The sequence below is a fragment of the Osmerus mordax genome, chromosome 9 (genome assembly GCF_038355195.1).
Source record: "Osmerus mordax isolate fOsmMor3 chromosome 9, fOsmMor3.pri, whole genome shotgun sequence".
Classification (NCBI taxonomy): Eukaryota; Metazoa; Chordata; class Actinopteri; order Osmeriformes; family Osmeridae; genus Osmerus; species Osmerus mordax.
The window spans coordinates 16,560,966-16,632,883 of record NC_090058.1 but is presented as its reverse complement, the minus strand read 5'-3'; the positions used below and the strand labels follow the sequence as shown (position 1 = coordinate 16,632,883).

Genomic DNA, 71,918 nt, shown 5'->3' with positions numbered 1-71,918 from the left:
GGCGACAGTCCTGGCTGCTCTCTGATTGGCCGGAGGCCAATCTGCAGGCTGGCAGACAGTGTGATGTAACAGGGGGAACACCACCCAAGGAATCTATCTTTGTCTCTGCTGAGCCATGCTTGACCTCTCTTAGTCATTACCTCACCTGACGGATGGCTTTAGTTTGCAAACACACACACACACACACACACGCACACACACACACACACAATCATACCAGACACACACACACACACACAGTTACACAAACACACAGTGACAAACACCCTATCATTAAAGCCTTGTGGGACAGTATATCTTTCTTCTCTGTGTTTGCTTTGGTTGTTAACTTTTCAAACAGACCCACACACACACACACACAACAGAAAAGTAGGTTGCGTAAACTGGTATTTCAGGTTTTCAGGGCTTTGTCCCTGCAGCTCTGGATGGTGTTGCAGAAAGTGGGGTGAGTTAGCAGGTGTGTCATGTTCCTCCCTGACCTTATTCTTCCCCAGTTACAGATCACACCACACACAACGCACCCATGCAGCCACACCCACATGCATGCACATACAGTCCCACACTCACACACACACACGTGTGCACACACATGCATGCACACACACACAAACCCCAGCAGTGCTGTCGATTGTACTACGTCGCTCTGGCCTAGATGTCACAGCCTGACTGAGTCTGACACAGATCTCTGTGTGTCGGCGTGTGTGTGTGTCGGCATGTGTGTGTCGGTGTGTGTGGGTGTCGGTGTGTGTGTGTGTCGGTGTGTGTGGGTGTCGGTGTGTGTGGGTGTCGGTGTGTGTGTGTCGGTGTGTGTGTGTCGGTGTGTGTGGGTGTCGGTGTGTGTGTGTCGGTGTGTGTGGGTGTCGGTGTGTGCGTGTGTGGGTGTGTTTGGAGGGATCTGAGTCGGTGGAGCTGCTGTGATCTGGGTCGGTCCGGCCCTGGGTGTGACCTCTGCAGACGGGACAGCCTGCGACCCCGGGTGACTTTCCTCATGCCGCCCGCTTCTCTTTCATGTAGGCTCACATGTGGGCTCCTCGCCGCGGCCGACAGTTGGTCCCCCTCTGCCCCCTGCCCGTCACACGATGCGCCAGCCGACCACCCAAACACACAGCCACGTCTCACCAGCTCTCAGGTCTCTCAGGAATGTCCCCCCCCCCCCCCCTCCATCTGGACTCTTCTTAACCTGGGACACCCTGCAACGATCGCTGTGAGACTGACTGAGGTGCGTGTGTTCGTGTGTGACGTCTGTGACTGCGCTTGTGAGGTATGTAGCGCATGTGTGTGTGTGCGAGTGTGTGTGTGACTCTGTGCGACTGTGTGTGTCGTACACAGCGTTTGGGGAGCCCAGCCTTGTACAACTGATGGCTGTCAGTGAATGTCTGGGTTTCATCCAATGTGAGCTCACCGACTTCCTGTGACACTGTTTGTATCTCTCTTTGTCTCTTTGTAACTCTCCCTTTACACCTCTGTCTCTTTCTCACTCTGTTTCTCTCTGTCTGTCTCATGCTCTCTGTCTTTATAGCTCTTGTTCCCTCTCTCTCTCTCTCTCTCTCTCTCTCTCTCTCTCTCTCTCTCTCTCTCTCTCTCTCTTCTCTCTCTCTCTCTCTCTGTCTCTCTGTTTCTCCTTCCTACAGCTCACCCTGTTTATCTGTCACTATCTCTGTATTAGTTTAAATGGTTGTAAATGTTGGCCATTTGGTCTTGAATCCAGTACAAGGTACGCACTGTCAAGAACACACACACTAACACATACGCACACGTCCTCGTGTACATGCCACTCACGTTAGATAATATCTAGGGAGTATCTCTTTATCGGCACATACACACAAACACACACACATACACACACACACACACCACACCACACATTCACCTGGATCTGTTTTAGAAATAATGTAGAGGGCAAAAAAAACTCAGTTTGGAGAAGTTCAGCACATTTCCTCGTTGGTTGTTAGGAGCCAACCAGTCAGTAAGCCAGCCAACAGCCAGGCAGCCAGGCAGGAGGAGGAGAAGGAGGAGGCAGGGTGATAGCAGGGCTTGTTTATGCTTGTCTGGAGCAGATGTTGAGTACAGGAGCTGTAAAGACAGAGATAAGGACAACGCTCTGCTTCAGCTGATAAGATAAGAGGAGGAGAGGTGAGGAGGAAGCGAGGAGGAGAGAAGAGAGAGAGAACACCTCTCTCTCTCTCTCCCTCCCCCTGTCTCTGTCTGACTACCACAGAACTACCTGGATGACTGTCACAGACAGTGGGTTGTGGGTACTGAGTCACAATTTATCTTGGACAATAGTGTGTGTGTGTGTGTGTGTGTGTGTGTTTGACTCATACTTTAGCTTTAGTTTGACCAGGGCACCTAGACAGTGTCTGTGAAAGTCAAATTCCCTTACCTCTTTATCTGTCATTGTTTGTGGCTGTGTGTGTGTGTGTGAGCGGGTAGGAGTATGAGTCATCATAGTTTCTGTTCCTTGGAACTGTGTTGAATGACAGCAGATGTATAGTTGTTGTAATCCAGACATGTTGCGGCGCAGACTCCAATCGTGTTCTGTGTTACGTGTCAAGCACCCCCCACCCACAACCCCCACTCACACACACATACACACATACACACAGCTCCAGCAGGTATTCTAGTCAGCCAGTCCTCCTGTCCTCAGAGCCCAGCACGCCACTGGGACGCCCAGGAGAGAGAGCAGGGGTCTGGGACTGGTGAGAGATTTTTCCACTGAGGCCGCCAGTAAACGCAATTTCTCTGGATGGGCTGGGGGTGAGAGGCTGGGGGGTTGGGGGGGTGGGTAGCAAGTATTGGGACAAGTTCTGTCCCGATATAAACCCTGTCCGTACCAAAGTGTCCTGACAGGAGAGTTGGAACCCCCAGCCATCCCCCCTCTCACGCAAACCACGCACACACACACCCTCTCCCCCACACACAACCCTCCCCTGCACACACACCCTCCCTCCCACACACACACACACACACACACACACACACAAATACTGCCTTTAAATATTTTACAATGCAGCTAACTGCTTGAGCAGCCGTCTCACTTCTGGCAGGCTGGCTTGTTGGCTGGATGTCTGGTTGATAGGTTGGTTGGTTTGCTGGCTGGCTGGCTGGCTGGCTGGCTAGCTAGCTGGCTGGCTAGCTAGTTGGTTGGATGGTTGGTTGGCTGGCTGTCTGGTAGGTTGGATGACTGGTTGGTTTGCTAGCTGGCTAGTCTGTTGGATGTCTGGTTGGCTGTTTGGCTGCTTGGCTGGCTGCAGAGTGAATGAGGCCATTATGTTCTCCTGCTGTGGCCAGGGTCCATAACCTGCTAATAGGCCTAAAGGAAAGTCTTCTGGGACACACACACACACTCCGCCAACACCAAGACGACGAGCTGTGTCCCACACCAGTACACCAGCCATGCCACGGACCTCTTCACATTCAACAGCTCTCTCTGTAGGGTTCTGGGTAGTTAGCTAAAATGTTATTTTAAATGATCTTGTCATTCTGATTAATACCGGTTTGAAAGTTTATTATTTATTAAAATATCTTAATAAGTAGTATTATCAGCCAACCTGGGGAAAGAGTTGAAGAGAGCAAAAGTCTGTGTGTGGGTGTGTGGGAACAGTATATGTGTGTGAGTGCGGACAGAAGAGGGTGTTTGGGTGCGATCATGAGTGTGTTTGTGTGAGTGTGTTTTTGTTCCTCAGTTCCTTGCTGGATAGTGCACCACCAGGGGGCAATGTAGGAGCTCCCAGAGTGAGCGAAGGTACCCTGCCTCTCTCTCTTCTCTCTCTCTCTCTCTCTCTCTCTCCTCTCTCTCTCCTCTCTCTCTCTCTCTCTCTCTCTCTCTCTCTCTCTGTCCTGTCTGTCTGTCTGTCTGTCTGTCTCTCTCTGTCTCTCTCTCTCTCTCTCTCTTTCTCTCTCTCTCTCTCTCTCTCTCTCTCTCTCTCTCTCTCTCTCTCTCTCTCTCTCTCTCTCTCTCTCTCTCTCTCTCTCTCTGTCTCTCTGTCTGTCTCTCTGTCTGTCTGTCTCTCTCTGTCTCTCTCTCTCTCTTTCTCTCTCTCTCTCTCTCTCTCTCTCTCTCTCTCTCTCTCTCTCTCTCTCTCTCTCTCTCTCTCTCTCTCTCTCCTCTCTCTCTCCATCTTTCTGCCTTTTACCCTGTCAGTTTCTCACTCTGTTCTCTGTTGCTCATTCACTCTGTCTCTATCTCTGTCACACAGTTTTTCTTACACTGTCTCTCTCTCTTTGTCTTTCTCTCAGACACACACACACACACTCACACCACTGTGTGTCACCATAACAACACACTCCACAAAAAGCTGCACTTTGGACCAAATCATCACACACACTCCAAAACATGCTCTGTCATCTCCAATCTCTTCTGTAGTTCTGTTCCATTATTCTCAACATTTTCTTTCTATCTTTCCTTACTCCTTCCATAACCATTTCCTCCAACTTAAGTACCTCTCTCCCCATCCAGAACGTTCTCCTCTCCCCCCGGAACGTCCCTCCTCTCGCAGAACACCCTCCTTGTCTCCAACCTCCCTCCACCTCCAGAACCGTCCTCTCCCTTTCCAGAACCTTCAACTGATGTCTCTGAAAGTAGGTCTGTTTTTGGGCTGCTGTCTAGGACTTGGGGGGTGGGGGTGGGGGGTGACCTGTCTGTGGGATGATGGTGGTTATCAAGTGAACTTTAAAATGTGTTTTTAGAAACACAAGATAAAATCTGTTTTAAGAGGTAAAAATGAGTCTGGCAAAGCTGTCATATTTCTGAATAAAAGTGCTTAGTCCACTTGTGGTTAAAGTGTGTGATGGCGGTGTGTGCATGTTTGCGTGTGTCTGTGTAGTAATCTCTGGGAGTTTTTGCCTGTGTGCGGTAGGTATGCACGTCTAACCAACTTGGGAAGGTGATCGTGTAGGGGTTTGGGGTCAGGGGTGGGTGCCGGGGGGGTGGGGGGGGGGGGGGGGAGAATACGGGGGAGCATCATTCCTCGGATATGGTGAAAAGTGCAGCGCAGCAGAATTGCATTCCAGCGCGGAGATCTTCGAGGGTTCCACGACTATCGGGTTCTTTGGCGAGGACTTGTCTCTGGCAGGGATGGCAGGAGGGGAGAGGGAGAGGAGGCCTGACAAGGACTGAAGGGGCCAAACCAAAGAGAAGTGTTTGGGACCAACCTCTGGTGTTTATAGACACAGAGGCCGGCCAGGCCTATGGGGGGAGAGAACTGAGAGACAGATCACAAGCTCCACCATCCATTAGAGGAACCAGCAACATTTCTACATGGTTTGGTTTCAGGAACAGTGTGTGTGTGGGATTTTGGTGTCTGTAGGAATGAGAGAGAGAAACAGGCAGGCTTGCATATTTTTGTGTGTGTATACTTGTGTGTGTCCGTGTGCATGAGACAGAGACAAAGACTGCAAAGGGAATTGGTGTGTGTGTGTGTGTGTGAAAAGATAAAACATACAGACTTGCATTTTTGTGTGTGTTTGTGTGTGTGAGTGAAACAGAGTGTGGAACTGCAGCAGACCTTGGAGTCAGTCTGACTGCTAATGAACTTGATCTCTGTCTGAGAACATTGGATTGGCTGAATAGGCTCATTCTCTCTCTCCTTTCTTTCCCGCCTCTTTCTATCTCCCTGCCTCTCTCTCCCTCGCCCTTTCTCTTTCCTCTCTTATATGTCTCTCTACTGTACTCTCTCTTTCCTCTATTTAGCTCTCGTTCTCTTTCTTCCTCACCCTCTCTCTCTCTTCCTCCCTCTCTCTCATCTCGCTCTACTCCAGCTCTCTTTCTCTCTCTGCACTATTTCTCTATCTCTCTCTCAGACACACACACACACATATACACAGAGAGAGGCAGGGGAGAGGCAGGAGAGAAGAGAGGCAGGGAAGAGCGTCTGCTAAATGACTAAATGTAAATGTAAGAGGTATGGGAGAGGAAGAGCAGATGCAAGGGAGATGGAGAGGCAGGCTCAATAAAGAGGCAGGTGAGAGGCAGGTTGAGAACCAGGGTCAGGGAAGAGGCAGGCACAGGTGACAGGCAGGGGAGAGGCAGGAGTAGGGGAGAGACAGGCACAGGTGACAGGCAGGGGAGAGTCAGGGGAGAGTCAGGGGCAGGGGAGAGGCAGGGGCAGGTGACAGGCAGGGGAGAGGCAGGGGCAGGTGACAGGCAGGGGAGAGGCAGGGGAGAAGCAAAAGCAGGAGGCAGAGCAACATGGACACTGGAGACCTGCCCCAAGACCTACGGAATCCAATCTTCTCTGGTCGCCAGGAGCAACAGGGGTCCCCCCCTCCCCCTTCTCTCCCTCCTCCCTCTCTCCCTCCATCACAGTGGCTTTGCCTGTGGCTGAAGGCTTCTTGGATTCTTTCACAGAGACTTCTGGTTGCCAGGAGTGAGGGAGCCCCCGAGAAGCTGTGTGAATGCTTTTCTGGGTTACAGAGAATCCGAAGCGGCTTTTCTCTCCCTCTCTCTCCTTTTATTCCCTCTTTCTCTCTGTCTTTGTCCCTTTTCATTGGTTTTGTCTTTCACATGAGTGAAAAGATAACATGGTTTGTGTCACTACTCTTTATTATTCTCTCCAGCGCTGGCGATGACAACGCCCAATCAGATTGGAGCCATAATCACTTATTACCTTTCTCTTGTGTGTGTGTTTGTTTCTAAATGTCTCTTTGTGTTTGTATGTGTACATGTGTGTGTGTGTGATTATGATTTTTTTGTTTTGGAAAGTTTCTTTGTGTGTCTGTGAACATTAATTTGTTTGTGTGTGTCTTTTTGTGTGTGTGTATGTGTATGTGCGCACTCATATGTATGTGCCCGTGTGTGTGTATGTGTGTGTTGTGGTAACCACTGAGAGTTGCAGGTTTGAGATGCATGCATTTGACAAATTCCGAAACGAATAGCGAGTTAAAGCCCTGCCACGCATTTACATGAAAACCAAAAGTTACACAATTCAAGAACAAAAATACAGTTTTTGGAAGTAGTCCTTCTCTAAGGGAGACAAGCTCCACCCGGATGGGCAACTCTGGTCTGTACGTGAGGCACAAAACGAATTGCGTTATCAGACTGAAGTATTCTTACATGAGACCGGTTCCAGGCTTTATCCCCCACTGTCCTTGCTCTGACCCTGGGTCCTGCCAGTGAAGAGGATCTGGAGCAGATAAAGGCACTATCACTTCCTTTAACTTCCCCTGCTGTGAAGTCAACTTCTCCTTTCACTTCTTCTCTGAGGCACATCTAGAGTCCAAGGTCTGTCGATTTGAGGGCTGTTGTATTGGACACCTGTTGATGAGGAGAGCTTTTGGGGTTGTTTTTAGGAACACTGCTGTTGATGTGGAGGGCTGTTGTTAGGAACACGGTTGTTGATGTGGAGGGCTGTTGGGGCTGTTGTTAGGAACACTGTTGTTGTTGTGGAAGGCTGTTGATGTTCAGGGCCCTATTCCATAAAATGAGTTTACCGAATAAGCCAGGCTTATGTCAGTTAGTCAGACTAATTTCCAGTTCATTCGGTTCTATGAAGCCAGCTCAACATAATTCGAATTTAGTTACTATGGCAACTTATGCTTCGAAACTAGCCTGGTCCGGGGCAGGCTAACTGTCAGGCTTAGCACGTGTTGTTGCTTAACCAGACGTTCCTGAAACACTGACCCAACGGCAAAACGGTGATTCACCACTGACCCAACGGCAAAACTGACTTTCTGGAGTGATGCCACTATCAGTTAACACTATTAACACTATCAGTTCAAAATATACATTTATTAAAAATGAACTTAAATACAAAAAACGTATTATGCATTAAACAATGATGAACAATGATTTCAGAATTTAACAAACATAGCTGCGTTAAACTTATGGATATATGGTAGTTTGTGATATCAAATGTTTAGGCTGATGCTACATCTCAATCTAAATTATTCCAGTATAATTATCATAGCTACATAATAGTTAATAGTAGCCTACAATTGCAAAACTAACCTAAATCCATTTATCTATCCTCCATTTTCTGGACACAAAAACCATGTTAAAAAGCTACTGGAAAATGTATTGGTTAATAGTATTTATTTTAAACAATGTAGACAATGTGTTTTTTGGATCAATGAAGTAAAGGTCTATAAAAAAGTTCTCACTGTTAAAGCAGATTGGGAACATGCTTGTCCACACTGGTACACAAACAAACACACACTCACACACACACACATTGTCTTCTTAGACATTCAGTTGCCTCTGTTGACTCAAAACTCACAGTAAAAGTGACATATAGATGTTTTGCCACAAAACCCAACAGCACTTGTCAACAGATAACATATCTGAGGTAATCACTTCTAGGTGGCTTTATATTCTTAGAACCTTTCATGAAGGGGAACTTCTTCACATTCTTTATCAACCCCATCAGCCTGAGGAAGTGAAAGTGTGTTTCAACATCTTGTGTGAGTGTGTACCGATGTGTGTGTTTCAGTTGTCTGTCCCTAGTAGGGGTGTACAGAGATGCCATTATTTGTATCTGTTTACCCCAAAAAGACTCTGGATCAGTATTTTGATGAAAAGCGGAAGTGGACCAGCCTAACCTTTATTCGTGTTTCGTGAAAATGTGTGTTTCTTTTTTGTGAATGCAAATCAAAGGGATTTTTCAAGTGAACTGATTTTCTTGTTGGTTAAAATAGGAAGAAGGACCTGGTAAGCTAACCAGTGCTGCCAACCCTTTATCTAACTAACTCTATCTAATTATCTAACTAGTTAGCTTGAGACAGATCCCTGCAATTATTTAGCTCGTATTTTTCACTTTATAAAAATTGTTTTCTAAGATTGTGAAAGTGATAAAATAATCAGAATCTGAAAATCCCCAAACATCCCAGGTCCCCAGGAAGATGTGCGTGTGCGAGTGTTTGTGTCGATATTTGCATGCGTCCCTATGTGTGTGAATGTGTGTGAGTGTGTGTGTGTGTGTGTGCATTGTTCTTTGATGAGAGGATGAACCGTAACAATACAGTAGCCGTTTACCTGGAGAAGATAGAACAGCTGTGCTCTTGTCTCTCAAATCCCAGGAGGGATTTGAGAGACCCCCCTTGACCCCCCTCTCTACCTCCCTCTTCACCCCCCTCCCCACCCCCGCCCCTCTTCACCCCTCTCTCCCCCCGCCCCTCTTCACCCCCCTCTCCCCCCGCCCCTCTTCACCCCCCTGTCCCCCCGCCCCTCTTCAATCCCCTGCTCCAGAGGTCACCTGAAGAGAGTGCTCCATGTCTGGTTCAGCCTCCTGGAGAGTTATGTTATGTCATTTGGTTAATCACTCCTCAGATACAAGACACCTCTGGCTGCCTCCTGCCTCCTGCATCTGACTCCACCCCCCCTCGCTCCAGACATCTGGTAGACATACGCCAAGGGCTCGCAGACAGACTGACAGACAGACAGACAAGTAAAAGAAGGCAGGCAGACAGGCAGGCAGGCACAAAAACAGATAGACAAGTAGACATGCAGGCTGATATGCAGTCAGGCAAACAGCTACACAGGCAAGTAGAGAGCCGGCAGGAAGACAGGTTGACAGGTTGAGAGGTTGGCAGACAGACAGACAGACAGACGAGCAGGCAGGCAGGCAGGCAGACAGGCGGGCAGACGGGCGGGCAGACAGGCAGGAGGCCTCTGGTATCTTCTGCTTCCAGCTCAGGTCATCTCCTTGTTTCTTTTCTTTTCCTTGCGTATGTCAGCTTGAGCTTTGCAGTGACCTACTTTCATGAGAGCTCAATAGAGCGGGCTGTGCCAGGAACTGCTGGTGCCAGGGCCCACTAAGACAGGCCTGGGGACAGGCCTACATGGCGTGAGAATGGAGGATCCCCAGCCTGGTTCAGTTCAGTCCAAACGGCCTGCTTCTGCTCTGCTTTGGCCTGGCCTGGTCTGTCTGTGTGTCTCAAGGATAAAAGAGACTACTAATAAGGCCTACTCTACTCTAATCTACTGCTCTGCTCTATGTTGCTCGCTTCAAATCGACCCTGCTCTGCTCTCTCCGGCAATTAACGTGGCAGTCTTGAAACACAGCAAGCTTCGTATGCATACGAGGTGGGAAAAGAAGACGTGTAAATTACAGGATGTTTTATATTGGGCTCTCAGCACAGTTTATGGATGTTCTGCCCTCTCCCGAGCTCCTCTAAACCCAGAACATGCCTCCTGTGGCTGGCTGCCTGGCCGGCCAGCTCCCCTCTGCAGCTTCATGGAAAACCTGAATCATTACCACCACAGTCTGGCGCGCACACATACACCCACACACACTTGTATCACACACACAAACACCCACACACACTCGTATCGCACACACACACCCACACACACATACACACACACTTGTACCAGACACACACACACAGTCACACACAGACATACCTGACGTACACACACACTTGTATCGCACACACTTGTATTGCACACACACTCAGACACACACACACACTTGTACCAGACACACACACACAGTCAAACACAGACATACCTGACATACACACACACTTGTATCGCACACACACAGACACTCGTACCAGACGCACACACACCAGACATGCACGCACCTAATGCTGGTGGAAAGCAGATGTGGACAGACAAAGTTCAATCTTGAATGCTGTGGCCTTGCTCCTGAGTCCCTGATCAGACTCTGGTCTCCACTTCCTGCTCCAGGGAGCACTTCCTGTACCAGGCAGTGTGGGTAGAGCCAGGGGGTGTGTCCTAGACTCCTGGCTAATGAGGAGCTGTGTCAGTGAAGCAGCTCTCCAGGCCGTCTGCCAGCATCTTTAAAAGAAGCTCTTAAACGCGCCTTCCCACCGAAAACCCCAAACTGAAACATCTGCTAGCGTCCATGCCCTCTTCATCTCCATGCCCTCTACTGTGTAAACAGGGAGTCCTCCACATTGTTCTCCTCCTCTTCCTCCTTTATCCAGACCCTTGCGTCTGAGTTTGGATCCGAACAGCACCTCTCTCAGGGCCATGCCGTGGTCAGGTGTCCCTCTTCTTCCCCCTGCCCACTCTCCTCCTCTTCCTCTGGCACTTCCCTTTCCACCCTCCTCTTCCTCGTTCCCCTCCTAAGGTCTCTGTCGACAGGAGAGATTGGGAGCAGAGCCGGAGAGAGACAGCTAGTCATTGTCCAGCACTGGGTCCTTAATTCCCAGTGTGTGACAGAGGCGAGGCTGCCTCGGGTGTCCGTTTAACTGCCTGATAATAAAACCACTGTGTTCTGGTAGAAGCCCCGGGTCCTTCAATGAGGAGGAGGAGGAGAAAGTGAGAGACAGAGGAGAAAGAGAGGGGGAGAGAGAGACAGTGTGTGACTATGAGGGGGAGGTGAGGAGGAAGAGAGAGAGAGAGAGTTTATGCTTTTGTGTTCCTCTCTTTTAATGAGACATTTTATTGCAACCCTGTTATAATAGGCCTCTTCCTGGCCTCTGGCCCTTGGTGTATGGAGTGTTGCTCTGTATTCTGACTGATGTCTCATAGAACAGATATACTGTCGAGACTCAGCAACGGACTGACCAGAATGATAAGTTCCACTCAAGTGCAACCTCAAAGAGTAATAAACTCATATACTGAAATGACTTGAAGTCCAATAAAAGAGACAGAGACACGGACACAGACAGGGAGAGATACAGAGACAGAGACACAGACACAGAGAGAGAGAGAGACAGAGACAGAGACAGAGACACGGGCACAGAGAGAGAGAGACAGAGACAGAGAGAGTGAGAGAGAGAGGGACAGAGACACAGACAGAGACACGGACACAGACAGAGAGAGAGAGAGAGACAGGGACAGAGACAGAGAGAGAGAGAGAGAGAGAGAGAGAGAGACAGGGACAGAGACAGAGAGAGAGAGAGAGAGAGAGAGAGAGAGAGAGAGGGGGAAGGAGGAGGGAGGGAGGGGGAGAGAGAGATAGATAGATAGAGACAGAGAAAGGGACAGGGACAGAGACAGGGGCAGAGACAGGGACATACTCTCCCAGACTGTGGCAGATTTGTTTGGAGGTTCAGCATGTTGCAACAGCTCTTTCAGGAAAAAAAAACCCAGACTTTGTGTCTGAGTTTGGAGGCAAACAGATCCCTCTCAGGGCCGCTGTGTTTGGGTGTTCTGTTCCTATTGATTACCTGCTTGTGAGAGACGAGACAGTAGAAGAGGGATGGAGAGAAGGAGGGAGGGATGGAATGAGGGAGGGAGGGATGGATGAGGACTGTGTGTGGTGGATGGAGGCAGCCTGTGGACAGCTGGACCACCAGGTCAAGTTTCTCCTCCCAGAGAGGCTGAAATTTCAGCCTCCGAATATCGAGGGTAATAAACGAGCGGGCTCTCAAAACAACCCCTCCGTGTGGGTTTTCCCGCCCTTTTTCTTGTTTTTCTTCTCCTTCGCTCCGCCGTTTCTCCACACCGAGGCTCAGAGCAGCCTGGCGGAGATGGGAAACCTGATTATGTCCAAATATTTCTCCCCAAACACACTTTAATGGGAGTAGTAGAACCTCTGCACCCTCTGCTATGCTGACATTATGAAGAATCAGCAGTGGTCACAGCTGTTCTTGATGCTGTATGTGTGTGTGCGTGTGTGTGTGTGTGCATGACTCCAGTCATGGTCTTCCTGGTCTGGACTCAGCCTCCTGTGGTCGAACAGGAGAGGAGATGAAGCTTGGGTGAATCACGCCTGGAGCTGGTGCTGTGGTGTGGGCCTGGGGTGGAAGAATGGGGTTTGGGTCTGGGCCTGGAAATACAACTGGGCCTGGGCCTGGGCCTGGACTTGGACCTGGACCTGGGCCCAGACCTGGACTTGGACCTGGGCATCGCATTGGGGTTGGGGTTGTTGCCTGGGTGGAGTTCTGAGGTGTATGAAATTCAGAGCATGGTTATACAGCCTCATTGCTGACTCAGACCAGAGTGCTGGGTCAGATTTGACTGGCTGGACCACTGACTGGAGCACAGGCTAAGAGGATGAAACTGAGAAGAGTTTTTTTGTCTTCACCTGGTGTGTACCTTTTTTGTGTGGCGTGAAGGGACAATGTTGGAGTGTATGTCGAAACCAGGTGGAAACTGTAGAAACCAGGCAGAAAAGTCATCATAGTTCCATCTTCACAGCCTGTGCTCCAGTCAGTGGTCCAGCCTGTCAAATCTGACACAGCACTCCTGTATGAGTCAAACATGAGCAGCCAGCAAAGAGAATGTGAATGAGACTGTAGGGGAGTGTCTCTGTGTGTGTGTCTCCCTCTTTCTGCCTCTCTCTCCTCCCATTCTCTTTCTCTCTTTACCCGAACGCCTATATCTCTCCCTCTCTCTTCGCCCTCTCTCTTCCTCTCTCTTCCCCCGACTGTTTCCTTCTCTTCCCCCCCCCTCCACTCTCTCTTCCCTCGCTCCCTCTCTTCTGATGAATGGAAGGTATGATTTCCCCATGGCCTCCCTGTGCTTCTCTCTGGAGCCTTCAGCAGCTGAACAAACAACCTCCGACTCCGGCTCTGCCTGAACAGAGCTGCACTCCTACACACACACACACACACACACACACACACACACACACACACACACACACACACACACACACACACACACACACACACTCTCAGAAGAAGGGATTGTGGTCAGGTCTGGGGGGGGTGGTCAGATCAGTAGATGCAGAGTCAGGTCCAGCTGTTTTGGCCTACCCATCCACACCCCGCTTAGAAACCTGTGGTAGGAAAGAGAGGGAGAGGAGGAGGGAAAGGAAGAGAGAGGAAGAGAGAGGCAGAGAGAGGAAGAGAGAGGCGGGCGTCTAAATCGGAGAGGGAGGCAGATGGGGGACGGTGTGGTTTCGAGACCCTCCAGCTGTGACGCAGGTCCAGGTGCATTGTGGGAATCTGCAAGGGTCTTCCCGGCATATTGGGGTGCTGTGGTGATTTAGAAGGGGTTAGATCTGAGATGCAACCAGCCAAGCAGCCAGAGAGAGAGGGAGAGAGAGAGCAAGAAAGAGAGAGAGAGAGAGAGAGAGAGAGAGAGAGAGAGAGCGAGAGAGAGAGAGAGTGTGTTGAGGCTGTTGGTCCTGCTTGTGGGATGATGTGAAATACACAGTGGAGCACTGAAGGCTTGACAGCTCTTTAACGACCTGCAGGCGTTGTAATTCAGCCCCCGCACCCCACCCCCCAGCCCCCCCGTGCATCGAGGCAGCCAGAACATTCCTCACACATCTGGCCCCCAAGTCTCTCTCTCCCTTTCTCTCTCTATCTCTCCTCCTATTTCTCGCTATCTTTCTTTCTTTCTCGCTCCCTCTCTCATTCTTTTTCAACTGCCGATCTCTCCTTTCCCCTCTCTCTCTCCCTTCCTCAAACAGTCCCACCACCCCATGCCACCATTACCCACAAGCCTCTGTTCTCCTTTTCTCTTTTGTTTTATGGCCCTTGACCCCCCCCCCCCTCCGTCCCATGCACAGACCGTAAAGGAGTGCAGTGCAGCAACGTCAGTGTAGTCCTTATTTAGCAGGGAAGACTTTCTGTGTCATCCACACACGCCAGGGGTCAGACACTTGGAGTTAACACTCGGAGCCGACACTGGGGCAGATGCTGGGATAGACACAAGAAGCTGACATGGAGCTGACACAGGAAGCTGAAACACAGAACTGACATGGAGCTGACACAGGGAGCTGACACAGGGAGCTGAGACACAGAACTGACATGGAGCTGACACAGGGAGCTGAGACACAGAACTGACATGGAGCTGACACACGGAGCTGACACAGGGAGCTGACACAGGAAGCTGACACAGGGAGCTGAGACACAGAACTGACATGGAGCTGACACATGGAGCTGACACAGGGAGCTGACACAGGGAGCTGACACATGGAGCTGACACAGGGAGCTGACACAGGGAGCTGACACAGGTAGCTGACACAGGGAGCTGACACAGGGAGCTGAGACACAGAACTGACATGGAGCTGACACAGGAAGCTGAAACACAGAACTGACATGGAGCTGACACATGGAGCTGACACAAGGAGCTGAGACACAGAACTGACATGGAGCTGACACAGGGAGCTGAGACACAGAACTGACATGGAGCTGACACAGGGAGCTGAGACACAGAACTGACATGGAGCTGACACAGGGAGCTGAAACACAGAACTGACATAGAGCTGACACAGGGAGCTGAGACAGGAAGCTGAAACACAGAACTGACATGGAGTTGACACAGGGAGCTGAGACACAGAACTGACATGGAGGTGACACAGGGAGCTGAGACACAGAACTGACATGGAGCTGACACAGGGAGCTGACACAGGGAGCTGAGACACAGAACTGACATGGAGCTGACACAGGGAGCTGACACAGGGAGCTGACACAGGGAGCTGAGACACAGAACTGACATGGAGCTGACACAGGGAGCTGACACAGGGAGCTGAGACACAGAACTGATATGGAACTGACATGGAGCTGACACAGGGAGCTGACACAGGGAGCTGAGACACAGAAATGACATGGAGCTGACACAGGGAGCTGACACAGGGAGCTGAGACACAGAACTGACATGGAACTGACATGGAGCTGACACAGGGAGCTGACACAGGGAGCTGAGACACAGAACTGACATGGAGCTAAAACATTTATTTAAGGAACGTTGTTTATGATGGTGAAGTAGTACAGTGTGTGAGTTAGATATGTGCAAGTGTGGTTATGTGTAAGTGTGTGTGTGAGTATGTGTGAGTGCGTGTGTGTGTGTGAATGTATGTGTGGTTATGAGTGAATGGGTGAGTGAGTGTGTGTTTGTGCGTAACAGGTCATAGGTCAGAGATGAGTGGGGTCAGAGAGGCCAGGTGACCACATGTTAAAGTGTCTGTGTCAGGCACGCATCTTAGGCCTCAAACAGGAAGTGAGATTGCAATCCCAGGCCTTAAACAGGAAGTGAGGGCGCATGCAAGGGCGCATGCAGACAGGAAGGGCCTTTGTTGTTGCTCCCCGACAGGAAAAGGCATTGTTGAGAGTAGAGGGCCAAGAGTGTTTACTAGGTGCTGTCTTAGGCCTCCTCTCTCCTCTCCTCTCTCTCCTCTCCTCTCCTCTCCTCTCCAGTTCTAGTCTGTCATGGAATAGTATTCTACTAACAGACATTGGGACAGCTGTTTTGCTTTCAAACTCCCCTGATCTGCTCTGCAGCTTGAAAATGTCCTTGATCACAGAAAGAGCAAGGGACGCTGGAGCAACCAAAGTGGACTGAAGGAAAGTATGTAAACAGACGTCCGGAAGAGAGAAGATGCATAGTAATTGTTCAGTCCCTCTCTTGCCCTCTGCTGCATCCAGGCTCCACAGACCTCCCTCCCAGCCCTCCCAGCCCTCCCAGCCCCACCCTGTCTGCCTGGCTGGCTGCTCAGCCCCCCCCCCCCCCGACCCCCCCACACACACACCCCTCAGCACCCCCAAGCGTCTTCCACCCAAAATCCACTCCGTCTGCATTCAATAGAAATGGAAATTTGAGGCCCTCCTGCCCACTGTCTCCCCCCCCCCCCCCTCTGTCCCCACCCCCCATCTCCTCCTCCGCCTCCCCCCAGTGTGAGCCAGGATGTTATGAGAAGCGGGATATTGCTCTTAATGGATTCCAAACGCCACAAACGTTTATTAGGAAGTGGGGCGTTGTAAAAAAAAAAAAACGGCAGGAGGGGTGGGGGTGTGGTGGTGGTGGTGGTGGTGGTGGTGGGGGGGGGGGGGGTTAGGAAAGGGTTTGTGGGGGCGGTGGGGAAGGGAGTATTTTGTTTTTTGTTTTTCTTGTGGGGGGGGGGGGGGGGAGGCTGCGGGGGAGTTCACTTAATATTTTCTCAGATGTACTAGCCCTGGTCTGGGGTAAGCTAATATCCTCTGCTTAATGTGAAGGACCTGTGAGCGTTTTATTTTTAGTCTGGATTTTGGAGGTTGTGGTTGAAGATTTTTCTAATCAAGTTAACTGTTGTTTTTAATAGGGGGCCCCGCCCAGCAGAAACCATTGGAGGGGGGGCCTGGTAGAGCCTGAAGAGTGTGGGCCCGACTGGTCATGTGCCCCTGGCCTGGACAGCTGGTGAGAAGAGGCATGGCTAAACAGTGCAGGCCGCACGTACGTCAAGTAACGCAAAGGCCTGTAATTGGACATGAGAAGTATAATTAGATCAAAAGGGGGAATGCACGTAAAAATGTGTGCTTGTGTACATGCAGCTTTTGGCTTCCTGTGTGAATGAAGTCACATAATTGCATTAGCCTGGCTCTGGGAAAAGAAGAGGGAGTTTTTCTCTGTGTGTGACTACAGTGGAGTCATCTCTGTATCAATCATAGGTCTGTCATTGTCCGGTCTGGTCTGGTCTTGTTTGGTTTGGTCTAGTCTGGTACGGTGTGGCATGGTTTGCTTGGTGTGATGTGATTTGGCCTGGTCTGGATTGGCGTCACCTGATCTGGTCTAGTCTAGTTGGGTCTGGTCTTGTTCAGTCCAGTCATGTGTCGTCTTGTCCAGCCAATTCTAGTTTAGTTTAAATTTCAGTTCAGGTCTGTTAACTCATCCCTCTGAAGAGAGCTGAGTCAGTGATGAAAAAGAGACAAAATGCATCATGGGAGCAGTGGATGATGTGTTTGAGGAGGTTCGAGAGGTCAGACATCTGTCAACATGTCGACCTATTGACCAGTATTTAACTCAGTGCGTACGTGTGTCAAACAGCAACTGTGTAACCCGTGTGTGTACGTGTGTATTGCGTGGGACCCGTGTGTGTATGTGTGGATTACGTGTGACCAGTGTGGGCCTTGTGTGCGTACGGATCTGCGCTGAAAGGAGAGTGAACATAATGAATAGGGTTGAACGCCTGCCCGATGGAGCCTTCAGTTAAGGCAGTTGTCCTGGGCGATCTATGTGTGTTCATGTGTTTGTGCGTGTGTGTGCGTGTGTGTATTCATGGCTTCCATCCCTGCGTCAGAGGCCCTAATTTGGCCTTCTCTCCACAAAGCCTCCCTTTGATGTCCAGCAGCGTCCTGCCTCGCTCCACAATCAAATCTGAGTTAGCCTCTCTTGAATGCATTAGGCTTTAATGGTGTTATTGATCAGGCTGCCATAATCCTGCAAGCCCCCTTTTCAGCTCTGCTCTCCGCCCCCTCCTTGGAAGTCAACCAGTGGACTAGAGCGGAGCCGTGGGACCCCACCGTATAAGGGCCTGACTTCCTGTGTGCTCTGTTATCTAGGTTAGATATGATGATAACTGATGGAGATGTGATGAGGGGACGAAGCTTGTTGGTTCAAACGCCAGGGTTTAGGTTGTGAGACCCTGGGTGGTGTCCCTGAGATGTCAGGTGTTGTACACAGTGTGTGTGCTTGAGGTGTCAGGTGTTGTACACAGTGTGTGTGCTTGACTGTGAGCATGGTCATGTGAGGGGGAGTAAGAGTGTGCAACTTTGTGTGTGTGGGTCTCTCTCTTCTTTCCCTCTCTCCCTTTCTTCTCTCGCTCTCTCTTCCTCTCTCGCTCCTTCCCTCCTTCCCTCCTTCCCTCTCTTCTCTCGCTCTCTCTCCCTTTCTTCTCCCCCTCTCTCTCCCTTTCTTTTCTCTCTCTTCCCCCCCTCTCTCCCTTTCTTCTCTCTCTCTTCCCCCCTCTCTCCCTTTTTTTCTCTCTCTCTCTCTCTCTCTCTCTCTCTCTCTCTCTCTCTCTCTCTCTCTCGGTAGGAACAGAGGAGGGGGGGGGGTTGTTGCAGTTCTTCAAAATGTGACTTCCTCCCCTAGAATTGGATGTTAACCCTCCACCTCCATCCCCCCCCCCCCCCAACCCAGCCAAGTCTTCTTGACGATGACCCTTGATGATGTGTGTGTGTCTGTGTGTGGAAGGGGGGGGGGGCTTGAGAGAGAGTAGGATGGGAAAAGAAAGACAAAGAACAGTCTGGTGTAATCCTTCTCATTTGGGATTATCAAAGTCTAAATCCTCGTTCTGGGATTATCGGGGGCCAACACTGCTTCTTAGCGACTCCAGGGTGCTATGATCACATCGCCATGGATACACAGAGACGAAGAACTCTGCTTTCCGCCAAGTTTCTCAACATACTCATAGTCTGGAGAGGAGGGGAAAGAATGATTTTAGCAGAGGGCTTCATCCAATGTGACATACAAATAGAGAATGCGGAAAGTACATAGCTGGTGATTAAGGGTCACAAGTGCATTATAGTTCTAACAGTAATTTGGAGCAGTCTGTATTTTACCAGGCAAAGAGTGCAAAGCAGGCCTTTCAAGTTTTACGGGCAGACAGCTCTCAAATCTGCAGAAAACATCCCTCCGTATGCCTGCGCCTCGTCCAAAGTTCGGCCTTACTGCTCAGTGTGACAAATACAAGGTGTCGCGTGAGAAATGGTTGAGAGATGTGATTCGCCATGTGACTTGACAGCCCTGGTGCAAAGTAACCACATCTCAGCTAGCAGGCACAATGCAACGACTGCAACGTCTCACCTCCAGAGATTTGGCGGTATTCACAATCTGTTGACAAGGGAGAGAGGAGGAAGTGAGGTAAGAGATAAACCTCCAGATGGGACTGTGATCTGGTATGGTGGGTTCAAACAGAGACCAGATGACATTGGGTCTGGTCTGGTTTGGTTTGTTTCTACATAGTTCTCTGGTTCGAACCTGCAAAAGGAGCTAGACCACATCAGGCTAAAAGGAGGTTGGACACACACACACTCACATCCTGGGGATAAGCACTCTTCAGCCAACGGTGGTTCTGTTAATGTCATATGCCCCACACCCAGAATGCACTGCTCTACGTATTGTGAGTGGTAGCTATTCTTGGAAACGACACCGTTTTCCACTTTGACTGGTTGTAGCCGACTTCCAGGTGTTTCCTCGTTTGTCCAGGTGCCATTCTCTCCTGTCTCTCCACTCTCCACTCTCAAATAATAAGGTACTAGACAACCCGGTTCGTCGTTGACATTGCAGATAGAACCCTTTTCAGGTCAGAAATAATCATTTCAAACAACACCCAGCATTACTCAACCTCGAGTCTGGATAAGGGCGTCTGGTAAATGACTAAACGTAGAGTTCATCGTTCTTCTTCTGCTCCTTTTCTGTTTGAGGGTTTTAGACTGAGAGAGTTGTGTGCATGTGTGGCACACGCCGACAGTGATATGCGTGTGCGTGTCTCCGACTGACAGCTGTCAGCATGAACCAGACCCAAATCCAGATGACTAGTGTGACCAGCAGTTTGTTGGACAAGGCACAAAGATGAAGAGAACCCTGGAGAGAGACGAAGGAGACAGAAGCTCACGGGGCAAAACTGTTTTGTCGAGCAGGTAAGCAGTCCTTTACCATGTTCAAGGCTGGACAGTGAGTAACTGAGGTGTGTGCTGAAGTACTGGGGGTGCTTGCTGATGAGGAACAGGTGACGGTCATTAGTACTCAGTACACAGTGTGAGCGCTACGGTGGAATTACTGTGGAAACCAGTGTGGGCGTGACAACAGTGTGTGTGCGTCATGGGTGAACAGGTATGAATACAGGTATGCTGAATGACTCGCTGGAGAGTGTCTCCACTGGCCTGCCGACTTTCTCTCCCTCCATCAACTTTAGTCGCAGCAGGGAGAGTTAGAGAGAGACAGAGACAGGGAGAGAGAGAGAGAGAGAGAGAGAGAGAGAGAGAGACAGAGAGGTTGTTTATCAATCCGAAGAACGTTAACGTACTTGCGTTCTTGAGAAGAACGTTCTTGCCAAGCGAGACCGCGAGGACGGGGAACGATTTGAGTGTTCTTGCAATGACTTCTGGGAAATCGGATGCGTTCTCGCTGACCACATGTACCAGCTGATGCATGCTCAATAAAAGGGGCGGACCAAGAACACTTCTGGGTATTTTTGACGTTCTCTGTGACTTGTGTTCTTTGGATTGGAACCTTGGTACTTTGGCAATGAAAAAATACGTCAAACGAGTTCGCAAGGACACAAGAACGGAAAAAAACATGGATTGATAAACAACCAGAGAGAGAGAGAGAGACAGACAGAAAGAGAGAGAGAGGTACGACAGTTGAGGTATAAACAGAGATGCACTTTCTACTACACTGCCAACATTACAGAAATACCAGACAGCATTTCTTTAATACATTTGAAACCCTTATAGAGTAAAGAGATTGAGTCTGTTTGTTTTGTTTACCACTATACCTCAATTTGATTAAAGGTGACTAAATAAAGAGAGATACTGATGACCTCTGACCCACATGTTTACCAACCTCCACCACTGACATGGTATAAAGTACTCCTGCTGGACCTGAATCTGTTCACAATCCAAACCTATCTTCTCTCCATCTGTCTCTCTGCTGGACACCACTTTAAAGCCTTGGAACGGGAAGTTGGAATCCAAACTATTTCACTCTCCTCCTGTGACATGTAATGTGCTGTGTTGTTTTCTGTTCTGGTGTGAGCGCTGTCCTGGGTCGAGAGAGAGAGAGAGAGAGAGACAGAGAGAGAGAGAGAGAGAGAGAGAGAGAGAGAGAGAGAGAGAGAGAGAGAGAGAGAGAGAGAGAGAGAGAGAGAGACAGAGAGAGAGAGAGAGAGAGAGAGAGAGAGAGAGAGAGAGACAGAGAGAGAGAGACAGAGAGAGAGAGAGAGAGAGAGAGAGAGAGAGAGAGAGAGATGGGTAGGTAACCTGAATGCTGAATGGGTCCTCTGATTTCTCTATCTGTTGCTCTGTCTCGCTATCTTCCCTTCTCTTACTCTCTTATTGTCTTTCCCATTGCTCACTGTCCTTTTCTCTCACACACTCCTTTGTTTCTTTCTTTCCATCTGTTTTCTCCACCACAGTGGCGGTGCTTTGGCTTTGTTACCCATAATGCTTCACCGTGAAGCATTATGGGTAAGCAGACTGAGAGAAAGACAGCCAGGCAGACTGAGAGAAAGACAGCCAGGCAGACTGAGAGAAAGACAGCCAGGCAGACTGAGAGAAAGACAGCCAGGCAGACTTAGAGAAAGACAGCCAGGCAGACTGAGAGAAAGACAGCCAGGCAGACTGAGAGAAAGACAGCCAGGCAGACTGAGAGAAAGACAGCCAGGCAGACTGAGAGACACTGACAGGTAGATAGACAGGCAGGCTGGGTTGACAGAAAAATGACAGAGGCAGGTAGGCAGACGAAAAGAAAGAGTATCGATCTAAAGACAGATGGACACCTGGACATGGGCTGGTGGGGGGGTCTGAGGGCCTGTCGGCGTGACTGGCCTGCTGTTATCCAGGAGTGTACTCTGTGAGAGGAGATGGTTTAGGGGACATTAGAGGGTGTGTGTGTTGGGTGGGAGGTTGTATGGGGAGGTAGCAGGAGGAACTTTGTGCAAATGTAGATAGGCTCTTTGAATTTTATTGCCTGCCCTGACTTTGATGTGGTCAAAAAGAGTTGAATACAGACTAACTTTCCCCCCCCCCCGCCTCTACCCTATTCCACTCCCACTGCATCTTTGTTCTTCCTCCTCTCCCTCCCTATTCCACTCCCACTGCATCTTTGTTCTTCCTCCTCTCCCTCCCTCTCTCTCTCTCTCTCTCTCTCCTTTCACTGACAGAACAAACCCCTACGCTACACCCACAAACCCACGCGCTACCTTCACACACACACACAAACTACCGACCCACACTATCCCCAGACACACACACACAAACACACACACCCACACTACTTCTACACACCACTACCTCCACACACACATTACCTCCACACCTCATCACCTCCACGTCACCACTGTCCTGTCTGTCTCTCTTTTTCTCTCTCTCCCTGACCAGAGAAAAATAATTGACAAAAACAACACAAGCGTCAAACATGAAGGGGTTAAAAAAAAAGGCAAGAGGCATGTAAGAAAAAACTGATGAAAGTGGGAGAGAAAAGAGTGATATGGGCTAATTATTTTTTCTTTTTTTTCTTCCAGAGCTTAATGAAACTGGAGTGGCTTTTAAAGCCTGCTGAATGGATCCTCACAGCTTTCCACTGACTGTGTCATGCATTTGCTTCCTCACCGCTTGTTTTTCACGACTGTGCAAAAGGACTGAGGGGGGAGAGGCTCTCAGCCTCTTTGTGAGGCTGAGTGAAGGCCGGAGGCAGCTTTTGAGGCAAGGCGCTTGTTCCAAACAAAGCATGGGAGGACAGAAGGAGAGGTTGAAGGAGAGTTGCAGAGGGAAACGCCAAACACCAGCGCTGGGGGTTGGAATTTGATACTGACGTATGGATGCCGAAGTGAGCGAGCGGATAAAAGAGTAGGTTTCGAGGAGAGGAGTGTGCTTGTTATGGCGTTATGGTGGCATGGAGATGACAGGGTGGGTAGGAGGGGATGGAAGGGTGTGGAGGAGAGGAAGCATGATGGAGGAGAGCAGAGGACGGGGAAGAGAGGACAGGGGAAGAGAGGACAGGGGAAGAGAGGATGGAGGAGAGCAGAGGACGGGGGAAGAGAGGACAGGGGAAGAGAGGACAGGGGAAGAGAGGACAGGGGAAGAGAGGATGGAGGAGAGCAGAGGACGGGGGAAGAGAGGACAGGGGAAGAGAGGACAGGGGAAGAGAGGATGGAGGAGAGCAGAGGACGGGGGAAGAGAGGACAGGGGAAGAGAGGATGGAGGAGAGCAGAGGACGGGGGAAGAGAGGACAGGGAAGAGAGGACAGGGGAAGAGAGGATGGAGGAGAGCAGAGGACGGGGGAAGAGAGGACAGGGGAAGAGAGGACAGGGGAAGAGAGGACAGGGGAAGAGAGGATGGAGGAGAGCAGAGGAACGGGGAAGAGAGGACAGGGGAAGAGAGAGGACAGGGGAGAGAGAGGATGGAGGAGAGCAGAGGACGGGGGAAGAGAGGACAGGGGAAGAGAGGACGGGGGAAGAGAGGACAGGGGAAGAGAGGACGGGGGAAGAGAGGATGGAGGAGAGCAGAGGACGGGGGAAGAGAGGACAGGGGAAGAGAGGATGGGGGAAGAGAGGATGGAGGAGAGCAGAGGACGGGGAAGAGAGGACAGGGGAAGAGAGGATGGAGGAGAGCAGAGGACGGGGGAAGAGAGGACAGGGGAAGAGAGGACGGGGGAAGAGAGGACAGGGGAAGAGAGGACGGGGGAAGAGAGGATGGAGGAGAGCAGAGGACAGGGGAAGAGAGGACAGGGGAAGAGAGGACAGGGGAAGGAGAGGACAGGGGAAGAGAGGATGGAGGAGAGCAGAGGACAGGGGAAGAGAGGACAGGGGAAGAGAGGATGGAGGAGAGCAGAGGACAGGGGAAGAGAGGACGGCGGAAGAGAGGATGGAGGAGAGCAGAGGACAGGGGAAGAGAGGACAGGGGGAAGAGAGGATGGGGGAAGAGAGGACAGGGGAAGAGAGGACGGGGGAAGAGAGGATGGGGGAAGAGAGGACGGGGGAAGACAGGACAGGGGAAGAGAGGATGGGGAAGAGAGGACGGGGGAAGAGAGGACAGGGGAAGAGAGGATGGGGGAAGAGAGGACGGGGGAAGAGAGGATGGGGGAAGAGAGGACAGGGGAAGAGAGGGACAGGGGAAGAGAGGACAGGGGAAGAGAGGATGGAGGAGAGCAGAGGACGGGGGAAGAGAGGACAGGGGAAGAGAGGACGGGGGAAGAGAGGACAGGGGAAGAGAGGACGGGGGAAGAGAGGATGGAGGAGAGCAGAGGACGGGGGAAGAGAGGACAGGGGAAGAGAGGACGGGGGAAGAGAGGACAGGGGAAGAGAGGACGGGGGAAGAGAGGATGGAGGAGAGCAGAGGACGGGGAAGAGAGGACAGGGGAAGAGAGGACAGGGGAAGAGAGGACAGGGGAAGAGAGGATGGAGGAGAGCAGAGGACAGGGGAAGAGAGGACAGGGGAAGAGAGGATGGAGGAGAGCAGAGGACAGGGGAAGAGAGGACGGGGGAAGAGAGGATGGAGGAGAGCAGAGGACAGGGGAAGAGAGGACAGGGGAAGAGAGGATGGGGGAAGAGAGGACAGGGGAAGAGAGGACGGGGGAAGAGAGGACAGGGGAAGAGAGGACAGGGGAAGAGAGGATGGGGGAAGAGAGGATGGGGGAAGACAGGACAGGGGAAGAGAGGATGGGGGAAGAGAGGACGGGGGAAGAGAGGACAGGGGAAGAGAGGATGGGGGAAGAGAGGACGGGGGAAGAGAGGACAGGGGAAGAGAGGATGGGGGAAGAGAGGACGGGGGAAGAGAGGACAGGGGAAGAGAGGACAGGGGAAGAGAGGATGGAGGAGAGCAGAGGACGGGGGAAGAGAGGACAGGGGAAGAGAGGACGGGGGAAGAGAGGACAGGGGAAGAGAGGACGGGGGAAGAGAGGATGGAGGAGAGCAGAGGACGGGGGAAGAGAGGACAGGGGAAGAGAGGACAGGGTAAGAGAGGACAGGGGACGAGAGGATGGAGGAGAGCAGAGGACAGGGGAAGAGAGGACAGGGGAAGAGAGGATGGAGGAGAGCAGAGGACAGGGGAAGAGAGGACGGGGGAAGAGAGGATGGAGGAGAGCAGAGGACAGGGGAAGAGAGGACAGGGGAAGAGAGGATGGGGGAAGAGAGGACAGGGGAAGAGAGGACGGGGGAAGAGAGGACAGGGGAAGAGAGGACAGGGGAAGAGAGGATGGGGGAAGAGAGGACGGGGGAAGACAGGACAGGGGAAGAGAGGATGGGGAAGAGAGGACGGGGGAAGAGAGGACAGGGGAAGAGAGGATGGGGGAAGAGAGGACGGGGGAAGAGAGGACAGGGGAAGAGAGGATGGGGGAAGAGAGGACGGGGGAAGACAGGACAGGGGAAGAGAGGACGGGGGAAGAGAGGATTGGGGAAGAGAGGACGGGGGAAGAGAGGACAGGGGAAGAGAGGACGGGGGAAGAGAGGATGGGGGAAGAGAGGACAGGGGAAGAGAGGACGGGGAAGAGAGGATAGGGGAAGAGAGGATGGGGGAAGAGAGGACAGGGGAAGAGAGGACAGGGGAAGAGAGGAGAGGAGTGGAGTTGGGGGGGTCTGAGGTCAGATGTTTTCTCCAGATCGTGAGACGCTGGGACGAACACTTCAGACTTCAGCAACAGAGCCAGAGATGGAGGGAGCGAGGGAAGCTGTGGGGGGGGGGGGGGGGGGTGGGGGGGGGGGGGGGGTGGGGGTGGGGGGGGGAAGAAGAAAGGTGTGTACAGTTTCTCTCCACACACACTACTTCCCTAGGTACATCCTCTCTCCCCCTCTCTCCAATTTCCTCCCCCCCCCTCCTTCCCAACCTCCCACTCCACATACCTACACACTCATCTTCTCTGCTCTCAACCCCCACAAACCCTCCACACTTCCCTCCCTCTCTCCCCCTCTCTTCCTCTCCTCCCTCCTTCTCTTACTGTGACTCTTAGAGGTAAGCCAAGTCAGGAGTTTCAGGACCGTAAATGTTATTTGGCAAATGAGATATTTTAGTGCTGTCCATCCCTTTCCGGAAGCTCAACTGGGACTGCTGCTGGAACAATGCAGCAGTGTGCCAGGGGCTGGGGCGGGGTGGGGGGCGGGGGCTGGGGCGGGGTGGGGGCGGGGTGGGGTGGGGGAGGAGGGGCGGGGGAGGAGGGGCGGGGAGGGGTTAATGGGACAGGGATGCCCCAGTTGGTGTGAGGGGTCACCATGGACTGAGAGCACAGGAGGGAAATTGCATTGATCATGTCATGACGCAAGGGAGGGAAAGAGAGATAGAAAGGTTTGTGTGTAGCTGGAGGGAGGTGGGAGAGTAGAAGAGGGGGGTGAGAAAGAAAGAGAGAGAGAGAGAAATACAGTGAGAGTAATGAATGGAGAAAAAAAGAAAGAGAGAGCAGGTATAGAGACAGACAGACAGAAATACAGTGAGAGTAGAAAAAAGAGAGCAATTCTGAGGTAGAGAGAGAGAGTGATGAAGAGACGGAATAAGAGAAAAAAGAGAGAGAATGAGTCAGAGAGAGCAAGAAAGAGAGAGTGACAGAGAGAGAAGAAGGCAGGGAAGAGTTAAGTGTGTTTCCTGGAGGAGTATAAATGAAAAGCGTCTTGTAATCTCATTGCAGGAATGCAGTCAGTGTACACTGGTCACCACTCCCTGAGCTCTGGACCCACTTCACTCTCTCAGCACTCACAAAGACACCTTTGTTCTCCCAGGATCTAGAAAAGCAGCGCTCTTTCACTCCCTCCCTCTCTCTCTCTCTCTCTCTCTCTCTCTCTCTCTCTCTCTCTCTCTCTCTCTCTCCTCTGTCACTCCCCTTTTTCTTTCTTTCTTTCTTTCTTTCTTTCTTTCTCTCTCTCTCTCTCTCTCTCTCTCTCTCTCTCTCTCTCTCTCTCTCTCTCTCTCTCTCTCTCTCTCTCTCTGTCTCTCTCCTCTGTCACTCCCCTCTTTCTCTCTCTCTCTCTCTCTCTCTCTCTCTCTCTCTCTCTCTCTCTCTCTCTCTCTCTCTCTCTCTCTCTCTCTCTTTCTCCCTCCCTCCTCTCACTCTGTCTTGCCCTCTCATTTCTCCTCTACCAACATCTCCATCTACTTACATATATATCTATATATATATATCTATCTACATACAACTCTCTACGCCTACATCTTTATGTACCTACATACAGTATATGTATAGCTACATCCATATTTACATACATCTCCATCTACCTACATTTATATCTACATCTCTATCTATATACCATTGTAGGGGGTTAAATATTGGCCAACCAACCAAAACTAATTCCCCTATGGTTTAAAGGAAGATGGGAATGTATTAACATGAACCAAATGATGTAAATACCAATGGAATTACAGTTATTTGACTCGATGGGTTAAATCAGACCAAGAATTGTGAAAGTAAGGTTAAAATGAAATATACATTTAACAACATTGCAAATGAATGAAATCAATTACAAGACAAACATGTTATAAAATTAAGGTTAAGGGCCAATCCCAATACTCCCCCTTACCCCTTACCCCTAGCCCTTAGTTTACCCCTAGCCCTTGGCCCTCGAAACTGAGGGGTAAGGGCTACATATCCCTAAGAAATGGGACGCCACCTGGTTACGGGTACGTCATCTAGCACGTATCGATATCTCCAAAGAAGTAGTGTTATTCAATGATATCAAATCAAATTCGCTGCTAATGGAGTTTACTTAAAACTGTAGACATGCTAGTGAGAGAAATGCGGGACTGTTGTGCAAATCAGCACTGTAACATTAGCGTAGCAAACTAGCGATTTTTAGAAATGTTTCAATTAGGAAAATGGTTGCAAATATATATGTACAGGACTGTGTATAGCACAAAACAAGACTGTCATAATTTTTTTATAAATTAATTAAGACGAAAATATTACATTTATCGGACTCTCTGGATGATCTGGCCGCCATTATTGCCGGTCGTGCAGTATTCACATAGCCCTAGGTTTCAAGTAAGCTCCCGATCTTACTTGGTTTTAAGGGGTGTATACCGCTTCGTCTTAGCCCTACCCCTAGCTCAAAAAGAGTATTGGAACACCACTAGCTCTCACGTGAACGCGCAAAAGTAAGGGCTAGGGGTAAGGGGTAAGGGGGAGTATTGGGATTGGCCCTAAGTCGTACCTACTCTACCATGATCATTGTAAATCAAAGAGGACAGCAAGATGTGAGGAAGGAGAATGAGTACAAAGACAAGCTAGAGCTGAGGAGAAGGTCTCAGGAGATCAAGAATCCACAGAGCAATGCATTAACATTCCTTTTATACACAAGAACAACCAGACCACTTCTTGACCCTTACTTTACATTTAGATTACATTTAGTCATTTAGCAGACGCTCTTATCCAGAGCGACTTACAGTAAGTACAGGGACATTCCCCCGAGGCAAGTAGGGTGAAGTGCCTTGCCCAAGGACACAACGTCAGTTGGCATGACCGGGAATCGAACTGGCAACCTTCGGATTACTAGCCCAACTCCCTCACCGCTCAGCCAACTGACTCCCTTACTTATCAACATATGACTAGCAATGCTACAGTAAGTCACACAACGAGGTGTGAGAGCCATCGAGTTGACACCGAGCCTTACACCATACATCTACATGCACATCTCCAACCACAGTCATCTCTATCTTCCTACAAGCTGTAGAAATGTCGGTATGGAAACTACAAGTAGCCAGGACTCTTCATCAACAACACGTTGAGACAGCAGAGCGACGTCACGGGCACGGCGCGAGTCGCTCGGCACGGTCACTTCCTCCCTCACTGGCGCACCGGGGGTCCCACCAAGGGTCCTCTGACGGCAACAACCACCTCTCCCACTCGCCGCTCAGGCCAGCTAGCTTCCGATGGCACAGGTGGGCAGCGTTTTGCGCAGAGGAAGGAGTTGCAGGCGATACACAAAGGGGGGGGGGGGGGGGGGTTGAGGTCAGGGGAATGTGCTTACACTGCAGAAAGACATAGACACACAGGTAGTGCTGATAGACAAATTGGTTGGCCAAAGACACACACTAACACACAAACACAAACACTGATGTATGTTCCCCTAAGAGAGAAAGACAGGCAGGCACAAGTACACGCAAAGGCGCACGCACACACCTATTCCTTGGTGCGAAATCATTTGCAGGGCAAAACCTTGTGCAACATGTTTATTTTTCCCACAGCGTAAAGAAACTGATGTAATCAGGATTTCTTCCGTGTTCGTCGACCTGCCTGTGGAGTTCAGGGAGTGGGTCTGCGCCTGGAGCCGGTTCAGGGTTGTCACCGTGAGAGAGCGACTAACCCTGCGACCGCAGCTGTGTGCGTGTCTGGTCCTGTCTCGGAACATTCAGAGAATCAGGGCATCACCTCCATCACATCTTATCAAGCCTGTCAGAGGCTTCTGATGCAAGGCCACCTTGCGCAATCAGAGAAATCCACACACCCACGCAAACACAACACTCACACACACCGAAATGCACACACCTCTGAACACATGACTGACTGCCTGTCACCAGGTTTTTTTCTGTGAGGCTTGTCTCCCAGGCATAGAGGAGGTCCTCCCAGTCTTTTCTCAGACCTGCCACAGCCTGTCTGAGCCCTGGAGCCTGTAACTGCATCGAGACTGGAGCTGGAGCTGGGGCTAGTAACACTTTCAATAGAAAATGCAATAGTTCCAGGGTCCTGCATGACAGCAGACAGGCTGGAGGTGCAGAGGTGACCTGATATGTGTTCAGGGCAGGAAAACACACTCAGAAATGTTCCCCAACTCAAAACCATTTACACTCCATTCCAAGTAAGGAGTCAGATGGCTGAGAGAGAGAGAGAAGAGAGAGAGAGAGAGAGAGAGAGAGGAGAGAGAGAGAGAGAGAGAGAGAGAGAGAGAGAGAGAGAGAGAGAGAGAAAAAGCCAGATGCACACACTGATTTTATCAGTGATTCACCTTAGCTCATACAGTGTTCAACACAAACACACACACACCATATTGCGGATGTCAACCGTAAAACATGAAAAAGATTAAATAAACAAGTAATATGAATGCGAAAGAGAGAGCACAGCAATAACATTGCAACATGATATCAAGCAGACACAAACGATATGAACAGAACTTAACCCAAGGAGGGGCTGAACGACTAGAACAGAACTTAACCCAAGGAGGGCTGAACGACTAGAACAGAACTTAACCCAAGGAGGGCTGAACGACTAGAACAGAACTCCATGTTGAAAGAAAGAGATGAAGTCTGTCTCTCTTAGCTCTAGCTTCAGGGCTGAGGCCTTCTCTTGTAAGACTGTCCGAAAGAAAAACCTAAAGGGAACTGTCTGTTCAAGCCAGTGGAATATATGGGTTATGCTATGCAGGCTTGGGTTTTAAGTGTTACGCAACCAGACATACTGTAAGGGGCTGGTGTGGACCTCCTGCAGGCTCTTCAGATCCATACCCTCAACTGTATCACTAGCAGATTTCAAATGGAGAAATGTGTGTGTGTGTGTGTTCTGCGAAGATGCAGGTTTGTGCCTCTGCCTACCAGGAACCAGGGATGAGGGGTCATGGGGTCACGGGATCAGGGATGACTGATAACCTGGCCCTTCCTTGGAGGGACAGGCAGGGCCTGTCTCCATGTCTCTCCCCATCTAACCATCTAACATGTCTGTCTGTCTCTCCCCATCTAGCCTGTCTGTCTCTCCCCATCTAACCTGTCCCCATGTCTCTCCCCATATAACCTGTCTGTCTGTCTCTCCTTCTCAAACCTGTAGATCTATCTCCTTTTCTAACATGTCTGTCTCTATGTCTCTCCTCTAACCTGTCTGTCTGTCTCTCCATCTCTAACCTGTCTGTCTTTGTCTCTACACCTCTGCTTCTCACTAACCTGTCTGTCAATCTCTCTCCTTCACCAACCTGACTGTCTGTCTCTATACCACTGCTCCTTACTAACCTGTCTGTCTCTATACCTCTATTCCGCACTAACCTGTCTCTCCTTTAACACTCAGAATTAGTAGGCACACCTCTCTATGTCCCCTCTGCATGTGTGTGTGTGCTCTTACATGTATGTCCTTGATGATAGATGATAGCAGTTTGACTCAGGGTTAGGGTTAGGCCGTTTGTGTAATTGTTTGCAACACTATGCCTTCAGGTGTGAGAGTGTGTGTGTGTGTGCGTGCGTGTGTGTGTTGGCAGCTGACATGGTTACTGTCTAATTGCTGTGAGGTCTGACAGTGTCAGAGGGTTTGGGCCCCTGTGGTCTGTGGTTCTGGCACCTGTCCATACAGAGAGAGGGAAAGGTGGAGGGAGAGAGGTGGTGAAAGAACAAGGCAGAGAGAAAGAGAGAGAGAGGTGAAAAGAAGTTAAAAGAGGTGGAGAGAGAGGGGATGAGGGAGAGAGCAAGGTGGGGAGAGAGAGGGGAAGAGAGATAAATAGACAGTCAGAGAGAGAGACAGAGAGAGAGAGAGAGACAGAGAGAGAGAGAGACAGAGAGACAGAGAGAGAGAGACAGAGAGAGAGACAGAGAGAGAGAGAGAGAGAGAGAGAGAGAGAGAGAGAGAGAGAGAGAGAGAGAGAGAGAGAGAGAGAGAGGAGAGAGAGAGAGAGAGGAGAGAGAGAGAGAGAGAGAGAGAGAGAGAGTAGAGGAGTTCGTTCCCTGGGTCACAATGACTTGCATTGTTCCAGTCCACTAATCAGAGAAGACACCAGACCTGAAGGGACAGCTGCTGAGCTGAGAAGAACTGGAGCTGGGGCTGGGGCTGGGGCTGGGGCTGGGCCTGGGGCTGGGCCTGGAGCTGGGCCTGGAGCTGGGGTTGGGCTGGGGTTGGGGCTGGGGCTGGGGCTGGGGCTGGGCCTGGAGCTGGGCCTGGGGCTGGGGCTGGGGCTGGGGCTGGGCCTGTGCAAGGGATAAGGAATAAGGGATAAGGGTTAGGGGAGTAATCATCATTCAGTCATACCAGAAGGGTCAAATCTCTTTGTAATTCAACAATGTCTCAGCATTTCATCATAACATCCTAGTTCCAGTTTACATTTACATTTATGCATTTAGCAGACGCTTTTATCCAAAGCGACTTCCAAGAGAGAGCTTTACAAAAGAGCATAGGTCACTGATCATAACAACGAGATAGCCCCAAACATTGCGAGCAGCCAAAACATGAAGAATACATTGTGGAAAACCAAATAAGTGCCAAAGGGAAGAACCATAAGATCATGCAGTTAAACAAGTTATAATTGAACAACATGAAACTCCCCACAAGAGTGCAAGAGTGTCCCTGTAGAAAAACCAATCAACAGAAAAATATTTCACAGCGAAAACAAGAATTTGAAACCGTTACAACTAACCAACAAGAGCAACAAGTCTCTCAATATGAGTCATTGTGATCCTGGAGGAAACTAACATCAGGTCCAGCCAAGGATTCCTAAGTGCCGTTGTACTCCCAGTGGCACCCTAACCGGCCATAATGTGAAATGAGACTTCAGCTCAGGCAGACAAATGAGAACAACAAGGAGACTAAACCAAAGTATACCAGATCAGACTAGACCAGACTAGACTAGACCAACGTATACCAGACCAGACCAGACTAGACTAGAGTATACCAGACCAGACTAGACTAGACCAAAGCATACCAGACAAAAAACCTGACCAGACTGAACTCAAATGAGACCAGGCTAGACCAGACCAGACTAGACCAAAGTATACCAGACCAGACTAGACCAAAGTATACCAGACCAAACTAGACCAGACTAGACTAGACCAAAGTATACCAGACCAGACCAGACCAGACTAGACTAGACCAAAGTATACCAGACCAGACCAGACTAGACCAAAGTATACCAGACCAGACTAGACCAAAGTATACCAGACCAGACCACACTAGACCAAAGTATACCAGACCAGACCAAAGTATACCAGACCAGACCAAACTTGACCACACCAGACCAGCTTCCCAGTGGTACAGCCATCTCCTCTCAGTCTGTGTTCTGTGTGTGTAACCGTGGTAAATGCCAGTTACAGGACAGCTGTGTTGGTTCTTCACGCTCTCACATGGAGACCCTCTCCAGTGGTCTGTCAGCGCTGTGGCCTGTCGCCATGGCTACACTAGAACTCCTCCAACTGATCTGAATCTGAGCTGTGTTTGTGTTGGCTTGGACCTGCGGTTGTGGTCAGAGAAGAGAGAGGGGTAAACGAGAGGAAGGAGAGATGGGAAAAGAGGACCAAAAAATACCAAAAAGATTGATGGAGGAGAGAAGGAGAGCGAGAAAAAGAGCGAGTGAGATGGAGAGAATTTGAAAAAGCGATGGAGAGAGACATTGGTCCATGCAGGGTTACTGATGGTGTGAGTGTGTGTGTCTGTAGGAGGGGTAGTAGCGGATAGGTTATGTAAGACTTCAAACAGGCCCAGAGAGCCAGCCTGCCTGTGGGAGTGTTGATGGAAGGTTCTAGTGCCTCTGGGTCAGGTGGCCACTCCCACACAGCCCTCCATATGGTCCACATTTCCCCTCCCCCCCCCCCCCCACCCCCCGCTCTAATTGCCAGGTAATGTATCGTGGCCCAGCCCCCTCCCCCGGCCATGTTCCACATTAATGGAGCGCCCAGCGGTGCTGTTGTGCGGTGATGGTGTGGTTCTGGGCTTGGCAGCGCTCCAGAGAGAGGCCCACCTTGGATATCTTATACACCAGCAGGTTTCACCAAGGTGTTCATTTCAAGACACTTTTCTGCTGGCCTATCCTGCTCCTCTGCTGAGAAAGGTAAATCAAAGCTGGAGTGGATACTGGAGACTGAATTGAATCTGAACCTGGTTTACTAAAACGCCACACTCCCTTCCACACAAACTCACACCCACGCACACATGCACCCACACACTCACACATACACACACTTAACTGCTAATTTGGGAGTGCCACCAGCTCTACAGCTCTATATCTAACTCTTCATGGCCCTTGTATTCTTTAGAAGCCACAAAACATAAATCAATAGGATAGAATAATAGAAAAGAATAGAAAATGTCATTGTCCTCACAGGCAGACATTTTTATAATGCATCACTGGACATCTAAATAATGTAACAACATAATGTATATATCAGGGCTCTCAAGTTGGGGGGGCTGCTTGTGTTTCTGATTGGCTGCTAGGTGGCATTTAACTCTGGATAACTCGAGACAGCTCTCAACTCAGAAGAAAATTTAACTCTGTATGCCTGCTCGTCCATTCATTGTATATAGCGGGACAAGTTATCCCTTACTTCTCAGCGTGAGAAATACAAGGTGTTGCTTGAGAGTGTGAGAAATGGTTGAAATGCATGAGTCTCACGGCGAATGCGTGAGACTTGAGAGCCCTATACAGTTGTATAACTAATGTTGTGTTTTTGCTAGCCAGCTACCAGGAATACAGCCCTGCCATGCAAGCCTGCTAGCACAAAAAGTATAGCCATGCTAGACTGCTGGCAGCATTATCTCTACTACTCACTACTAATTTAGTCACACCTACATGTTAGCACAAGTTCTGGCATGCTAGCCTACTAGTACAACTGACGTTTTGTCATGCTAGTCTACTAGCCGAGCTTACGCTGACAGTAGCAGCAGAAGCCTGGTTGTTGTTGACGTCTTTATGAGTGCCAGACATGAATGTCTGTGAAGGCTGTATGTTTCCCTCCTCTTCTATCTTAAGCAGCTCTGACTAGCTTGAATCACAGCGAAGAGCTCAATTGTGTAACTGAGAAGGACTTTCATTAGTCTCTCCACTTTATGGAGCTCTCTGGGAACCCTCCAGATGTGACTGCATAAAAGCCCCTCTCTACGGTCTCCCAGCCTTGGTCCCTCCCTCCCCCTGTCCGTGCAGCTGTAAGCACTCAGAGAGATGGGGATGGTGGGAGGAAAGAGGGAAGGGAGGGAGTCAAATCGGGGCCCTGGGCCCGAGGCCTAGGCTGGCTAACTGACTTGCTTGCTGGATAGATAGCTTCTGGCTTTGATAGCTGACTGGCTGGCTGCTTAGCTGGCCGGCTGGCTGGATAGATGACTGGCTGGCTGCTTAGCTGGCTGGCTGGATAGCTGACTGGCTGGCTGCTTAGCTGACTGGCTGGCTGGCCAGCTGGCTGGATAGCTGGCTGGCTGCTTAGCTGGCTGGCTTAACTCTTGCTAGCACCCTGCTCCTGTTAATGTTAGCAGATTATTTAAGACTTTGACACTCTCTAGGATGGTAAAGTACGCTGGGACCACAATCTCCTTTTGGGAGATTGGAATTGGATGAGCATTAATGTGTGTGCAGATTGCGCATGTGTGAGAGTGTGTATATTCCTGCGTATGCGTGTGTTTGTGTGTACACGTGTGTGTGTGGGTTACTGTATCCATTTCTTGCTACAGTCGTGTTTACGGTCAGTACTGGACTTCTGGTGTTTGTGTCAGAGTAGCAAGGCTGTCTGAGTGTTTCTGGGAAGCCAGGAGACACAGGTGGGAAAGCAGTTAGTGTGAGATTTATAGACTAGACACACACACACACACACACACACATACACACACACTCTCACACTCTCACACACACTCACACACACACACACACACGCACACACACACATTCTCACACACACTCACATGCACACACACACTCTCACATACACGCACACACACACACACACACACTCACACACATTCTCACACACACTCACATGCACACACACACTCTCACACACTCTCACATACACGCACGCACACACACACACACACACACACACATACACACACTCTCACACACACACACACACACACACACACACACACACACACACACACACACACACTCTCAAACACACTCACATACACGCACACACACAACACCCTGGCCCCTCATTGTGCTGTCTTCCTGTGGGCCACAGTCTCCTGTAGTGCTGCTAGTCTCTCTCTCTCCCTCTCTCCTCTCTCTCTCTGCTCTCTCTCTCCTGGATTAGAGTCTGATATCCCTGACTGGAAACACAGATGATCTCCCTCTGTACAACTAATTCATTGTTTCCCACAGAGCCAGGGAAATGTTTCAGCTGCTATCTACCCAGGAGGGAAACATAACACACTTGTGTCTGTCCTCATCAATCTGTGACTGTGCATCTAGCTGCACAGCTCATGCAGGAGCACCACGCTAAGGTCTAGATGGGTAGCTACTCTGTGAATACAGGACTTGAATGTGGGTGTGTGTGTGCACGCATGTATGCATGTATGAATGTGTGTGTGTGTGCATGCCAAAGCAAGTGAACCCTGGGGGTTAGTGTAAAAGCCAGCTTGACAGGTTTCAGGTACGGTTCTGTTATCTTGATGGAAGATTGCCTTGAGATAATCGAAGCTGACAAATTCAAACAATCTCAGTTGTGGTTTAACAGCTCAATTATTCTTTAATCATGACTACCCTTATGCCTGGAGGAAATTCTGTGTCAACATAACCATATGGAGCACCTTTCATTATGATCTCTCCACTCCGTGAGTCTGTGTCTTTGTGACTTTGTGTATTTGTATGTGAGTTTGTGATGGTGAGTGTTCATGTGTGTGTGTGTGTGAGTGTGTATGAGTGATAGCTCTGGTATCTTTTACTTATCTTGTGGCCCAGCAGAATGAACAGTCCCAAGCTCCCATATCTAGATTTTAACTTCAACAAAGCAATGATACAACTGTGTTTGAATTTGTGGGAGGTTCAATTGTGGGTGTGTGCGTGTTGTCTTCAGGTAGGCAGGGTACAGTTTGGCTTTTATGGCTTGTTCTGATTGTCTGTGTCTCAGCCTCACATTTCAAGCTGTATTCCCTGAAACTGTGCCAACTCAACTACTTCCTTACAGCTTATTATCTTACTTAGTTGTGTTTAGATGACAGACAAGATCTCCTAGAATAACATTCTGGTAACCCCGGTCATGCTGCTCTATACCACACACTCACTCACACAAACATCTCACACTCACTCATAAACACACATACACACTCACACACAAACATCTCACACTCACACACAAACATATCACAAACAGTCACAAACATACATACACACACACAAACTACTCACTGATTAGAAGTAAAAAAAAAAAAAATCCAGTATTAGAAGGCTCTTTGATCAGATCTTAATGCTTTGATGTAGTAACCGGAGTAACCTGATCCGGTATTTAGGTGCGTATTTTCCTTTCTGATCGTGTATCTGTGACGTCACTTCCCAACACACTAAATATCTGAATCACTTTCAAAAGGACTCTCAGTCAGGCCTATCATGGTCTAGAAGGTGTGTGTGTTCAAAATGGAAGATGTCCGTTGAAGGACTGTGTTTAGATGGACTGAGAATCGAGTATCTCTCTTTCACCCTCAGTGTTTTTATAAAACGCGTGCAAACAAACCGAGAAACCTGAGAGAAACCAGCTACTTTCATAAGAGGACCTCAATTTGACATGAAACCAATGCATCTGCTTGCATCTGCTATTACTGACAACAAATTCACACACAATGACCTTTTTATCTGACATCGTTGATAACACACATCCACTCACATGCACTGAAATAGGCGCACACACAAATGTTCTGTGGGGAAGTAAGAGATGCTGTGATGTTATATGTTACATGTGTTTTTACTGTCTGAGGGAGTCACATGTAGCCTGTGTATCTCCCTGTGTGTGTGGGTCATGTGACCTGTCTCTGCACCTGGCCTTTGAGTCATAGGACACTTTTCCCCATGGACCCCCACCCCATCACACCCACACACATACACAGACATACATACATACATACATACATACATACATACATACATACATACATACATACATACATACATACATACAAGACACAGGCATCATACATTCCATAGGGTGATTCGACAAAGAAATATGATGAAAAACAAAGGAGTAAGGAAACCCTCCGACTGTTAGCCTATCATGTTCCAGAGAAGACAGGAAGTGTGTGTTCCAGTTCGGTTCTGGAAAGCTACAGAACTGGACCGGAACCACCTGGTACACACAGGGATTGCATTTCCAGGTTCTCTGATTGGCCGACCTTATCTCCTTGTGCCACTGGTTGAGCCGGGCCTAGCTCAGAGCATTGTTATACAATCACCACACTGCCATTAGAGGACAACAAACATGACAAGCATGTTTGTGTTTCTGTGACAGAACCGTGGAAGGGTTTGTTGTTTCCACAACCTGTGAGACAGCCGTCTCCAACGCCTCTGAAATCCTCCTCACCTCTGCTCTTCCCCTCATCCTAAACGTTTTCTTTTCTGTCTCTGTCCTTTTCTTTTTCGGGGTCAAGGGTCGCCACTTAGCCTTAAGAAAACAACGTGCGACACTGGATCCTGGCGGCCTGATGGTGAGGACTAGGTAAGGGGAGTGTTTGGCCTTTAGCCTGCCTGGATGCTAGGTGAAAGCAGTCAGATCAGAGACTGGGTTAAGTCCACAGGATCATGGAGGGAAGCGGCCGGCTGGCTTACTGACCTGCAATCAGTCTTCCTCTGTCACTTAGAGCCACACAGCCAACTGATAAAGAACCAGGTGAGTCATTAGCTCCCATAGTTCTGACAAAAACTGCAGAGCCAGCTAAACGTAACAGCGAGCAGAGAGTCCAGAGAGAGCTGGGCTCTGGGTTGATTTACCCACGATCTCCTCTGTGCTCCTGACTGTTTACCATCACAAAGTCCCACAGTGCTCAGCCTGGACCTGACAGGAAGATGAACCTGTGTCTGGATGGACCCTAACTCGACCCCTCGTTCACCTTTGACCTCCCCCTCGTTAGGTGTTTAATCATCCCTTTACCTGTTGCATGCACACCCACACGCACTTCCACATGCACTTCCACACACACCGGTGCGCGCACACACACACATGCACTTTCACACACAGGTGCGCACACACACACACCCCCACACACACCCAGTCATTCTCATCTTTGTTCAGGCGTGATAAGGGAATTGCAGACTTCGCAAATTCATCTTTGTTTGTTGTCCCCTTTCTCAAACAGAGGTAAACCACTCCTGGTAGGGCAATAACAAAGTCTGTTTGCTGTACACTCTTGCTCAACAGCTCTGTAGTAAATGATCTTCAGCAATGAGGGAGACAAGCGTGTACTCTAGACAAGCAGCTAGAATCTACAATCCCTTCATTTCAGTCACTTGTGGAAAGTCTAATAACAAAAGAAGCTGTGACAGTCAGGAGAACTTTGAGAAACTCTTCCACCCCGTGTCATCTGAGGGTTAGAAAACCACTTCCTGGTACATGGGACAGATGTGTCGCTGTGAGCACCATACAAACAGGAAACAGCCATCTTTCAGATCACACACTGTGCTCGCACGCTTTAGGCAAGCTCCCTCGAATGAGGTGCGGACGTAATGCATGGTTGGTGAGCACAAGATGTACTCATCTGGGTCTTCTTTGTAGCACCACACATTTTCAGTTTGTGCTTCTACATACATACATACACACACACACACACACACACACACACACACACACACACACACACACACACACACACACACACACACACACACACACACACACACACACATGAACACACACACATAAAGACACACACATACAGACAAACACACATACAGACACACACATACACAATTACACACACACATACAGACAGACACACACACATACAGACACACACACATACATACAGACAGACACACAAACACACATCCACAAGAGTCAATACTGATTCTAAGAACTTCTCCTATCATCTTTCTAGATAGTGAGCTGCTAATGATTCAGCGCTGTAAGACCTTGGGATGTGGGGCAACTCTTTGTTTGTATAGGTGTGTAATACCATCTGTCTAGCAGTCTGCATTAGGCCTTCCTGAAGCCTGGGTCTAAAGTAGGAACAGACCCACAGCAGGCACAACTCTCATGGGCTGAACTCTGCACATCAGCATCTTTGTGGAGGTGGAGGTGGGAGAGATGGGGGTGGTGAAGGGAGGTGCGAGAAGTGGGGCAGATGGAGGTGAGGCAGATGGGGTGGTGGAGGTGGGGGAGATAAGGATGGTGGAGGTGGGGGAAATGGGGTTGGTAGAGGGTGCACAGGACCAAGACTATTCATCAGAGGCAACAGGCCTGAAACTGAGAAAAGTATGGGTCCATACGGGTCAACGAGACTGGGGTCAGCCCCCTCCATTGTGTGGGGCCAGTTCCTGCTCTTTATGTCATCTGAGAGAATGTAAACACCGGCAGACTGGCTGAGGAGGCCAGAACCTGCAGACTCAGGCAGGCAGCAGAGGGAGGGGCGTGCAGAGAGGGGAACAGCAGCCAAAGCTAGCCCTAAACTATTGTAGCTCTTCTGTACAGTAGCACGTCCTCTTTCCTGTGCCCCCAGTACTCAAGTGAACCATTCCACAGATTGTGTGCGCTCACAGATCTATTGATCTGGTTAGTGTTTGAGGAGAAAGTCTGGGCCCTCGTATCAGTGTGTTTAATCAAGAGCTCAGATCCACACCCCTCCAGGACCCTCCAGCCCACCAGTCACACTGCAGCTTGGTGAAACTCCCCACACCTTCTGCTGATAATACTGATACTGCTCCCAGTAGTACTACTCCTACTGATACTGCTCCAAGTATTATTACTCCTACTGATACTGCTCCAAGTATTATTACTACAGATACTGCTCCCAGTACTACTACTCCTACTGATACTGCTCCAAGTATTATTACTACAGATACTGCTCCCAGTACTACTACTCCTACTGATACTGCTCCAAGTATTATTACTACAGATACTGCTCCCAGTACTACTACTCCTACTGATACTGCTCCCAGTACTACAACTATTACTGATACTGCTCCCAGTACATCTACTATTACTGATACTGCTCCCAGTACTACTACTACTGATACTGCTCCCAGTACATCTACTATTACTGATACTGCTCCCAGTACTACTACTACTGATACTGCTCCCAGTACTACTACTACTGATACTGCTCCCAGTACTACTACTACTGATACTGCTCCTAGTACTACTCCTACTGATACTTCCCCAGTACTACTCCTACTGATACTGCTCCCAGTACTACTACTTCTGATACTGCTCGAAGTACTACTCGTACTGATACTGCCCCCAGTACTACAACTATTACTGATACTGCTCCCAGTACTACTAGTACTACTGATACTGCTCCCAGTACTACTCCTACTGATACTGCTCCCAGTACTACTACTACTGATACTGCTCCCAGTACTTCTACTACGGATACTGCTTCCAGTACTACTACTCCTACGGATACTGCTTCCAGTACTACTACTCCTACGGATACTGCTTCCAGTACTCCTCCTACTGATACTAATCTGAGTACTACTACTACTGATACTGCTCCCAGTACTACTCCTACTGATACTGCTCCCTGTGCTACTACTCCTACTGATACTGCTCCCAGTACTACTACTCCTACTGATACTGCCCCAAGTACCACACCTACTGATACTGCTCCTAGTACTACTGTTCATACTGATACTGCTCCCAGTACTACTAATATTACTGATACTGCTCCCAGTACTACTACTATGGATACTGCTCCTAGTACTACTCCTACTGATACTGCTACCAGTACTACTCCTACTGCTCCCAGAACTAATACTACTGATACTGCTCCCAGTACTACTATTACTGATACTGCTCCCAGTACTACTACTACTCCTACTGATACTGCTCCTCTTGTTGCTACCAAAACTGCTACTACTACTCCTCCACATATTCTTCCACAAGCAGCATTAGATAAATCATTTTGTCATTTGTCTTTTCTTGCAGTGGTTTGTGGCAAAGAGAATGCATAGATATACATAACTTTCTTAAACAGACTAGCAGACAGTTGAATAAACAACACTGTAAGACCCATTTAAAGTTTTCAAAAATACAGGGTTTATTGGTCTTAACTGCAATCAACATTACAAAACAGAAATCAGTTTTTATATAAATTCACAAACAAGTCTGTAGTGAAAAACCATGGCTGGAAAAATACATTCAACAGTTTACTTTCTTCGTGTCAATTCTGTTTGCCTCTTACCAAACGTTGAGGAAACATGAAACAAGAGACTTTAAAAAATAATTTGTTTCCCTCCACTTTGAAATATCAGAGAGTCCTTAACCACCTGGAATGTATTTAGCAAAGACACTTTTGAAGGCACGGTTACAGGGGACATACCAGTGCATTTAACATCCCATCAAAACACTGAATTATTTCCTCAATCCATTTGGTCACAGCTAATGCTTCCTGTCAGGGGGATGGCCAATGGGATTAGACCCTTGATCTGGCCACCAGTGTCATAACGTCCTTTATGCAACATGGATTTGTAAAGTCATGTTGTTTTCCCTCTTTCTAGGATTCAATATCCGAGAGACATAGGGTCTTTCTGGTAACAGATTAGAACTTGCCAGATCAGGTTAGCCTAACTTCCAGCGTTGTAATACAAATTGTAATAACAGTAAAGTACTGTTTTCGTCAAGAGAATCTTGGGAGGACTAAGAAATGGAGAGTTCTGGAATGGAAAGGAGCCAGATAGAATGTTGCTGGAATTGCAGTCCAATAACAGGGAGCAGAGAATCAAAACATTCTACAATAAATAATCAAAAACGCAAAACATATTTTTATGCACTTTTTTTTCTTTAAATTAAGTTTCATTTTGACAAAGTGTAGTTGCAAACGTCATCGTAGTACAATATATTAAACTGTGAAAAAAGGAAACTGACAAAACGTCTTCACAATCTTTAGATTCATATGGAAGATCATAATTTAACATAAAAGAAAATATATTCTATCGTTTCATGATTCAGATAAATACAAAACAAAATTAACAAAAAGAAGCATATGATCACCAATAAATATGTTTATAAGTTAAATAAGCAGTGACAAGCGAAACCTTCCGTTCTGAAAGTTTTTCCAAACAATAATAATAACAACAACATTAATAAAAAATTATTATAACCCAAAGGAAAAAATATGTAAATAGTACTGAATGCTCCTCAAAGCATGTTCTAAAGAAGCAACAGTAAAGTAAGATAGCTTGGAGATCTGATCTCATGTTGCAGGATTTCCTACTGCATCATGGGAATGCTGGAATTCCCCACTGGATAGGCATGATGAAGATGGAGTTGAGAGGAGGGGGGGGGGGACAAAAAGGAAAGAGAGAGAGTGTGAGTGTGTGTGTGTGTCTTGGAGGTTTAATAACCAGTTAGACATCAAGACTTCCTTCCCAAAACAGCCAGTGACCAGGAGGAAGATCCCGAGGGAAGCTAACCAACATCCAGTTAATGTCCTTCCTGAAGACTCTCAGTCCACTATTACATAAGACAGGGTTCTAGAAAGAACCGTGACAGACGCTACGAGAAAGAACAAGCACTAACAGTAGTCCGTTCACCCTAGCACATGCACAAACCGCCCAGGCACTTCAAACTATGCGTTTCCTTTTTTTTCTTCTTTTTTCTTTTTTCCATTCTTGTAAAAAGGGCCATGGTTGATATACAGCTACCTTAGCGCCTTCCAGCTAGCGCACAGGAAGTGGTAATGTCAAGGTTGGTGGGGCCGGGGGTGTGGTTTTTAGTGCAACGCACTCCCCATACCATGAGCCACTTGCACTGCTACACATTCAAAAAAGAAAAGAAACAAAATGGCAAGTGGCACCTGGCATAAGAGTCACAGATCTTTTTTTTTTTTCAGACACGTTTTTTTTTGTTTTGTTTCCCCACAGTTCAACTTCCGCTCACTTTTGAGTGTGTATTTTTTTATTAATTTTTTTTGGCACTGAGACACGTGAGAGGTTCCTGTGTGAGAGCGGCGAGGAGGATGAACAGGGATCAGACCGCGCTGTGTTTGAAACAAGTTCCCTTAATTCAACGTTACCCTCTCTGCCTGGGCACTAACAGGGCCTTGCCCTGGTGGGCAAGGCCAAGGAAGGGGGGGGGGGAGGACAGGTGCGAGGGTGATGGTGGTGTGGGGGCATAGTCCTCTTTCTGCCGTAGGTTCAAACAGGCGCAGTTCAGTCATCAGAGATGGACAGGCGGCTGAATATGGGGAGGCGTCTGGTGGTGTCCAGGCTGGGAGACTCGGAGCCACTCAAACTGCCCCCGGAGCTGCTCTGGTAGCCCTCCAGGTCGGACAGAGAGTCCGGGGGGCTGGAAGGACCCTCATACGGCTGGGGGGACATGGACCTGGAGAAGTAGGGGGTGTTGGACGGGGAGTGGGGCGCGGGGGTGCCAGGCTCCGTTCCCATGGTGTTCCCCTCTCCACCTCCCCCCAGGCTGGCTCCGAACAGGTAGGTGAAGGGGTTGCTGCTGGGCCACTCCAGCAACTCGTCGTGGGGGAACATGGGCGGCGGGGTGACGGAGGTAGGGCTGTCCCTCGTGCCCCCGGAGCTGGGGAAGCCGGCGAAACTGTAGCTGTGCTGCAGGCGGGGCCGCTCCAGCCGGTTGGAGGAGGAGAGCGGGGACGACGGGGGCGGGGGCCCTCGGCGCTCCTCGGCGTTGTGGATGAAGTGGCAGCGGGGGCCGTAGGGGCAGAAGCCGATGGTGTGGAAGGTGCGGCAGAGCTCCGTCTTGTACTTGGGGTGGCGGCTCAGGCTGCGCAGCTCGTGGATGCCGTGGGCAAACTGGCACTTGTCTCCATACTTGCAGGCGCCGTTCTCCTCAAAGGGCCGGCACAGCTCCGTCTTGTACCGGCTGGAGTTCACCTGGCTCCCCCCCCCACCGGTGGGGCTGGCCGGCCCGCCCAGGCACCGGCTCAGGAGGCGCTCGCCCGTCTCCGAGAAGGACCGGTCCCTCATGCGATTCTCCTTGTTGCCGCCACCGCCGGTTCCGCCCAGGACCTGGGTTCCGAACAAGGATGGGTCACTATGCAGGCTGTTCAGGAACTGGTTTTGGTTGAACTTGGAGCTGGGCAGCGTGACGGAGTGGCGCCGCTGGTAGACCCCGCCCACAGAGGGAGTCCCCACCGCCTTCCTGTCCAGCAGGGCTCCGGTGGAGTGGGGCATGGGCACGCCAGCATTGCACGGGACAGACAACGGGTGGTGGGGGGCGCCCAGGATGTTGTTGTTGTAGTTTAGCATTTTGTTGTTCTGCAAAACAAAAACACAAACAAAACCATTAGGCTGCATTCTGCATAGCTCCCCGTTTGGATGGAACTCCGAGATCAGCCATGTTGTCATCGAGCGGGGGGTGGGTTCTTGGATGGACGGCCAATCATGTTGGGTTTTTTTTTTTACGTGAGCGGATACGGGCCTATAGAGCAGCAGCTGGGCTGGCAGGCTGCCCTGCTGAGGAATGTGTGGCTTGCTCAGTAAGAAGCGGCCCAGGAGCGCGTGAGAGGGCACCGAGGCTGGTGCTGCTTACAAAGAAGCTGCATCTCTTTGGAACATAATGAAAGCGTGTCAAGATAGCCCTCGGGGGCTGCAGACTACAGGAAACGCTTCACTTTTAATTACAAAGATATTCCTTCACGTGTTTTTAGACTGAGGACTGACAAAAAGAATACCCTACTCCCAAAGTAACATACAGACTAGCCATTAAGACGGATCCCTGTAAATAAAAGCTCAGTACTTATTGGTCATTTACACCTTGGAGGCATTTGGCAAAAAACTGATATTCGTTTAAGTGTCAAATGAAATCTGAGGAACGAACAAGCATTGGTTTACATTTCTACACAGGAAACGCATACATCTTTAAAAAGACAGGATAGTGTGAACAACCCACTATGAAATGGAGGGAAAAGGCAGGATCAGGAATTCTAGTTCATCTAAATCATACAAGACCAAGAAATCTGACCCTTCACCAGAGCATGAATCCAAGTTTACACTTCTGATAGGCTACTGAGCCAAACACAGGTCTACAAATCTACAAGCTTAAGACCTCATTGTTGCCTTATCAAGCAGGCAGAAATGAAAGAAATTGTGAAATGGGAGTAACTAGTAAATAGTAGGTTATACAAGTCTGTGTGAATCAGTATGACTTGAATTCTTACATAGTGGACTACTTATTAAACACAGTAAAGATATTTTCCCAATTAAACTTGACAAATCCCCCCGGCAACAGACTGAATGGAATACAGTTCAATATGTATGGGCGCACGCAACGCAGGGCCTGAGCACATAGCCATGCACTCTAACACCATGCAACTCGATATCAGAGATATTCACCATGAACATAAGTTCTAGGAGTTGCTACTTTCTGCTTTTATATTCAACCAAGTTACGTTTAGCAATGTGTATTGGGTAGCCTACTACCCGCTCGCATCACCAAGTATTTCGATGTAAAAAGCCACTGAACGCCTTCAAATTCCTGCACTGCTGTTGCTATAGCTACGGTGCTATTTTAGTTTAAGAAAACCTAAAACTACAAGCAATGTCAAAAGTTATGTACCTTGTTCATGACTTCGTTGAAGTCGAAGAAAGGCGACGCCACCGCTGTGGTCATCTTGGCTCCGTAGAAAATAAAATCAAAAGTTGGAGCTAAAGCGTACTTTCTGGATCGAAGTTACTGTTTTGTGAGATCTGATTTGTATACTTGTATCCCTTCAGAACACCCCCTCTGCCCTCCACAGCCTCGTGCATTTCCTTTATAATCCCGAGCAGGAGGAGCTAGCTGGGCACTGGGCGTTCCTTGCACATAACTTTTTCACCCTCGCAAAACTTGCCCTGGTCGCCACTTGCTTGCTTGATAGAGTTAAAGTTAGAAGGTTGGGCGCTCTGTTATGTGGAGCGTGTGATAGCCGTTCTCATAAAACACAACTTTTTCGAAATATTTTTGTGCGAACTTGAAAGAGCGCACGCGGAGACGCGCTTCAAGCCTCCTGTGCAGTTATACCTTTATGGGAATTCGTCCAAAAAGTTTAAATCGATTATTAAAGTTGAGTTGTGTTAGTACTCGGATACTCGGAGTCGTTTTAGTCAATGTTTTGTGTAGTTAACTTTTCTTAGCAGCACTGTGTGTTCTGGTATTTTCATTGCTTTGAGGCTGTCCATCCGCAGGGCTCTTTCATTGATCACTAACCCTGTAATTAATTTACCTTTAATTGTCGGACTTAAACGTCATTTGTGGGACTTTCCTGATTCAGACAGGCAGTTTTAAACCCTTCCTCAGTCTGCAATAGGGTGTGGTTCAGTATACAAAATCAACTGTTTTAAGCGTTCGAACTGGTTATTGTGAGGGAGGAAATTAGCTGCACACGTGAGCGCCAAAAGTGAAGACATTAACGAACAAAAAAATCTGATCATTAGTCTCTCTTTCTCTCCCCCTCGCTCTCTCTCTCGCTCTCTATCTCTCTCACACACACACAAACACGCTGTAGGCTACATCAAATCAGGGTACCTAATAACCAAGGTGCAAAATCCAGAGCCAGTATAGGCCGATGAATATGCTCTAGTCATCTTCAGTATCTCTAAAGGTTTTACCGAAGACACCTGATACCACAGTGATCTCACCAGATTCAGCCACCAAGCTTCACAATGCCAGGCAGGCCTGCTCGTAAATGAACCAGGCAGAGTGTGTGTGTGTGTGTGTGACCCAGGCTGCACTAATCCATTGTGGTGGCCACTGGGCCATCTCCTGCAGTTGCAGAGCCAGGGGCTGTCGGTCATGTGCTGAGGCACTGGCAAGGCTGGGTTTCAGAAGAAGAATAAGAAGAAGGAGAAGAAGGGAGGGGAAAGAAAGCTGGTTTGAGGAGAAGAAAAGAAGCTGTTAAAGAGTTTTGGAGGAGGGGGTTGGTGTGATGGGGAGATTTATGGGGTGGGGGTGGTTTAGTACTACAATGCAGTGTCCCGAGGAGATGAGGGGAGAGGGACATAGAAAGAAAGAGAGAGAGAGAGGGAGGGAGGGAGAAGGGTTCAAAACATTCCTTTTTCCTGTTTCCAGATTCAGGAGTCATGCATGGGGGTGCAAGTCTTTTGTCTCAGGCTAAAAGATCCTCCTCAAAGTTGATAGTCGGTTTGTTTTGAATGCTATTATTGAGTTCAGTTGTGGGCTCGACAGAGGAAATAGAACATATGTAGAATCTTCCAGCCCTCGGGTGTGTGTAAGGAGGAGGGACTGGAGTTATTTTGGATCCAGTCAAGAGAAGGGTGTGTGTTAGAACATTAAAGGAGTTTTTACAAGTGGATACCCCACCTCCACCCCCACCCCACACCCCCCAGAGTCTTTTTACAGGCGACAGAGTGGAATGAGAGAGCCAATGAAAGATTGCAACAGAAATACAAAAGGCCTGTCGCTTATTGATTACGTTTATCTGATTGATTCGGCTCCCCCTAAAGTGCCAGTCAACGGTGGGTCTGGCGGGAGACGAGGGGGGAGGAGTGTCACTGTATCTCTTATCCAGACAACGCTCCCTCACGGCCTTGTCTGTGAAAGCCCTCAACACGTCACCAATGCTCCAGGAGAAGAAACCTCATGTTGGCGAGCCCGTTTACCATTCTTGAACCCTTGTCCATGACATACGATACGTTCACAGTCTTCTTCGTGCTCATTTCCATATTTACAGGAACGATTTAAACACTGCTTCCCTGGATTTCCTCAGGCCCTTCCTGGAAGCCTGTAGTGAACCAGGTGTCCCTGTCTCTCCCTCACCGGCCCCGGAGGAGGCACCTGTTTCCTCCCTTGCTCCCAGCTCCCGGGCCCTCTCTCTGGGGACACCGTCACATGTGCCCTGAGCGTCACTTAGAGTCAACACTCCTAGTCAACTCGCTTTGCTCTGTGTTGTCGACAACCTCGGGCAGACGGACCAGGAGGTGCCTTCTACAGCTCCTACAGTCCCACGTTACTGATGCCCGGCCCTGCGCTGACTGCAGTGAAGGCTTTGCCCATTGTTGGAAGTTGTGGCAGCACTCCCTCTGGCATGTCACTGTGACATCATCTTAGAGTTTTCAAACAGAGGGGTAGAGAAAGAGAGAGAGGCATGGAGAGAGTCAGAGAGAGAGAGAGAGAGAGAGAGAGAGAGAGAGAGAGAGGAGAGAGAGAGAGGGAGAGAGAGAAAGCATGAGAGTCCCTCCCTAGCTTTGTAAGGTCAAGGCTGTCCTCGCCTGGCTCCAGGCTCTATCAGTCCTGTTGGAGGAGACAGACACTCCTCCCCAGACCCCCAGGGCTGTTTGGAAGTCCTCCTGTCTGGTCCTGGGATTCCCACAGTGGGGAGGACAGGGCTGAAGGCCCGGTGTCACTGATAATGGCGAGCTGGGATGGAGCAGGAGAGGGGGAGGAATCCAAACTGGCGGCTTTTGAAGTGAGATGAAAGAGGACGTGGAGGAACATGTTTACTGAGGAGGAGATGCTGCTGCTTTCCGAGCGGTGACAGCTGCTCTGCTCGCAGGTCCCCCTGCTGGCCTGCGGAGGGCGGGCTTTTTCCATTTGGCCTTTTTGTCCCTTCCGAAGTCCCTCGTTCTGTGAATGCGGTTCTCCATTTCTCTTCTTGTTCATATTAGCATGTCTAACAGGACATGTTTAACCCTCTGGTCCTTCTCTGGTCTTCTATCGGATCTTTGTTTCTCCTCCACGTGATAAGGGGATCTCCTGACCCTGGACTGGACTAAGATCTGGGTCAGGTGATGCAAACTCGCAAGACCACCTCATTAATCAGAACAGGAACCAAGACATGTTTGCTGACCAAGATGGAACCCCCCCCCCACACACACACACACAAAACACAGAGTTGAATATTAAAAGGACTCTCGGTCACATGTTGTGCTTCCTGTATCAGGCATCAAACAGAGAACCTGGATCTTTATGAGCACAGCTGTGTCAAGTAGACTGACAAGTCGTCCAACACTCACGCACACCAAAACTGCTGTTAAGTGTGTAGTAGTTATTGTGATGAAGCCCAATCCATTTCACACTCTTCGTAATCAGAAGGTTGCTGGTTCGATTCCCGACCGTGCAAAATGACGTTGTGTCCTTGGGCAAGGCACTTCACCCTACTTGCCTCTGGGGAATGTCCCTGTACTTACTGTAAGTTGCTCTGGATAAGAGCGTCTGCTAAATGACTAAATGTAAATGTAAGACATAGCAAGACATAGTAAGACATCATTACTATTACATTTATTGGTTGTGTATTTGTTTACTTTCTCCCTGACATGCCCGCACCTCTGCACCATTATGTGTCTTCCTGTGTGTGTCTGTCCTGTTCAGTGTGGTCGTCATCTGTCATGTGAGATGTTTACTACCTTCTGATGGGAGAGAGAGAGGGAGGAAGAGAGAGAGAGAGAGAGAGAGAGAGAGAGAGAGAGAGGGGGAGAAAGAGAGAGGGGTAGAGGGGGGGAGATAAACAAAAGAGGAATTAATTGAGCATAAAGAGTGGCCACAGCATGCTTAGTGGTCAACCACCAGCTGCTTCTAGTGGATCGGTTCCCATGAAGCCTTCCAGAGGAACTCCAGAACGGCCGTCGACTGTCTAGAATGACCATCTAGCGTAAAGGAAGGCCGCTCTCTCTCCAGAATGACCATCGGATCATCCACTGCACGCACACACGGACAACCTGAACACAGATAGTCCTGGTAGGAGCTATGACGATGCAACAGGAAGAAAAAAACCTCAGAACTCTAACAAATAGTTAGAGAGGAGGACTTGGAGGAGGAGGAGGGAGGAAGGGTTGGAAGGAGGAGGATGGGTATGAACAGTTGTAAAAATAGTTTGTGCTGACACTGGGTTCTCCTGAGGAGTGCATGCGAATGTGAGGTTTAAAGGTCCTCGCTGACTTCCTGTCCTGTGTGTTTCTGCACAGGAAGTCCCCTGTCCACCCCACAAGGCTCAGCGGAAAGGCGCACGGGGAGAGGGGCGGAGGGGGGGGTTGTCACACCCTGCGGACGCCGGGGTCAAACCTCTCAAATCACCCACCCAGGGTCACAACTGTCCTGGTTGCGGAGCTGTGACGACGTGTGCGAAACCCCCCCTGGCTCGTCGAGGACACATGGTCCCTCTCAGGTTCCAGGTCAGGGTGTAGGGACTGAGATTGGAGATAGGTGCTGCGCTCGCCAGCACTGGATCGACCCCCCCCCCCCCCCCCCCTACAGGGGCAGCCCTGCCCCAGGTCCAGGTGTCGCACCCAGACTGCGGTCCCTGAAACCAGAGAGCCCTCCCCACACTCGCCACAGGGGAAATCAATCAGCTCTGTCAGGCTGGACCGGCTGGAGGAACGGTACAGGACATTCTCCAGCCGCCCGTCCTCCGTCCTCCCCTGGCCCATCTGGCTCCAGACTGCAGGCCCCTGGCCCTCACAACCTCCCCTGTGTGGTCACTCCGGACTAGGGTTACACTCTCCATGTGTCCAGGACAGGACAACACACAAGACCCACACACAGACAGACCCAGGCTGCTATTCTCACACTTAGGCTACCAGATGTGGGTCGGTGAGATAGCAGAGGTATCGATTTAGGTCTGTAACTGACCGTTTCTTTTGGGTATTGATTTAGCTTCGCATGCTGTTGTTGGAGGCATTGTTTATTGTGACACGGTTTGGTGTCTGCAAATGGGTTTTCCAATCAGAAGAATTGGCAGTCGATTATGTGTGAATCACTACAAGTCTGTTTTGGGTTAGTGGGTGTGCTTGTTTCATGAAGTTGGGCCTGTTAGTGCTTTACAGAGCAGAAAACTGTGAAATGTTTGACTCAACCCAGGTCTGCAGCTTTATGGTCTCTCTCTGGTGCCTGTGTGTGACACTGTTGTTGTGCTGAGAAGTCTCCATACTCAGCCCTGCACTTAGTTCCTGGGATTACATTCTAAAACTGTACCGTAAATATACATGGTCAATCTAAACCTTCTGCTGTAATTATAGAAATCTGTCCTACGTCACTTCACACATGCTCAGACTCCAAACCTGCAGTGGATTCCTAATTGTAGCAGGCAGTTGCACACAGGCATCTGTTTCTCTCGCACTCTTAAAACAGCATCTCTGAATCTCTGAGATCAGTCCAGTCCACCCACGTCTCCCCCAACTGTTTCCCCCCCCCCCCTCTCTCTCTCTCTCTCTCTCTCTCTCTCTCTCTCTCTCTCTCTCTCTCTCTCTCTCTCTCTCTCTCTCTCTGTGTGTGAGTGTGTGGGTCCTCAGCTCACTGTGGGCTGTATGGAGAGATGCTGGCTTCTTCCTGCCCCCAGCAGAGAGGGTTCTGGGGGGTTTTCTTTGGTAAACCACCGTGCCCTGCAGTGATCTCTTCATAGATCTTTTTAAAAATGCAACATCTCTTTATAGAGCAAAAGGTGTCTGAGTGAAAGTGTAAAATAAAAGTTCCGTGCTGCTCGTTCCCTCCGATGCCCCTGCCAGACCTCTTCCTCCTTTCCCCTTCCCCCTTCCCCCCCCCTCCCCCTCCCCCTCCCCCTCCCCCTCCCCCTCCCCCTCCCCCTCCCCCTCCCCCTCCCCCTCCCCAGGGAGCACCAGCAGAAGAGTCAAACTGTTGTTTTTATGTTCGCCGAAGGAGCCAACATACATCAGTGTTTTTACCTCTTTGATTATTGTTTTACAAATCTGCTTTCAATCACGGGTTGAAAATGGTTTTAAGACCTAGAGTGAAGGAATAATTGGCTCCAGCCAAAGCACGGATCAACTCAATAATATTCCGAAAACTAAGGTTGATGTCCAAAACGAGTTTCAGCCCGTTTCCAAAAAGAAAACAGCACTCTTAAACGGCATCTCTGAATCTCTGAGATCAGTCCAGTCCACCCACGTCTCCCCCAACTGTTTCCCCTCTTCTCTCTCTCTCTCTCTCTCTCTCTCTCTCTCTCTCTCTCTCTCTCTCTCTCTCTCCTCTCTCTCTCTCTTCTCTCTCTCTCTCTCTCTCTCTCTCTATCTTCTCTCTCTCTTTCCTCTCTCTCAGGCTTTTCAGCCTCCTTCTTTCCTTGGCAGTGATGGAAAGTGCAGCTGTGTGGAGTCCTTTGGGCTACGTTTGAAGAATGAATCTATTTGGTCTGCCTTCCATGTCTTAAGCTGTCATTGGTCCACTCTGCCAGGGACCCACCGGCCAGCGAGCACCACTTCCTGTGCCCTGTCAGTCCTGCTGTCTGCCTATCAGCATATCCCTGGACCTCCACCTGACCAGGCCCATGTGTTGTGTGTGATGTTTTGACGCGTGCAAAGTCAGAACTTATGTAAAGCGAGAAGGAAAACTGGACAGAGTTTTGCTCCATTGAGATGTCTGTTTTGTTCAGTGGAGAATGCCAGCATAAACACCAGAACCTCTGGCTCTGTGGCACTTCCAGCAAGTTTCATTAATGTCAGATCCGACTCAAATGAAGGCCCACGCCATTCTGTCGAGCCGTTTGTGTCTTCGCAGCACGATGCTGTTGTGTGACAACCCAATATGGAAACGCTTTTTGCTCTTGTTAAATACTTTCTGGTTTGCATTTTTTTGCCTTGTGTGCTTATATACACTGCAGAATCTAGTAAAATAGAATGACTTTCCCAGAAACTTAACTTTATTGTCTTCCCCCCCCAGGCCCACCCCACTCATAAATAAGGACACATTTACCAATGCCCCTTCCACCACTACCCCACCAATGACTGCCAGCTACACCCAAACAATCCTCCATTCTCCTCAGTGAAACCCTACAACTCTCAGCTAACTGACTTTACAACCCTCAAATCCTCCAACCCCGCTCTCGCAGACAAAGAGGAAGAGGATAGCCAACCGTGGGAGACAAAGAGAGGGAGAGGATGGTCAATGATGATGGTTTATCTCTAGCCAGTCAACCAGCGGGCAGATACAACCTTAGTGACATCAGGTCCACAGCAGACACTGTTTTGTCTCCATGCCTTCTTCCTTCCTGGCTCCATGTCTATAGAGTTGTTACTTCTGGCTCAGGCCTGTGGAGGGGCTTAGCTGCTGGTGTTTATTGGAAAGCGGGCATGCACTTAGGCGTGGCTGACGAGGACCCGCTCTTCGACCGTGTTCGAGAACAGTGTGCGTCCTGAGAGCAAGTGAACACGGCACCACTTCCTGGCATGACGTCTCGTCATCGCCTGTGAGCCCGCCCCTTTGGCCATGTGATCCAATAACATCAAACTCTTGGATGTTATGAAAAGGAAGACCAAATTGGTTCCACATGAACGGAGAGCCCACGGGGAAAGAGCTATTAATACGTTTAATATGGTGACCTCAATCATTCACCTTGCTTTAATAACGCTTTGGTCCGGGTCCGACACACGTCTGGCCTGGACGATTGTTTCCAGGAACTGAAGTCCCTCTGGAGTTCAGACTTTCTCTCCGGACCTACACAGACCACAACACAGTTTCCATCATCTTACACATCTCCCTCCTCCTCTTCTGTGCGTGCTATACCATTTGCTAACTTTGGCTGAGTTGTTAAAGCTGTTCTTTCTCATCGGAACAGTGAGGAGTAGAAAAGAAGCATGTCTATAAAGATGTAGACCGATTAAACAAAGAAAAAAACAATGAAATTATGAATGGACGTGAATGGGAAAAAATTTGAATATGGAAAGCGTTAAAGGTCAGTCAGCATGCAAGATGTGTGAAACCAAGACTAGACGTATGTGGGCGCAGAACCCCAGTACTGTACATGCACCAGGGAACCTTCCACTGTGGGCAGGGCTGTGCTGTATGTGAGTCAGGCCAGGAAGGGGGGCACAGAGCATACAGTACCGCTGTCTGTCATAAAACATCACTGTAGAAGTCGTGTCATCCTTTGTGCTCATTGCGTCCACCCACATTGGGTTAAATACTGGTTTGAAGATACGTTAGGGGAAAAAAAATGGAAAGTGAGAGCACTTGTTGGTTTAAGGTTTTTTTTCTTGACTTACTGATTGTCAGGAGATAAGACACGCTAGAGTTTATTTTGTTAGTCTGATGTTCTACAGGATATGAGGTTTGTCATCTCTGCGATTGAGCCAGGTCCTGGTCTTAGCTAGCAGGCTGTGATTTTTTGAACTCTGGTCATAAACTTTGGCAAAGATGACAGGAAACGTGTGTTTGCTTAAGAAGTATGTTGAAATTGATGTTCTTAGAGACAGAGGGAGACAGAGGGAGGCAGAGAAAGAGAGAGAGGGAGAAATAGGAGGAAGAAAGAGAGAGAGAAAGGGAAGGGGCAGTAGTCCTAATTTTGTGTGAAAGATTTAGTCATCATTTGTTTGGCCTGAGGTGAAATCCTAGCCGGCCTGATTGTGTCTGAGCTCCAGCAGGAGCCTGGAGCTGGATGATTGCAGGGAGAACTCAGGGAGGAGCTCAACTAGCAGTGTGATGGATCACTCTGCTTCTCTGTGTTTATGTGGAGTCAGACACGGCATCAGCCGGCCTCCATGTACAGGCCTGGGACACCAACATGAACATCACTCTCTTCTCTATCGGAGCGGAGGGAGGAGGGGGGAGGGGGGAGGGAGGGAGGGGGAAGGGGGGAGGGAGAGAGGGAGATTGGGGGGAAAAGAAGGAAAGAGAAAGACGTTGACAGGCAGAATGTGAGAGAGACAAAAAGAGAGTTCAAGTTTTTCCAGTGTCAAGCTGGGCCGTGACTGAAAACCCTTTGGTCTAATGGTAGATGTGGGTTCAGGTTGTTGGGTGGGTTTACAGAGTGGGAGACTAGGGCCTGATCCCTGTAGACTGTATGTGCTTATAAAAAAGAGTGTTGACTATATTTAGCGGTTTCCTCTGAGATGTTGAGCAAACAAATAGGACAAAACAGAACGTGCCACAACAGTGAAGACTCCATCATGCTGGAGTCATTATGAACTCATAATGTGCAGGGAAGCATCATGGCTTTGGATTATGATGGAGTGTGTTTGCTCTTGTGCGGCCCTGCTTTGTTTTCAAGCTTTCCTTTGTGAGTTAAAGAGGCATTAAATAGTCCTTTGGGGGGATGGGGGGGGGGGGGTTAGGGATTTAGAGAGCCTCTTAAAGAGGCGTACCCGTTGTTTTATATCTAGTTTTTTGGTTTTCCGTTATCCGTAACAACTTCTCACACAGCACTCATCACACAGCACTTACCACACAGCACTCATCACACAGCACCCATCACACAGCACTCATCACACAACACTCATCACACAGCACTCATCACACAGCACTCATCACACAGCACTCATCACACAGCACTCATCACACAACACTCATCACACAGCACTCATCACACAGCACTCATCACACAGCACTCATCACACAGCACTCATCACACAGCCCTCATCACACAGCACTCATCACACAGCCCTCACCACACAGCACTCATCACACAGCACTCATCACACAGCACTCATCCGCAGCCTGCTGGTTAAACTCCTCTTTACAAACAGTCATTCATTAATCACACTCTGACATGCACACATCTCCTCATCTCACACACCGTTATGAACCCACAGAAACTTCTGGTCCTCCCTACCACACACACAGAAACCTCTAGAACATCCCTCCATCTCTCTCTCTTTCACGCTCTATACATATCTGTCTCTGTTTGCTTGGAAGATGAGAGGGCAGGGTAGGAAGACGTTAAGTGCAAAAGAAAGAATGGAGAGAGCGAGAGAGAGAGAGAGAGAGAGAGAGAGAGAGAGCAAGAGAGAGTTAGAGAAAGAAAGAGCGAGCGAGAGAGAGAGAGAGAGAGAGAGAGAGAGAGAGAGAGAGAGAGAGAGAGAGAGAGAGAGAGGGAGAGGGGTAGAGAAAGAGAGAGCGAGAGAGGCAGAGACAGCGCCAGTAGGGAGAAAGTGCAGAGTCATGCTGTTGGAATGCTGGAGGGGGGATTGCTGGCTTGACTGCCCCATTTTTCACAGCCATAATCAGAGCCAGCTGTCAGCATGAGGGCTCAGAGGATGGAGGAGGAGGGGGGGGAGGGGAAGGGTGAGGGGGAAGAGGAGGCGAAGGGTGGAGAGAGGGAGTCTGGAGAAAGAGACGAGGGGCCGGGGTGGGATAGGAGGGCAGGGCAGGGGGAGTAGGGGGAGGGGAATGGATAAGAAAAGGGGAAGGGGGATAGGAGGGGAGAGAGGGGAGGAGGGAAGGAGGAGAGAGAGGTGGAGGGAAGGAGGAGAGAGAGGAGGAGGGAAGGAGGAGAGAGAGGAGGAGGGAAGGGAAATGGAAAGGAAGGGGAGAGAGAAGGGATGGTAGGGGGAGGGAGGGGTGAGGGGGGGTTGACAGAAAGGGAGGGGAGGGGCAGAAAGAGTTGGAAGATGGAGGCTCTGTAAGGGAAATCAACAACATGATAGAGACCCTAATATGACTTCTCTCCCTCTCTCTCGATGTGTGTGTGCGCCTGCACGGGTATGTGTCTGGGTATGTTAGTGTGTGTGAACAAGTGTGTGTGTTGGGGAATGGAGAGAGTCAGGGTATAGCCTGCTGTTTTCCTCCTGGGGTAAGCTGTGTCCTCTACAGAAACACCACAGTCATACCAGAGATGGAAAAGGTGTCCACATGGGACAGATGAATCAATATTCTTTGGCAGTCAGCAATCAGCAGACTGTACATCTCTGCTGTTGCGTTGTGCTGAGAAGTTGTGAAATGTTCACAGGACAAGGTCGGTGCCTGATGTGTCGTCAACAATAAGAGCAAAGACAATGGGAAAATCTTCATGACAAACATTTACCGCATGGAAATGTTTTTGTTTCTGACAGAACAAATGTAGACTGTAGCTGAAACTAAGTGAAGGCAGACAGCAGTATGCAGGCTGTTTGTTGTGCTGGCTCCGAGACGAGAGATTTCACAGTCTGTGCGGAGAGCGTTGGTCTGGCCGATGACCTTGTGACTGTTAAACACTTCCTGATTTACCCTGCTCCCATTGGCCTTTCTTGTTTACCCTGCTCCCATTGGTTCCTTGTTCTCATTTGTTACTATGGGGCACTCATGGGGCTGATGGGAAAACAGTCTCCAGGGAGCAGACTGATTGGCTGATTCATGGGGTGACGGACAGAGAGACCCAAGAGAAGACAGACATGCCATCACAGAGACAAGCCCCACAAGCTTTACAAGTTATTAAACTATCTGGAGTCAGACATTCTGGCTTTCCCCTCTCTCTCTCTCTCTCTCTCTCTCTCTCTCTCTCTCTCTCTCTCTCTCTCTCTCTCTCTCTCTCTCTCTCTCTCTCTCGCGCTCTCGCTCTCTCGCTCTCTCGCTCTCACGCTCTTTCGCTCACTCTCTCGCTCTCTCTCTTTCTGTCTCTGTTTTGATCTATCTCTGTCTTTATCTGTCTCTCTCTCTCTCCCTCTCTAAAAAAACTGTAATTCTAATATGTATTTTGGTTGTTGTCTTTAAGTGTTACACAAGGATGTGATCATGAAGAATATAGCTAAGATAGCTTACATAAAGAACAGTTGTGACGAAGTTCGTCAGAGATGGAAGTTTACAATCACATGATATTGGTTTTATTATTTGATTTCGTATTTAGTCTTTGATGAACTTTCGGTCGGAAAGTATATCATTTCAAAATCCCATTGAGATAACCTTCAAAACCAAGCCACAAACAGACGGGACTTTCTATCTCAATGTCTATTTCAGGTCGCTAACAAAACTCCCCCTTCAGCCCACTTCCTGTGTTTGGGGTCTTAATCTGCAGCTAGGATCTGTGGTCCCCAGCTGCTAACAAGCCGTGTGTTTGTGTGTGTGTGTGTGTGTGTGTGTGGCTGTGTGTGGCTGTAATTACGTACAGTCATGCATAAATGAATGTACATGTATATTTACTATTTAGGTGTGTGTTTGTGTCTTGCTGTGTGTACAGCACCCATCTCTCTCCTATGTGCTCATGTCCCTCTCTAAGGCTAGCAGAGTGCAAGCTTGTGCCCTGTGTCCTTCCAGGGCGTGGGCCAGGGACAGGCGTAGGGGTGGCCCACGGTGGGCCAACAGAGGCTCCAGACTTTGCCCAGTGAGTTCTCATGTGGCGGTGTCACTGTGACCCTCCATGGTACTTCTGACAAACTGTGGTTCCTGTCATGAGCCATTGGTCTGGGATTCACAGAACTAAGGTTCAAACCAGTTCTGACGGGGTGCAGAGTGCAGTGTGTGACCAACGGCTAGATATGTTAAATGTTTCTTTTGTTCAACGTTTTCCTGAGTTGTGTCACACACACATACAGAATGTGCGCTCACACACACACACACACACACAAACAAACACCAACACACACACTCTCTCGCTTTCTTTCCACACGTACAGACACACACCCACACCCACACCCACAGGCACACACAACCAATCACACAGCATGTCTGTATCTTATCATACCCTTATCTATATGTATGGCCTCAGATTCACTAAAACAGATAAGCCAGGACCATAAGTGGCCCAGCTTATCAGAAGAATACGGCCAGCTCTGTTCCCCAGGTCTACAGGGGGTTGCTGGGTGCATTCCAGGCCACATTGGTAAACTGTCACCTTGTTTACAGACTGCCAGTTCATGCCCTGTCATTACCTCAACCTGGCCCCTGAAGGGGGAGGAGTCTAGTGTGCCAACACCGCTGTCCTCCCATTTGCTGTCGCTGTCGCTGCAGTGTGGGCTGGCTTCCTGCGTGATCTGAGAATGGATGCGGTGATGACGAGGGCACGCTCAGCTTTGCTTTGCTGCGTCGTCCTGTGTTTACGTGTCTCCATTCCAGTGCTCTGGTTGACCGAGGATACTGTCGTCTTTAAACGAAGCATTCAAAAAGTACCAGATATTTCGAGAGATTGTAGATATCGGGGGGGGAAGTACCATTTGTACATTTTCATTTTGTTTCTTAACGGAATCTGAGGCCTTCTGCTGTGCTGTTGGGCTGTGAGGATGACATCCTCACAGCCCACCCTCAGACCCCTGGCTGCCACTAGGCCTTCCACAGGAAGCGATGTCATTTCCTGTCATATCACATCAAGTGGAAAGCAAAAGGCCCCTTAAGCTCACCGGACCTACTTATTGTGAGACCACAAGATGGAATTAGACAAGGTTATTTTCTGTGTGGAGGTAAAATAACTTTCAAGCTATTACTGCTGTAGTCCAAATGTTCATAACCACCCGCGTAGCTCTCATTTGCTCCAGTCTCTGTGCAAACAATGGCTGTGTGTGTGTATGTGCTCATACCAGATTGATGTGTGTATGTTTGTGTGTGTGTGTGTGTATGTGAGTATTTGTACCTGTGTGTGTGCGTGTGTGTGCGCGTGTGTATGAGTACATATGTGTGTTTGGGAGCATGTATGTGTGAATGTGAGTGCGTTTGTAAGTATATGTATGTGTGTGTTGTGGGTGTGTGTGTACGTGAGTTTCTGTATGTGTGTATGGATGTGTGTGAGAGAGTGTGAGCGTGTCAGTTGAGTATGTAGGCATGGTCAGGATGTTGAAGGTGGTTTGGAGCCCTTTGTGCAGTCTCCTGTCTCACTGTGTGCTTTGTGCATGTTTCAGCTCTGAGGCGAGAGCGGAGGAGGCAAGATGTTCTGCATGCTTTGATGATCTCCAAGCACACATACTGCACAGATCTTTAACCCTTTTATGCCCACACAGGAACATTATGTTACAGTTATGACTACTGTATGATGTGGCAAGAAAACATCAAACCAAATCAACAGCCTGCCTACTTACCAGAGAAAAGTGTGTCATGTGCAAACTTCTTTTCAGCTCATACAGCCTCAAAAGCATGGAAGCAACCTGTATCTGGTCCTTTAGCTAGACTGTATCTGGTCCTTTAGCTAGTCTGTATCTGGTCCCTTAGCTAGTCTGTATCTGGTCCCTTAGCTAGCCTGTACCTGGTCCCTTAGCTAGTCTGTATCTGGTCCCTTAGCTAGTCCGTATCTGGTCCCTTAGCTAGACTGTATCTGGTCCCTTAGCTAGTCTGTATCTGGTCCCTTAGCTAGACTGTACCTGGTCCCTTAGCTAGACTGTATCTGGTCCCTTAGCTAGTCCGTATCTGGTCCCTTAGCTAGACTGTATCTGGTCCCTTAGCTAGTCCTTATCTGGTCCATTAGCTAGCTTGTATCTGGTACTTTAGCTGGCCCGTACCTGGTCCTTCAGCTAGTCTGTATCTGGTCTCTTAGCTAGCCAGTATTCAAACCCTTAGCCTCCATACTGAATGGGTCTTAGGTCAGGTCATGGGGGTCAGATAGGGAGACAGAGAGATGGTTGTTTCCCCGTTTCTCCTGCCTGTGGTTTGCTCTCTCCACTTAGCAACAACCAACCACACAACAGTGCTAGCTATACAGTAAACGTTATAGACCAGGGACTAAGCCCACCTGGGCCAACCCCCACAGCCCAGAATCTGCCCAACATCCTCAGGAACAGGTCAGACCCCCTCTATGTTTGTCCTAGTTACGGGAAGGCCCAGGGCTGGGCCGATCTTAAGTGGATTTAAATAGTCCTCCAATACTTCCTCTGGGAGTGTGTTAATGACATGAGCAGGCAGCTAACAGACGCTGTGCTGGAAGACAAAGCAGCCTTCTCTAAGCTCCCTAAGCTCCACCGTTCCACTGCTGTGACCCGTTCATGTCTCTGCTCTCAGAGTGAGGAGCATGCCAGTGCCTGTGCGCTTGTGAAAACACAAGGATTCATTAAGAGATGCCTTAAATCTATCTCCTACAGTGGGTATGAATGAAAGGAGGAGGGAGGGGGGGGGGGGGGGGGGGGGCTTGGGGTTGAAGAGGGATTGCGACTGGCTCAAATGCAAATGCTGTGAAAATAATGTCCCAAATTACAGCAACAAGTCAAGCTAATTTCCTGTAGCGGTGCTTGAACTAGGCTATTTCTGCCCGGTCCTGTTTATTTTCACAGGGGAGGGGGGCCCAGGCCCGTGGACATTTTATCCTCCCTGAAAAGTGATTTATTTATGAATTCCTGTGCAGAACCTCCCCCCCCCCCCCCCCCCCTCCACCCCTTGCTCTCCAGAGAGGGTCGGCCAGCCTGCCAGAAGTCATTGGCCGATGTTTACAGAAGTGGATTGACCATTTCCCATGGTGCAGTGCGCCTGCGGAGATATCTTATTTGTACACCGCCCGATATGAGACAACAGAGGGGGTTTATTTTGGGATATTCCCCCTAGATGGATCTCATTTCTCTGGCTGAGGCGGTTTCCTCCATACGTGCAGCGGTTCAGGGCGCTGGGTGGCTCTGGCTGGCGTGGACGAGTGTGGACAGCTAGGGCTGAGCGGTACTGCCTTCTGGAGTGACGATGCAGCATTCAGAGAGTCTGGACAAGGTAGTCAGGTCCAGGGACACAGAACAGGAAGTCTGATATTAGTGTTATAAAAACAAGCATTGTCCCTCTTGAATTCATATTTCATAAATTGTCCTCTCGCTTTGGTATGTTGTGTTGTCATAAGTTGTGCATCGCACTGATACCGCTGTTCTGGGATCGTGTACTTGATCTAACTGGCTTCTATGACATAGATAATTATATGACTTCCTCATGCAGTTGTGTAAGAGGGTGAGAATAACATACTTAATGGGGTATGTCTTTTCAAACGTGTTGTGTTAAGGTTTAGACAAGCACAGTGAAGTTATGAGTCTCTAACATCAACTTTTCCCACACAGCTTGACTCAACATCTGTTTGGAAATGATTGAGGCAGTATTTGGAGGAAAAGAGGACCATTTTCAATGCTGGGCTTTCGCTCTGGAAATGTTTGACTTGTGAAGCCCAAACCGCATCACAGGCCATGCTTGTGTGATTAGATTAACATTTGCAGATTTGAACACCTCATGTCACAACATAGACATGAGGCTGGTGAAGATGAAACACACAGAACCTGCCCGGGTCTGGTACCAGGCAGGTTCTAATGGGTTCTACTGTAACACCTTAGGCTTGGTAACAGCCAGGTTCTAATGGGTTCTACTGTGACATTTTTGTCTTGGTACCAGCCAGGTTCTAATGGGTTCTACTGTGACACTTTAGGCTTGGTACCAGTCAGGTTCTAATGGGTTCTACTGTGACACCTTAGGTCTGGTACCAGGCAGGTTCTAATGGGTTCTACTGTAACACCTTAGGTTTGGTACCAGCCAGGTTCTAATGGGTTCTACTGTGACAATTTAGGCTTGGTACCAGCCAGGTTCTAATGGGTTCTACTGTGACACCTTAAGTCTGGTACCAGGCAGGTTCTAATGGGTTTTACTGTAACACCTCCAGTGTAGTACCTGGTATTACAGTGATTTCTATAAAATAATCCTAGAGTATAATTTGTTACCAGTATTACTAAATTATCACTCTGTTCAATACTATGTCCTACATGACTGTCTCAGTAACCTTTGACGAGTATGCTGTACTATATTACAGTGTACTGTATCACAGGACACGGTGACAAGGTGTTTGACTAAATGACATCTGAACCCTAGCTTAGAAGCATGACCACAACCCCAAGACCATGTCCATTGACAAGACAGCATGACCAAAACCCTGTAGCCGTGACCAGGAGCATATCCAGGGCAACAGCAGTGCACGGTGGGGTCAAGAGTTCACCAACCAGATGAGCGTGTCACCAGATTCTTTTGACCAATAGGACGGTGGATGAGGGTCATGTGACCAGATGAAGCAGTAGAAGAGATCTCCCTCACACAGGAGAAATGAGCTGGGAGTAATTGAAGTGCTTTACGCACAAATGTCGTTTTCATATCAATCCCAGTGTTCCAAAGGGCTCCAGCCTTCATGCTGATCTGCTCAGTCAGACCCCACTAAGTCCTTTAGTATGAAAAGATGACGCTCGGGGTAAAACAGTGACCCTTGTTCCTTTAAAAGAAATTGCGTTGACATCATGTGGTTTTATTGGAGAGTGTTGATGTCAGGCCCTGTACAAACTTCTACCTTTTTAGGGATGGTTCTGTTTTTAGAAAGCCCAGCAACGTGCTGACTCAGACTCCAGACGTGCTGCTTCGAGCATGCTCAAACCTGACTTAGAAGAAGCCTGTTGGTGACTGAGCGCTGATGGTTCTGTGTTTACTTGGCACTCGTGAATCATCAGTTGGGCAATGTTGTCTGATTGTCTTTCTGTTTATGTGGTAATTACTTGGTTTACTGGATGTGTTGTACAGTTGTGTGGTTGTGTGCTTTACAGTTGTGTCGCGTTGTGGGATTTTGTGCTGATGTGCAGTGACCGTTTTATGTTCTGTTGAGGAATTATTTTTCCTTGTGGTATGTTGTGCAGTTGTGGTCATGTGGATTGTGGATGGGTGTCAGCTCAGTAGTTGAAGCATCTGACTGCAGATCAAGAAGTTGCAGGTTCAGATCCTCCTCAAAATCCCTTTGGATGAAAGCATCTGCTGAAGGAATACAATATCATTATTATTATTATTATTGTGTTGTTGTGTTGTGTTGCAGTTTATTGTGGTGTAGTGTGTTGTGGTGTGTTGTGTTGTACTGTGTTGTGGTGTGTTGTCTTGTACTGTGTTGTGGTGTAGTGTTTTGTGGTGTGTTGTCTTGTACTGTGTTGTGGTGTAGTGTTTTGTGGTGTGTTGTCTTGTACTGTGTTGTGGTGTAGTGTTTTGAAGTGTGTTGTGGTGCGATGTGTTGTGGTATGTTGTGTTGTAGTTTGTTGTGCTGTATTGTGTTGTGTGATTGGAGTGTGAATGAGGCTGGTGTAATTTCTTGTTGTAAATCTGCCCTGTGACTTCACGTGAAGGTTTTCATGGGATTCTAGATAAGTGCTGTTGGCCAGCATCCTCTCTATTCAGTGTTTCAACATGGTCTTCACAGGAACACATCTCTCTCTCTTTCTCTCAATTTCTCTCTCTTTCTCTTTTTTCTTCTCTTTCTCCCTCTCTGCACAGGCACAGACACACACCTGCATGCACACACACACGTACACACACGCACACACACGCGCACACACACACACTCTTTCTTTCTCCATCTTAGTCCCTCTTCTTTGTCCTCCGGTCAGTGTGATTGTAACCAATAGCACTGCTCAATCAAGTGCACTGCTCGTTCTAATCACTGCAACTTAATCATGCACACACACACGCATGCACACCCACGCACTGACTCACTCACACAGAGATACACACAATACACGCATGCACACCCACGCACTGACTCACTCACACACAGATACGCACACACACACACATTCACACCCACACACTGACTCATTGACAGACAGACACAGACACACAGAACACACATGCATACACACACACCCACAAAGCCCTCTGGTTGTGAAAGACAGATTGGGAAACTGCATAGATTTCAAAACCGGTTCCTTGTTTTCATACTATTTTAGATACTATTTGCCCTGGCAGCAGAAATTTAACAGAAGCGGGTTGTCAGGCCATCTCTGACTCAGACCATGGTGTGTTTTCAACTGTTGATGTGTTGGCTAGACAGTCCACTGTTCCAGAAGGGCTTTTAAACAGTTTCTGTGTTAGACAGCAGGGGGGCTTGCTATGTTAGTTAGATATTCCTCTGTACCAGGAGAGGGGCTGGCTATGTTAGTTAGATATTCCTCTGTACCAGGAGAGGGGCTGGCTATGTAGGTTAGATATTCCTCTGTACCAGGAGAGGGGCTGGCTATGTTAGTTAGATATTCCTCTGTACCAGGAGAGGGGCTGGCTATGTTAGTTAGATATTCCTCTGTACCAGGAGAGGGGCTGGCTATGTTAGTTAGATATTCCTCTGTACCAGGAGAGGGGCTGGCTATGTTAGTTAGATATTCCTCTGTACCAGGAGAGGGGCTGGCTATGTTAGTTAGATATTCCTCTGTACCAGGAGAGGGGCTGGCTATGTAGGTTAGATATTCCTCTGTACCAGGAGAGGGGCTGGCTATGTTAGTTAGATATTCCTCTGTACCAGGAGAGGGGCTGGCTATGTTAGTTAGATATTCCTCTGTACCAGGAGAGGGGCTGGCTATGTTAGTTAGATATTCCTCTGTACCAGGAGAGGGGCTGGCTATGTTAGTTAGATATTCCTCTGTACCAGGAGAGGGGCTGGCTATGTTAGTTAGATATTCCTCTGTACCAGGAGAGGGGCTGGCTATGTAGGTTAGATATTCCTCTGTACCAGGAGAGGGGCTGGCTATGTTAGTTAGATATTCCTCTGTACCAGGAGAGGGGCTGGCTATGTTAGTTAGATATTCCTCTGTACCAGGAGAGGGGCTGGCTATGTTAGTTAGATATTCCTCTGTACCAGGAGAGGGGCTGGCTATGTTAGTTAGATATTCCTCTGTACCAGGAGAGGGGCTGGCTATGTTAGTTAGATATTCCTCTGTACCAGGAGAGGGGCTGGCTATGTTAGTTAGATATTCCTCTGTACCAGGAGAGGGGCTGGCTATGTTAGTTAGATATTCCTCTGTACCAGGAGAGGGGCTGGCTATGTTAGTTAGATATTCCTCTGTACCAGGAGAGGGGCTGGCTATGTAGGTTAGATATTCCTCTGTACCAGGAGAGGGGCTGGCTATGTTAGTTAGATATTCCTCTGTACCAGGAGAGGGGCTGGCTATGTTAGTTAGATATTCCTCTGTACCAGGAGAGGGGCTGGCTATGTTAGTTAGATATTCCTCTGTACCAGGAGAGGGGCTGGCTATGTTAGTTAGATATTCCTCTGTACCAGGAGAGGGGCTGGCTATGTTAGTTAGATATTCCTCTGTACCAGGAGAGGGGCTGGCTATGTTAGTTAGATATTCCTCTGTACCAGGAGAGGGGCTGGCTATGTTAGTTAGATATTCCTCTGTACCAGGAGAGGGGCTGGCTATGTTAGTTAGATATTCCTCTGTACCAGGAGAGGGGCTGGCTATGTTAGTTAGATATTCCTCTGTACCAGGAGAGGGGCTGGCTATGTTAGTTAGATATTCCTCTGTACCAGGAGAGGGGCTGGCTATGTTAGTTAGATATTCCTCTGTACCAGGAGAGGGGCTGGCTATGTTAGTTAGATATTCCTCTGTACCAGGAGAGGGGCTGGCTATGTTAGTTAGATATTCCTCTGTACCAGGAGAGGGGCTGGCTATGTAGGTTAGATATTCCTCTGTACCAGGAGAGGGGCTGGCTATGTAGGTTAGATATTCCTCTGTACCAGGAGAGGGGCTGGCTATGTTAGTTAGATATTCCTCTGTACCAGGAGAGGGGCTGGCTATGTTAGTTAGATATTCCTCTGTACCAGGAGAGGGGCTGGCTATGTTAGTTAGATATTCCTCTGTACCAGGAGAGGGGCTGGCTATGTAGGTTAGATATTCCTCTGTACCAGGAGAGGGGCTGGCTATGTTAGTTAGATATTCCTCTGTACCAGGAGAGGGGCTGGCTATGTAGGTTAGATATTCCTCTGTACCAGGAGAGGGGCTGGCTATGTAGGTTAGATATTCCTCTGTACCAGGATAGCGGCTGGCTATGTTAGTTAGATATTCCTCTGTAACAGGAGAGGGGCTGGCTATGTTAGTTTATCGACTGGACCAGAGAGAGGGCTTTCTATGGTTGAAGCTCCCTTCCTTAGAGATTCAAGTCAAGGGGAGTCAGTCTCACCAAAAGTCACACAAGACTGCACCTCTGTTGAATAACAAACATTTCTCACTTGTTTCTGTGGTTCACTCTGCAACAAGCTTTTTGCAAGAGATCGTTGCAGGTTCTCCTCTCCTCCTTCTCTCCCCTCTGTCCTCCCCGCTCCCCCCCCCATCTCCCCTCCGTTCTCCTCACTAACCCAGACCCTGTCAATGTTTTCCAGCTGGCCATGCAGCTATTCTCCAGGGAGGTGGAGACTGTAAGCAGCGTTGAGTGGCTGCTGGCTCCCAGCCCTGACTTGGGTCCAAATAGCCCTGCTCAGTGCCCTCCACCCCTACCCCCCACGCCCCCCCATCTCTCCACCCCACTCCACCTCACCTCACCACCAGCCCAACTCTCCTCCTCGCCCACCTCTATACTCCTCTCCTCCGCTCTTCCCTCCTTCCCTCCCTCTCTCGCCTCTCCTCTCCCCGTACTTCTCTTCTCTACCCCCTCCGCCCCGCCCCGCTCTTCTCTCCACCCCCCCCCCCCACCTATCCCACCTCTCCCATACAATCCCCTCCTCTCTCTATTTGTTTAATTTGTGGAAAAAGCCATAAACATTTGTATATGATTTGTGGAAAGCGGCTGGCCAGGGCTGCAGGCGAAGGGTTTGTGTGTGTGTGTGTGTGATTAGTGAAAAGTGCTGCTGTGTGTGTGTGTGTGAGATGAGTGAAAAGAGGTCTTAAAAAATACCAAATGTATTGTTCACGCACACTCCTCAGATGTTTGTGTGTGGCTGAGCTTCACAGGGGTCCTGTCGGGGTTGGGGGGCATCTGTATTTAGGAGGCTTGGTTTTGTAATGTCCTGTTGACTAGGTCAGCAGTCTGGCTCCATGTTGAAGGATTACTATGTATATCCACGGCTGGATCAATGGCAGGACATCATGTTCATCTCGGGGGTAAATATTTCAGCTTTTGGCCGCAGTCATCCATCTGTAGAGTCAAAGGAAGAAATAAAGACAAATGGTTGTTGAAGAAGGCTAAGAGGGACACAAAATCACACGCACACATGCACACACATACACACTGCCAGAGTCCTAGGGCAGAGCTGATGGTGATGACTGTGTGTTGTCAACAGGGTCGGAGGTGAGGGAAGCAGGAGGATGACGAGTCTTAGTGTGTGTGTTTGTGTGTGTGCGCGTGTAGGTGTGTTCTTGACAGAAAGTTCACACTACAAAAGGAGTCGCTGAAAGAGTCTATGTGCATGAAGGTCATGGAAGATGTCATTTCCGAAGGTGTAGGTTATGTCTCAATCATGTCGGTGGGAGATGGATGAGGATGGATTGATGTGTCAGGGGTGTGTGTGTGTGTGTGTATGGTCAGGGCAGGGCAGGTATGGATGTGTGTTAGGTGTGTGTGTAGGGTGAGAAGGTAGAGGTGTGTGTTTGGTGTGTGTAGTAAGGTCAGGTCAGGTATGGATGTGTGTTAGGTGTGTGTGTCGGGTATGGGAAGGGGGCGGAGGGTGAGATGTTACAGATGTGAAGCACCTCTCTCCCTCTCTCCAGGGGTCAGGAGTTCACCTCCCCCGGTTTTCCTAACTGTGAACGAGAATCCACGTACGCTCTCTCCGTCTCCACGGCAACCAGGCTTCCCGGCCTCCGACAGGTGTCCTCCGGGCGGAGGCGGAGGGGTCAGAGGTTAATGGGGGCGAGTGGCGCCGGGCTGGCCCGTGTGACGATCCTGCTGGGATTTGGTCAACAGCGAAGCTGTCACTGCAGATTAACAGGGAGAGCAGCACAGAACACAAGGGGTCTGATGCCCCCCCAGCCCAGCCATGAAAGTGCCTGTCTCTTCCATTCTCCACCCCTCTGGGCCTCCAGCAACCCTCCCCAGCCCCCCTGATAAGCCCTCTCGGCTTGGACAGACCACGAGAAGAGGAGCGAGGGGAGGTGGAGGAAAGGGGGAAAGAGCAGAGAAAGAGTGGGAGTTGTGAGAGACGGGGAGAAGAGAGAGAGTGGAGAGGGAGGTGAGAGTAGGGTTAGAGGAGAGAGGGGAGAGAGTAAAGGGAGGAGGGAGGGAAGGAGAGAGCGGGGGAGAGGGGAGAGAGCATGGGGAGGAGGAGAGAGAGCATGGGGAGGAGGAGAGAGAGCATGGGCAGGAGGAGAGAGAGCATGGGGAGGAGGAGAGAGAGCATGGGGAGGAGGAGAGAGAGCATGGGGAGGAGGAGAGAGAGCATGGGGAGGAGGAGAGAGAGCATGGGGAGGAGGAGAGAGAGCATGGGGAGAAAACAAAGAGTGAACAAAGAAGGTACAATCACTGAACAACAACCACAGAAGCACGAAAGTTCCCGAAACAATGCGTAGAGGAGGAGGGAAAGCGAGCCGTGGCCTGGAGGAGACAAGGGTGGGAGGGTTTAAGAATAGCAGGTTTCCGTCGCTGGTGTGTGAACACAGGGGGGGATCCAGATCCCAGTCGCAGATGTAAACACACGGCTCGCTGGGGGCTCTCTGGGGGGATTTTCGGGGACGGGTACAAGCCTTGACACCACGGCCTGTCTGTCAGCACCATGTGGGTACCCCCCCATCCACCGGGTTTCTGTGTGTGATGATGAGGATGATGATGATGGTTATGATAGCAGGGTATTGTTGATGCTCTCTCTCTTTCTCTCTCCCTCCCTATAGCTCTGAGAGAAGAGACAGATATAGACTGTAGATCGGCAGAGAGAGAGAGAGAGAGAGAGAGAGAGAGAGAGAGAGAGAGAGAGACGGGGGACAGGGATGCTGGCTTCCTGCTAATGGAAGGAGAGAGTGAAAGAGGTTAGGATTTTGTTCTTTTGTGAGTATACTGGTGCTGTACTCCACTGTAACCTAATGTGCTCCACTGTACTGTAATGTACTTCCTTCAGCACCCCTTGAACCCATGGAGCTGTCAGTTGGCCAGCCAACCTCTCTCCCCCTCCCAACAGCTTCCATTGTACTGTCCTCACAATGGGACTGGCCCTTTGATCTTAGATGGGTGCTCCTCTCTCCCTCCTCCTCCTTCTCCCTCTTCCTCCTCCTCCCCCTCCCCCTCCTTCTCCCTCCTCCTCCTCCTCCCTCCTCCTTCTCCCTCCTCTCCCTCCTCCTCCTCCTCCTCCTCCTCCCCTTGGGTTTTTCTCTCTTCTGCTGTCCTTCAGTTTGCATCTTGACCTTCCCCTCACTGGGAAGAGGGGAGAGAGAGAGGGGGGAGGCGATGAAGAGCACAATGGAGTGAATGAACATGGATACTGGACTGGAGAAAGGGAAACAGAGAAGGCAGATTAAGGGGATGGGGGTGGGGGAGAGACAGAGAGAGGGGGGGGGAGAACATTGTAACCGTCAGATGCAATGTTCCTCAAGTCCTTGGTCGTTAAAGGGAGAATGGAGATTGAACAGGGAGCATGGACTGTTGAGTCATGTTGGGGTTGAGGGGGTGGGGGGGGTGGGGTGGGGGGAGCAGTGTGCTGTACCTGCCCCCCTGCCCCCCTGCACACTTCACCCCTTCCTTACGCTTTCCCTCTCCTCCCCATCCCCCTCCCTCCCTCGTCACCCATCCCCCTGTCAGGCCAGTGCTCCAGTACGTTTCTATATATACTGGGACATCAACAGCACTGTATTGTCTCTGCTATGGCCCTCTGCTCTGGCCCTCTGCTCTGGCCCTCTGCTCTGGCCCTCTGCTCTGGCCCTCTGCTCTGGCCCTCGGCCAGCACCTCGACAGCTTGGGGAAAGCTGCTCTCGTCCCCCCCTTGCCTTCTTTTCTTCCTTTCATTCCTGTTTTACTCTATTCTCTCTTTTCTTCTCACTGCTTGGCTATTTTCCCTCCGTGGTAGAGCCTGTGTGGAGATAGTGTAGCTGGGAGGGAGGAGGGTGGAGGGCCAGTGAGGGGGACAGTGTAGCTGGGGTTAGGGTTAGAATGGCTGGATGGAGAGCAGCATTGGCGGAGCTAAGATTGGAGAGAACACACACACAGACACACCTACGCCGACACCCATAGAGACACGCAAATACACACACACAAAGGGAGCGAAAAGGGACACACACCCACTCCAAGTCACTGTGGAACAGACAGAAACACAGTGTGCGCACATCAACACAAATGTCAGTGAAACCCTAAAGATCTTCTTACCATCTAATAACCTCTGTTGACTCACGTCACGTGAGGTGACACAGAAAGTGCCAGGCAGGCCCTCGTCTGACTTGTTTATGTGGAATTACGACTTCCCCCTTTTTGTGACCAACTCACTTTGTTGTAACAGACATGTTTACAGTTTTTCCTGTTCAGTTCTCCCCCAGGGATCAATAAAGTACACTATTTGTCTGTCTGTCTGTCTGTCTGTCTTTCTGTCTGTCTGTCTGTCTGTCTGTCTGTCTGTCTGTCTGTCGGTCTGTCTGGCTATCGGTCTGTCTGTAGGGGTGAGCAAT

The 71,918-nt window shown here is 49.4% G+C and overlaps 1 protein-coding gene across 1 annotated transcript; it reads right to left on the bottom strand.

Annotated features, from left to right (window-relative positions):
- Positions 1-42,084: 42,084 nt before the first annotated feature.
- On the bottom strand, positions 42,085-46,757 carry zfp36l1a (zinc finger protein 36, C3H type-like 1a). Its single transcript, XM_067243581.1, has 2 exons — positions 46,597-46,757; positions 42,085-45,296 (listed from the first exon to the last, which is right to left on the bottom strand). The coding sequence occupies exons 1-2, from the start codon at positions 46,648-46,650 to the stop codon at positions 44,223-44,225; spliced, it is 1,128 nt and encodes a 375-aa protein (XP_067099682.1). The 5' UTR covers positions 46,651-46,757; the 3' UTR covers positions 42,085-44,222.
- Between the last annotated feature and the right edge of the window lie 25,161 nt (positions 46,758-71,918).

Bases quoted from the DNA above. Each gene is read 5' to 3' on its own strand.
- zfp36l1a (XM_067243581.1), bottom strand. From the start codon at position 46,650: ATGACCACAGCGGTGGCGTCGCCTTTCTTCGACTTCAACGAAGTCATG. The intron at 45,297-46,596 runs GTACATAACTTT...TTTGTTTTGCAG, and splicing joins TCAACGAAGTCATGAACAAG to AACAACAAAATGCTAAACTA.